The following is a 72,089-nucleotide window of genomic DNA, read 5'->3' as shown; positions in this document are numbered from 1 at the left end:
ATAAGGTGGTGGTATGCACATTAAATGAAACAGAACAAGTAAGGTTGGTCTAAGTTAACGTTCTACCGCATGTGCAGTTGTTTCACTTTTTCATCTACTGTGCTTACAACCATAAGCCAAATTAAGGTTTTCTCTCATTAATGTTTTCTACACCTAATAATATCATGCAATAAAATGCCAGTCTAATTAAACTTAGTCTCACTGTATATCGTTACACTCCACTACTGCATCTAACAAAACCTAGTAGAAGGTCACGTCAGGTAACCTGAGCGACAAATGACCATCACGTTTGCGGTTACATAGATTTAACCAACCAGACAATGGCTACTATTTAGGGACCGGAGTTGGGGGGGGGAACATTTAAATATTCAGGTCACTGACACAGATCTCTCCACAAACAAAAATCTGCATATAACACAGTTATTTGACCTGCAATATATACGCTTTGGGGTTTCTGTTTGCATGGTTACCATTAGCTAATATTTCCTCAAAATAACATCCTTGAATATTGCCAAAAACACTATTTTCAGTTTATTCACTGTTTTCATGGTTGTATGTAGGCCGTGTGCATCACCCGGAAGCGAGCGTATGCTAAATAGCATTCAGAATCGTTCGGGTACAAACCTTTTCGAGAGAAAAAGTTCAACAGGTATGTGCGAATGTGCACTTTTGCAATTTGGTAAGCTGTGTTCTGATTGGTCAATCTCAAAGGTTATCTGACGTGACCTCCCATAAGGTTTTGTGAAGACGCAGTAGTGGAGTGTAACTGAGTAATGAGGATAAGTTTACTTAGACTGAATAAAATGCATGCTTGCCTGAATAAATATTTATCAGTTTATCTCATTAAATTTCACAATACACACAAAACATATTCATGGACAGACATATTAGAGTAATATTTATCATAGTGATGAATACGAAACTGAATACAATACACATAGGTTTATGTCTTAGAGCATGTTTGTTTGCGATTATTCATCAAATTCAATGGCTTGTTTACTTTATTCATGTATGTTATACGAACACAAAAAATCCCCCAAATACTGAATTTCTGGATAGCATTACGGTTTACTGAACCAAAGGCCAAATACCACGGATCTACTGATACCATGGTCAACAGTTATACCCTAAATACGATATAACCAAAATTATTGACAAACTATAACTTGACTTTGGGTTCCTGAAAGACGTATTCGAACCAAGATGTTTAAACTCAAGAACTTGAAAAGTGCAATTCAAAACGATTTAACAATATGACACTGCAGAAAGAGTTCCGCCCGTACCTCAATCTTTTTACACAGTGAAAGGGAGTCCTTCCCTGTAGTAATATTCCAACATTGAAATAAGTTCACTGTCTGATTTTTGTACATGTTCTAGTTTAATGAATTTATATTTGGAGTGAAGAGAGCTTGTTAGTTTTAGACAGGGTAGGTGGGTACGGGCGGCACCCTTACTGACAGTACAACACTATTTCGTTTCACTTCTTCAGAACGCAATAAACACTCAAATTGTCTTAAATTGTCAAGAATATTCTGGTTGATTGAAATATGTGTACAACAGTGGAACATGTATTGATGTAACAAGCTAAACACTGCATAACATTCACACAATTTATCTGCATCTTGTAACTTAAAAAGGTGCATTTAATAAATGAAATCAAGGCATTGTTTATACCCTGTGCACGAAGAATGGCCGACTTTCCTCTTCCTGCGCCGCCACCCTTGCCTTGGACTCTCTTAAACATCGGTGCATTTTTTAACATGTCCGGAAGTATGAGGAATCGAATCTTGCTTCCACGGATGTACACATTTTCCAGCTGTGCAACTCGGCCATCTCTGTAAGTAACAGTAATATTAGCCATTTGGCAATTCATATTGTCCTCGGCTTCAACAAGCTTCCCTCTGTATACTTCACCCATGGTTGTTTCGCAGGTCACAATGTGGCCTTCTGCCTCATGCAGAACTTTAATAGGAACACCAATAGACATGGTGATATTCCGTCTGTACCCTCGTTGTGTTTTAGGCCTCTATCTCCCTTCCAAATGTCCAGATGTGATGGATTGTAAACAATGACTCCGTACTGCTCACGCTTTTGAAAATGGCGGAGCGCGTACCGGCAACGTTTGAGGAGCGTAGTTAAGAGTTACTCCCCTTTGACTGTCATTGCGTTTTGGTGACTATACATCTTTGGTATAGTTTATATGATTTAATCAGCATGTATTGCCCGTCAACTGTTGCTCAGATTAACTGTAGACAAGCCATTGAAAAAAAATATCAAAAGTTTCACATTCAGTAGCATCATCACAACAATATTTACGGTGTGAAAACACGAGAGACAGCTTCATAGATAAGGTGTATTTATCTTTTCTTTGAAAGTCGACTTTGTATTTGAATATCACCAAATCTTTTGAAAAATAACTGTGATAAATTAAAAACAACCGATGATTGTTACACGTTATTGTCCAAAAATATCTAATATTGGTGAATCTGGAAATGTTTTGTTTCTAAACACTGATTACTCCCCGGGATTAACTTCCACTTCCGGTATGAGGGTTTTTCAGAAGTATGAACTCGTCAACTATGGCTTTGACATTACACACTGTAGAACTATGCGTGGTCATAGAAATTAAGTGCATTTGACAGAGATAAGCCTGTCACATAAATCAGAGGTGTGTTTGGTGCCATGGCAGTAATAGTTTAATTTGTGGCACGGGTCATGAAAAAATAACGGGACCATGGAATAATTTGATTCTGATTGTCATATCATGATTTGTCAGTGGTTTGTCTGTTAAGAGAAATTGCCTAAATGCTGTACGTATCATACGGGCACAGATTTGATTATTCTTATTAACTGTTTCTGCAGCCAGAATACGTTTATTATCACAAACACATCTTTGCTTGTTACATTTTACGTTAAGTGGAAATATTTTGCACATTGGATTGTTTACAATTTGAGCTCGAAGTTAAAACTTTCAATGCCAGTTTGACCAGTCAATGCTTTACCACATGACTGCTGGTTCAGCCACAAAACTCATTACTCAATTACGTGGTAAACAGTAGTTAATTGTATGCCTTTTGACTTGTGATCTTATAAGTTTTTCTAACTTACATTGTATTAATTTGTTAAAATGAGGTTAGCTAGCTAACAGACACCAGAACTGGCAACTGTGTACCCCTGGTTTCCCAACATTTCATAAAACAACAGGAAGATTAGTTGGAGCATTCTAATTTTAGGAATATCAGGCATGCATGCAAGTCGGACCCTGAGATGAAGACATCCCGAGAGGCAGCTGCGAAACAGCAATCCTGTTTGCTAATGATGTATCTCGTTCATTGTAAAACTCTAAATGAATGATGCTTGGTTCATCATATGATGTTAATCATAATATGAAAATATAAATTCAGCAATGAATGAATAATGTATGAGAAAGTATGTTACCAAAGTGATTACTTTGTTCTGTGTGTGCATTTCTTATATGTTATGAAAAAAAAATATGAAAAACAATCAACTCTAGTTCAATCTGTATTGGTTTGTGTGTTGGTGATAAACCATGGTAAAGCTGTGCCATACAGTTGACCAAGTCCCCCAACACCGGGAAAACAGCCACCCCTTTTGCAATAATAGAACCACCCACCGCTTAGTGCCTGTATTGTTTTACTATCCAATATGTTGCGGGATCTAGAATCAACTAATGTTTATGATCTGAAGTGATACTTGTGACTGAGGATGTTGATCCTAATGATGTCTTGCCCTACTGATCAAACAGTGCTTGAGTAATGGCCCAGTTTCTATAATATATAGGTCAGTACTTGGGGCATTGGGGAGATAGGGAGAGCTTGTGGGAATATGGGGTCAGGTGGGTGCGTGCATGCCTGTGTGCATGTTTGGGGTGAAGAGGGTGAGGTGGTCATTCACATTGTACACGCTTCTTCATGAAAATCATGATCACACACCCACATCCAGCCATACATTATGAACGGTTCCTTGGCCAGAAAATTGCTGACTTCTCCTTTTAACAACAAACATTACACTCAGTGAAATGGTGGATGCAATAACTTAACTGAGAAATAATAATCTGAATCCTATTTGAATTACTTTATCAATGAGGTGAAGAGCTTGAGAGTATGTGTACTTCTGTATACATGTACATTAGTATTTCCCTTGGGAATGTATGTAAGAAGTTTTTTCAGACTTGCTGATCAAAGTCTAAGGTCCATTGAGAAGCTGCTGTCTTTGAGGGTGATTGCAAACTTACAGAACTGAAGCAACTTAAGCTGAGATACAGTTTTTGAAGTGCAGAGACAGCGCTTCCCTGCTGTAAACCAGATAGGGCTGTGTTTATATGCAATGAATATGGGTGTTCTCTATTGAGACCAGACAGTCATAAGGAAATTCAGTTAAAGCTGAGGTACTGAGGCAGACCACCGATTTTTTTGCTTGTAACACTTACTCACTGGCTCAGGGAACCATGACAAATGTACAACATATACTGGCATTTCCTATTCTCGCGATACTTAATGATATCAGCTGAAAAAAATAATACAAACAGTTGTTTTCGTATGTATGCTTATTGTTTCTAAATGAGGAGATGCCACCTCTAACATCTGCATCTATCAACTACTTGATCCATCAGGTGTATTATTACTCTTGAGCTTGATGAAAAACATGATTGTCTGCCGCTGACTTTTCGACTCGTCTAGCATTCTCGCGGTATAACTAGGAAGTATGAAGTGTAATGAAAATGAATCCTGTCGGAAAGGCGGTTAAAACTCACAAATATTCGTTACATTGCAAAATTTTGAATATTCAAAGAATTGGGCCACTTCTTAGTAACCGGTCAATGATGTAAACAACCACTAAATATCACGTATTGGCAATCTTGGGAGAAAATGTGTTTACCGCAAGAATAGGAAACCCGCGAGAATAGGAGACAGCCCTTTGAGTAACATTCAGAATATGCAGTGCCATTTCAAGAATGGCAAAATGTAACATGTTCTATTATACCTGCTCAGTAAAGTACATATTGTATTTTCTTCAGTGCATCAGAGTTTGGTCATTCCTTCCTCAAAGCAAAACATGAAATGTTTTTTAAGTTGTGAAATCGGAAAAAGAGAGACCATGAATAGTTTGGGATATATTTTGCATGAAATTGTGGGTTCAGTTTATTTTTCACTAGAATATCACTAAAGATATTCATGTTACTTGTATAGCTGCTACAGTGAACTAGTGATGAGTTATGTCCCTTTAACTGTGACAGTATCCACTGGGTTTCAAGAACTTGTCTGCATCATTCAGTATTTGCTCACATGCCATGAAAAAACCTGATGTTAAAGTGATGTTACATCGAAATCCAGCATTTTTACTGGCTTTTTTTACAGCTGGATAGTGTAACCCATTGGCATTTCAAATACTGGTCATCACAACCAGTCATTTTGCTATTTTTAGCCTGGGTTTTTCCAAAACTGCCATTTTTTTTTTTACTTGACAGCACTTCAGTGTCATTGTGAAAACATAGTCTCTTTCGAGGAGAAATACTATTGACAGAGGTTAAGAGAAAACTGTTTTTAAAATTTTGCCGGACATGATTTCTGACAATTAGGATTAGGTGCGGGTTCGAATCCCACATGGGACTCAACCCAAAAAAGTACTAGAATTTGTACTTTACTGAGAAAGTGAAATCCCAAATGTGAAATATGTTGCGTTTTGACCTTTGTACCGGTCAAAGTTGGGTATTTATCGGATACTGGGAACACTGCAAGAAACTTCAGAAACGTTTACTAAATAAACATTGAAGACAGGATTACATGAGCTTTTTCATTGTGTCGGAGGCACAATGTGTGGAGCCCATTTATGGTGTCCCCTCGTTGCGACATTTCTGGAATATTGGAAAAACTTGAGTTAAAGCTTCGTAAAACCATACTCACTCACTCGTCATGTCAGAATAGATACATTCATAGGTACTGTATATGAGTGTAGATTAGCCAATTTTGAGGGCCAATATTCAGTAGGAGAGGGTTGACTTATCTTCAGCTTAAACTGTTGTCAAACCCTTTTTCTGGTGGCAAGAAAACTCCATTGTATTGTTTCATGTGAATGAACAAGAGAAAATGACTCTTGGTAAACATGATTAGACAAGGTTATTTACCTTTTCATTTTTAGATTGATTTTGCCACACATTGTAGTATATGCATGGATTTAGATTACTGTGTGTACTTGTCTTGTACATGGTCAGAAATAGCAATCAGCTATGCACATGTTTCCCTGCGATCTACCAACAATTTAGTTAAAACATACCCAATAATATAACAAGATAAATTTTGATGCAGTGTTTGGATAAATGTAATATCTGAAACTGTTATTTTACCAAGAGATATACATTCTGGCATTGTGGCAGTTTCATTTCCCTTGATAATGTAAAGTATCTGTTCTTCAAATTGTCCACCCTGTCTCTTTTATTATTACTTGGAAATTATCCTTAAAAATTCTTTATTTACTATTTAACTGCAGGTAATGGACCAGTGGACTGGTTACCAAGGCAACCCAGCCTCATTTGGAACCTGGAATGGGATGGACATGACTTTGACCCCTCCGTTCCAGTCTGTGGGACAACCACGGTACGGATCTCTCAATCCCATTTACACCAACCACCTACCTCCAACTCATCAAAGATTTGAATCACCAGTTCGACCTTTTCTACCAAATCAGTTTTCTTCAAATCCCACAGACTTACCAATTCATCATTTTGATAGCTTTTCAGACAATGTATCCTCACACCACATGACAGAGTTCAGCAATCATACAGGTCGAGGAGTTTCCAGTGCAAGCAATTCCAAACCTTTCATTATGTTTGCTATCAACTTTGACAATATTTCTGTGCGCAATTTATGTCAAGAGGAAGATAACTTGATATATCTCATCGCTTATAACCATGAAATTGATTTGCTGTCCGCAATGGCTGTTGAAGATTTGCTGAAGCTGAATGATGTCGAAATTATGAATCCTGAAGAAGGGGTTCGTGTTTTGACAACAGTTCAGAACATGAAATTGACAGTGAGTGAGAATCCCTCGAACAAGGTGTACAATGTGGAGAAGAAGGAGGAAGAGGTTGCTAAAAGTGCTGAAAATGATAAAGATGACGTTGAGAAAAATGGAGAAGAAGAGACAACGGAGGATTGTGAGAAGGATGAAATTGATGACAAGGAGGACAAAGAATCAAAGGAGAACATATCCGAGGATGACACTGTTGACATTATGAAGGATGGTCAAGCAGAGACCGACTCTGATCATTACAGTTCTGAATCATTCACAGAACAGAAATCGCTCCGTTCAAGAAGGGATAGAAATTCAACATCAGACTCTGGTCTGAAACGGTTAAAGACTGAAAATAAATCCATTCAAAATGTTCTGAAGAAATTGAAAAATCTTAAAAGGCCATTAGAAGATGATGGAAGGAAAATCAAAATGGCCTCTCAATGTGCAATGTGCCGGTTGAACCATACAAAAGGATTGTGCATTATAGAAAATCCCAAGTCTTTCATACCGGATAATTTATCTTCCAGCAACAGTCACATCTTATCTTATGCTTCCCTTCCTTCCCAGTTCTACCTGGGTATCAGTGAGACCATAAAAGGGTATACAATATATGCAGCAGAGAAGATTCTTGCTGGGACTGCATTTGGTCCAGTAATAGGACAAGAGATTGACTATGAGAGTATTCAGTGTTTGACAGATCTAAAGTATATATGGTTCATTCAACCCCGACTGAGCCATCCAGTCAGAGCAGATGAAGAAGGTGATGAGGATGGTGAGGAGGAGGTTCAGACATTCTTGACGACAGAGGATGAAATGAATAGCAATTGGTGCCGGTTTCTCTCACCGACTTTACGCTTTGTGGACAGCAATCTGTATTATGTCCAAACGGACAAAGAGATCTACTTTATCACCCGTCGGAATGTTAAAAAGGGGGAAGAGATACAGTTTTACGCTGCATATATGGATGATCAGCAACATCTGGTATTATCCAACGATGAGTTGAAGTGTCATCGGTGTAATCTAGACTTCGACAGCAATGTGAACTACATCAAGCATGTGAGGATAGTGCATCCAAGAGGAATAACTCGGAAGAAAGAGAAGTGTAAAATCTGTCACAAAGTGTTTCATAAATATGCCCACCTTGCCAACCATGCTCAGAATGAACATGGGGGTATGGGGGCATACAAATGCGAACAGTGTGGACGTGATTATCTGTATGCCAGACAACTCAACCGACACATACAGACTGTCCACAAACAGGACAACATAGAAGCCAGCACTTGTTCTGTATGTGGCTCGACATTTAAAAATTCATGGAGACTGAAACACCATATAAGACGGAACCATTCAGCAGAGCGGTTCTCGTGTGAGAAGTGCAACAAAGTCTTCAACAGTAAGATGGGACTCGAACGTCATCTCAAAACCCACACTCAAGAATTCGCAATTTTCTGTGATCGGTGTGGGAAGGGTTTCCGGGATGGTAGCAACCTGAAGGTGCATCTGTTGACTCATTCTGGGATCAAACCCTTCTCCTGCCAGCATGATGGCTGTGGCACTGCCTACACCACCAAGCAGTGTCTCCAGATCCATTATAGGAAGGCCCATGGCTACAGTGATGACAGCATGCCGGAAATCATACGGACAGTGCCATTCACAGTAGAGGCTCATTCTGTGGAGAACAGTATATAGATGTTGTAATTAATACGTCTCAGTGTAATGCAAGGAACAATCTTTTGTTGTCTGGATGTTTCTCATGACTTCAAACTGCCCATAGAACAGATTTGGGGGAAACTTTAGACAATGTTTTCTTAAATTCACATGCGTTTTGACATTTCAGTGTCAAACTAAGCATTCATGCAGAATATTAGAAATGGCCTAGTTTGGGCCATTTAGTAATACTGAACTTATATTATGCATGCAGTGTTAAAATACCTCTGAATTTCAGAATATTGAAATTCCAATTTTGATGAAATATAGCTATTTTCCAAAGATGCCACAGCATTTATGTTTGAAATTAATGGTTAAGTTCACAGATGAATCTCTGTGTATTAAGTATGAGCATGTTTTGTGAAATGTTTTACTCAGACTTCCATATGATATGACAGTCACAGTATATGTTATAATACTGAAGTTACGATCACCAACATGCTTCCTTGTTTTGTGGTTAGATGCCCAGGCAATGTATGCAAACATTCTCCAGCTGTTGTTAGTTTGAATGACTCAAGTGTTCCGAATGTGACTGATAGCGTAGTTCTCGGGTCAGATCCACAAAGTGTTCATAACACTATGTCATGGTATGGAAATCAATTGGAAATCCACGCTTTGTGGGTCGGGCCCAGTTTCTTGTTATGACACGACTCTGAAGCTGATAATGCATGCAATACATGTGGTAAAACTGTCAATGATTCAGCAATGTTCCTAGCATATTTACCTCCCTTCGTCACACCAGAATCCTACAATTATGGTTCAGATCCACTCTTCAGATTGTGTTATGACCCTGTGTTTGTCAACACCTTATCCATAGTCAAGGGTTCACTGGAGAGTTAGACGCCACATGTCCTTGATCACTTAACATATGTTGACTACGGGAGACAATATGTGTCTATTGGAGGTAAACGTCTGATTGTATGTGTTTACATTGTCTGTTGTAGTTTTCAAGATACAAATTTTCGGTGCAATATTTTCTTAGTGCTACCAGAGTTGTTTTCAAAATTGTATATATATTTACCCATGCTTTGAAGTGCTTGAAGAATAAATATGTATTATTGTTTAAAATAACATGGAGGAATAGTTTCTATTGATCAGCAGAATTTCACAGTTTAGAAAACCAGCGTTGGTATTCAAATACAATGTTGAACTTATTTTTACTTTTATCATCCTTACATGGATATTTTGGGTGTCAAAAGCTTGTACAGGATCTGTTTAGGGCATGGGTTCCTCTGTTGTCGCAATTCACGATCCAGAGTTGCTTCCCTTTGAATGCAAGACACCTGTTGTTGTTGGTTTGAATCCTGATTTGCCTGATTAAATTTCTAGGTTTGTCAGCACCATGTCTGATCCCATGCTGGTCGTAAGAGCCTACTAACGAGAACAGGTGGTCAGGTTTGCTGACTTGCTTGATACACGTCATCGTATCCCAGTTGCGTAGATCGATACTCATGCTGTTGATCACTGTATTGTCCAGTGAAGATTTGATTATTTACAGACCGCCAACATTTAGCTAGTAGCTAGAATATTGCTGAGTAGGGATGAAGCGGTACACTCTTACCATGGTTTGGTACATATTGCTAAACAAGGCATTCATTTCAGTTTCGGGTTCAGTATATGAGATATGATCATAATATAGAATATGGACATCAAGAACCAAATTTTACATTGTTTGATAACATCAGAAGCAATAACCATAATCTTTACTACTTTGAATTAACAAAACTGTTATTTTTTACTTGATAGAAATGATGGTGCGTAAACCGAAAATACTGAATTTTTTTGAAGTGACGTTAAACCAAACTTCTCTTTTCTTGAAACAATTGATTGTATTCTTTCTTAAAAACTGTGAGTGATTTTTAAACAGTTTCTAACTATGAGCATGATATTGCCTTTTATGTTTTGTGGTCAGAGACCCATGAAGATCTGGGTTAGAATTGGTCTTCAGCAACCCACACTTGTAAGAGGCGACAAAGGGGATGGGATTGTTAGGTACGCTGACTTGGTTGACATGTCATCATGTCATCATGTAGGTTGATGCTCATGCTGTTGATCACTTAATTTTCTGGTCCAGAGTAGATTATTTAGCCGGGATATTGCTGAATGTGGTTTTACACTACTCTTTCACGTGTCACCCACAGGTGTGTGAAGAAAGTATTCTAATAATGATGTAACATCATACTCATTCCTTGTTTCATTTGATGCGTAAATTAATGCCAGATCTGACTACACTTGTAGGCTAAAGTGTAGGTACTTCATGTTGTTTTCACAGCTCCCTACAATAATTTTTGAGGTTTTTCAGTGCCACACCCGTACCCATGTGTTTTTCAAATGTGTAAATGAGACTTGCATTACTTAGGATCTTCCTCCCACATCAAACAGGCATGTGAATAATGTTTATATCAGCTTTACAAATAACTTGTAGTTTTGCGTGATAAATCTTTAAATGGAAGCTACAAAACTCTATTGTATTTTCAAGTTAGGCCAGACCAATTTTATTTCTTGTTTTACAGATCTGCCAGTCATATTTTTTCAAGAATAAGAAACAAAATAAAAGTTAATTTGCCCCTCTCAGAAAATATAATCCTGAATAAAACTCTTGAGATCAGTGTGGAACCTAAACTCGCCTGACTTATTTTTTGTTTATATAAAGAAACCAAAAGACTTAACATGGAAACTACTCGCAGTAATGTCGGTCTTTGGTTTGACTGGTGATTGTTTGTTTTCTTTTTTCCCCACTTGCCTCCAGGTTTTCTGAGGACAAAAATGCACAAATCAATGGATCTGGCCTAAGGAGCACTTTGAAGTGATATGCATCATTGAAAGTAGTTTCTGTTTGTCACCCAGGGTGAAATCGTCATATTGATGATGTGCTAGATGCGTTTTGTTTGATATAAGTATTACTTTTTGGTTTCCTTTTTCTGAATTTAATCTTGCCATGTTTCACTTGTGACCTTTTTCAAAGCAGCAAATGTCATTTTTTATGATTTGTTTGCTTGGTAAGCAATTGCGTAATAGTTTGTATGTTGGTATACTTATCTTTTGCTTGTTGAAAGTTAATCTTGATTAAATCATGTTAAACCAATGGCTTTGTGTCATTATTCAATAAACATATTTATTCATGTTTAATCCGGTACTCAAGGGCAGCTTGTGAATGAGTTGAATGGGTGAGGGTTTATGCTGCTTTTATCAATATCACGGCTGAGGTCACCAGAAATAGGCTTCACACATTGTACCCATGATAGGAATTCACCCCAGGCCTTTCAAGTGACAAGCAGAGCCGTTCACCACTACTATAACGTCCCTGCCACAATTTTTATGTCCATGTGTATTTAACATAGCACTCAACCTTTGGTTGTGGGTTTATTCCCAGTTCATGTTGATAACGTTTCATGGTTTGATACCTGTGCTTATTAGTGGGTTCTGGTCTTGCGGTTAAAGCGTTCACTCTTCACATCAAAAACCCTGGTTCAATTCCTCATGAGTACTATGTCTGAAGCCCATTTCTGGTGTGTTCCAACATGATATTGCTGGAATATTGTTAAAAGCATGAAACCTCACTCGCTGTAAGTTTCAATGCTGTATTGTTTAACACCTGCTTCACATTGGACCCTCCTCCAACTGTACACTGACATTCTGTGAAAAAGTATGAGAAATAGCCACTGGTCCTCTAGCCCGTGGCTACAGAAAATCCATCTGGGCAATGATGTCTCCACAATCACTGACCTGACTGGCTAGTGGTTTTTCATGGGGGCAATATGTAAATATATCACCGTCTCCGACTTGTAATGTAGCTTTCAGGCATAGCCACCCAGAATGGCTAGTAAAATCTGGAAATGAAATTTGTACACTGGATACAACTGGCCCCACTTTTACAAAGCTGTCATAGACAGCTCCATACTTTAAAGACATTCGTAGCACTAACATTGCTTTGTGAAATGGTCCTGGGCCCCGTTTCACAAAGTTCTCATAGCGCCATGACTATCGTAAGTCAATGTTACAGCATAGGAGGTAGGAATGCTACGAGGAAAGGTAAGAGATCTTAGACATCTGAGAGCGGTGTAAATCTACACTCACCTATTCATATTTGTTCAGATGTGGACACGAGTCTTCTGACATGTGAGATAACAAACTGCTGGAGGTAATATATGGCCACAGATGTGCTTGTTATTGAAATGCATCAACCTGTTTGTAATCAAATCAGAAAATCCAGAGTGTCATAGAATGAGCATGTTTTTTTCAGAGGATACAGACAAAATGATAACTTCGAGAGAAATCAATCAACTGAAGAGATGCTTGCTTGAGCCTAGTTGGGACGTAATTAATGTAGTCAAAGTCTTGTTTTCATGTTATGAACATATCTCCAACATTATTTGTCTGTAGTAAAGTCGGTTCCTTCCAGAATCCGGTAGACGTCTGCTGTGACTTTGCACAGATCATTTCGAAACCTAGGTCTTGAAAACCCCATATCAGGTTAAATGTCAACCCTTTCAAAACCTAGGTTTCAGAATGGTCGATATTTAACCTGATATAGGTTTTGAAATGACCATTGTTTATGATTTATACAACTTTGTCTTGCTGTCACTGATTGTAAAATATCACCCTATGGAAAATTTCAGTATATTGTGGCAATAACCTGATTGGAAGTGCAACCCTACACTCTGAGGATAGTTTTATCCACTAGGCAATGAAGGATCACTGTAAAGAATGAGATTGTTTGTCATTATGAACCATATGTTCCTCACAAGATAGGTACTGCAGGAAGAATGCATACATTCTGGACACGGGTAGCACATGCATCACACATTCAAGGAAAAGTGTTGGCTGAAAGTCTCATCCCAGATGACACCTGCTGTTCCATCATTTGTGGGCTGTTCCATCAATGTTGTTCTGCTCAGTACATGTACGCAAAACATTTGCACAAATTGAAAATAATGCATATTTGTGTTTCACATTCATCACGTTTCTCAAGTCGGATAAAATACTTCTTGTTTTGTGCAGCAGATGTAAAACCTTTGAGTCAGGTTTTTCCCTCCTCTGCAGGTTTACATTTGCTTCCAAAAACGTTGTTTTATCTTTAACACAGCTGCATATGCCACCTGTTTCTCAATATCTCAGGCTTTTCAGTGTCATGATGTCCAGCTCTCAGTTAAAACTTGGCCAAGCTAGTCATCCACAGTTATGTTCCTGTTGGGATCCAGTGATTGAGTTTGAATCCAGCATCTGTTAGGATGAATATGATGGTGATGATGATGGTGATGGTGATGATGATGGTGATGGTGATGATGATGATGATGATGATGATGATGATCCTTGGTTTCAGTGACAAACGTCAAGGACTCTACCACCCCATCTAATATCAGTCTTATCACTGAAATACTGGCATCAAACTCACTCACTCACTCACTTACTTCCATTTCAGCTCTATCAAACAATAACAAACCACAATGCAAATTATAAGATTATATATTTTATTGCCATAGTTAATATGCTGAACTGATACCAACATGACAATGTGACTTCCAGTTATCTGCTGGACACCACACAATGTATGTATCACAATGTCCCACAATCCTAACCCATGTAAAACTATACATAGCAATAAACAGTGGTAAGAAATTCACAGTTTGACATCCTTCTGAAATAAATACTGTTCTTGAGTGATCTTAAAGACTGGCCAAATAATTTTAATCCTGTTATTACGTAAAAGGCAGTTAGCATGGATAAAGTTACATGCACTAAAGTAAGCTCGCACAGTGAAAAGATAATGTGTAATCCTTGGTAACATTTTAAAGCACCAAAACACTAAGTAGATATTTGTCATCACAAAAAGATCACCCACAATTATCTACTGTAACATTTGACATCTTGATGGAAAAATTCTAATGAGAACATAATCAGTTGTTTTCAAATATATAGTATTCGTCTTTCAATGCTTCATCATAAAAAAAGTAAAAATAAAAACCGTTAAAACATACAAAAAATGTGTCTCCTCTTTCCTTTCACACAAGTTGTTAAATTTTCAACATACCAATCAATGGATAGGATGTAAAAATCATTTATGGCAATAAAACAAGACTATATCTATCTTTCGTTGAATTAAAAGTATATTGGACAAAAATAGTTAGGGATGTATGTAAATTTTGAAATTATGGATAATGATGTATTTATTTACTGACATACTGATAAAATAATCAGTCATAAAAATACCAACATCCCTAACTTATATTGTCCATTATATAATAACAACATTGTAAAAACATAATCAATCACATATTGGCAATGATATTGTAAAAAAGAATTCTGACTTCGTGATTTGATTTCAAAATATGTGCTGACTAGACACTTATTATGAGACCGGGGTCGAGTTCCTTTACTTGCTGAATAAATAGTCTCAGGTCTACATCTACCAAACTTGAAAAACGAACTAATTCTGCAGTAGGCTATACTGAATTACTGCAAAGAGTGTATAAAACCAAACAAGATAATATTCAGTGACACCCTCAAGAGGCATATGCAATACTTTAGTGTTCCCCATAGAGTTCAGAAAGGGCAGGGTAAATTTATAGAAAAGGGCACTTCATAAAATCTAAAAGGGCATTTATTGAAGAAATACCAAAAAGTAAATGAAATGAAACAATCTTATGATTTCAATTCAGAAGTTCATTTTATACTCTTCGTTTTGTATTCTAAGATTATGATTAATCCTTTATCACATTTGTCTACAATTTCACAAAAAACCTGAACAACAATTTACAGTTTTCTTTTCTTCTTTGCCAAGTATCTTTTCACAACTTTCTTCAAGGAAATAACTGACTGGGATTGAGGCCAAAATGGGAGGGTGAAAAACAAAAAGGGCAGGGCGCAAAAATCAAAAGGTAGGGCACAGCACCCTCCTAAATGTGCCTAGGTGGAACACTATACTTGTAAGTTGTCAGATGTTTTTTGGCAATATTCTGAAACATCATTTCATATAAATTGTTACGTCCTGCCTGCTGGTAAATGCTGAATCACAAGCACACATCCCTTCTTTAAAACAGCAATAATCATGGCAAAGTCAGATAACAGCCATTGGTTTAACAGATAGCAAGCATTATCCAATCAGATAACATTCATTATCTAATTTTGTAACACATATTATCCTGTCAGATAACAACCATTATCTAATTATTTAAACATTATCCATGTAGCTAATAAACATTATCCAATTAGGTAACAAAAATTATCCATTCAGGTAACAAATATTATCCAATTAGATATCAAACATTATCTTATCAGATAACAAACTTTCCAGTTGAGTAACACATGTTATCCCATCAAAGAACAATCCATATTCTCTTTTGTTGATGAGATCTTGGACAGCTTTAAGCTCATCTCAGAGAAAAAATGATTTAGTATAAGGATAATCATTAATTACCTTCGAAGAAATAAATCTACATGCTGTGTCTTGAGTCGTGCATGCTAACGCCAAAGTCATTCAAATATTTTGGAATAGTGTAGATTGCCATTAAGCTAACTTCAAACATATTTCAAATTCAAACATGTTTGCTTCTGACAACAAAAAATAGAAACGTTGTTAGGTTTTTACCATTCCTTGAAATAATAAACTTCTGCAGAGGTATGGTTTTCGTGATTCACCATGACCAACACATCTCCAAATGTTTAGTCAATCAGCAGGACTCTGATCAATGGAAGGAAGCAACAGGTCAATGATGTAAGTTGACGATAATGTCTTCAAGGTGTTGCTAGTCCTTCTGGTATTTTCGTGTGCAGGTCACTCCCTTTGCTGTGAGTGTCTGTAACAGACAGATGAGGATTAAGCATGCATGAAAAACACAAATGAATGAGTAAATTATTAACAAAAAAATGTTTGTATGAATGAAGGAAGAAATGGATGATGAATGAATGAGCTTGAATGAATAATGAAAGACTGAATGAAAGAGTGAGTAAGGATTTACGTCACTTTTGGCAGCATTCCATCAATATCATGGCAAGGGACACCAGAAATAGCCTCTACACATTGTACCCACGCAAGGACTCGAACCTGGGTCTTCAGCATGACCGGCGGACTCTTTAAACACTAGGCTACCCCACGTCGAATGAATGAGTGAATGAATGAAAAAGCTGAATGAATGAAGAATGGAAGAATGAGCTTGACTAAACACAGGAAGATGGGAAAGAATCTGAAAGAATCAATCAGTCAACCAATGAATGAGTTTGATCAACACCCAATAACATAATCCAAAGTCCCATTCCACAAAATGACCTCTGTACTGCTACCATCACAAGCCTATATCAAGTAAGGGCAAATGACCTCCTCACTGCTACCATCACAAGCCTATATCAAGCAAGGGCCAATGACCTCCGCACTGCTACCATCACAAGCCTATATCAAGTAAGGGCAAATGACCTCCACATCAAGTAAGGGCAAATGACCTCCACACTGCTACCATCACAAGCCTATATCAAGTAAGGGCAAATGACCTCCACACTGCCACCATCACAAGCCTATATCAAGTAAGGGCAAGTGACCTCCACACTGCTACCATCACAAGCCTATATCAAGTAAGGGCAAGTGACCTCCACACTGCTACCATCACAAGCTTATATCAAGTAAGGGCAAATGACCTCCACACTGCTACCATCACAAGCCTATATCAAGTAAGGGCAAATGACCTCCACACTGTTACCATCACAAGCTTATATCAAATGACCTCCGCACTGCTACCATCACAAGCCTATATCAAGTAAGGGCAAATGACCTCCACACTGCTACCATCACAAGCCTATATCAAGTAAGGGCAAATGACCTCCACACTGTCACCATCACAAGCTTATATCAAATGACCTCCACACTGCTACCATCACAAGCCTATATCAAGTAAGGGCAAGTGACCTCCACACTGCTACCATCACAAGCTTATATCAAGTAAGGGCAAATGACCTCCACACTGCTACCATCACAAGCCTATATCAAGTAAGGGCAAATGACCTCCACACTGTTACCATCACAAGCTTATATCAAATGACCTCCGCACTGCTACCATCACAAGCCTATATCAAGTAAGGGCAAATGACCTCCACACTGCTACCATCACAAGCCTATATCAAGTAAGGGCAAATGACCTCCACACTGCTACCATCACAAGCCTATATCAAGTAAGGGCAAATGACCTCCACACTGCTACCATCACAAGCCTATATCAAGTATGGGCATTATGGACACCTTAGCACTAAGATGTCTTTGTAGAATCTGCCCAAGCTATGAAACAATAAATTACAAAGGCTCAAGGGAGTGATGTTATGAGCATCAATCCACACTGGCAGGGTACAATGATAAAGCAAGTCACTGAACCGACAATAAGTCTCTTCTCATGACCAGCCTAAAGTCAAGGATGCAGTGAGTGAGTGAGTGAGGTTAGTTTTACACCACACTCAGCAATATTCCGCCTATATGGCGGCAGTCTGTAAATAATCGAGTCTGGACCAGACAATTCAGTGATCAATAGCATGATCAGAGATCTGCACAATTGGGAACAGATGACATGTGCAAACCAAGTCAGCCAGCCTGACCACTCGATCCTGTTTGTCGCCTCTTACGACAAGCATAGTCGCCTTTTATGGTAAGCATGGCAAGGATGCAGCCCTAACCAGGAATCACCACTGAAGACCTGAATACGTTAATTAATGCCACAAGCTCAAGAGAACTTACTAACTCAAAGTTTTGTTTTCATCTGTATGTACACAGAAACATATGCTACCAGCGCAGAAATATTCTCGCAAAGATTTTCAGAGTTACTGTGACCAGGTTTGGGTGTAAACTTAGGCAAGTTGGTTGGTTAGTTTTACAGTTTTAGAGTGACATTGGCCATAAAGAGGCCTATTTGCGCCCCACACATTGACTTGATTTAAAAGCAAATCATACGTGATTTCATTACAATTTCAAAAGAGAATCATTTAGTTAAGATAAAAGATACGATAACACTATTAACATCAACTTGGATAGACAAGTTAGTTATCCATTTCATAGTTACATGGACGTGACAGGATCTGATAATTGGGTTTAAATGCATTAATGTCATAAGTCTCATGATGCAAATAAGGAATTCCAAAGATGATAGCTGGTATCCAGTTAATGCCATGAGATTTAAAATGGTGATCAGCTGGATGGCTGCTTAGAACAACAAGAGATTACTATGTACAAGTGTCCATCAGATTCGCTTTACCTTACAATTACTTGTTTCCGTCCTGTAGAATTTGAAACAAGTTGTAAGGTAAATGGTATATGACTGGCATGAGTGCAGAAATCAGATTTCTATGTTCATATTGCATCATGGAAATGATACAGATTTTGTAAAAATAACAGTAAGAAGGGACATCACTAAGCAAGAACATCTAGCTTACAACTTTCTACCCATGCATATTGTAATCCTTTATGAAAATATTTCCTCCATATCTGTGAATTATCAATACTTGTAAACCAAAAGTTACTGTGTTGTGTAATCTGATTGAAAAACATGATTAAATGGTATTAGATTCCCGGAAACTGAAAGACTATTCACCGCGTATTGACACGTAAACAATTGTTTTGTTGTGTCATCAATAGTGGTGACGTCATTCAAATCATATTGTGACGTAAAGTTAGAATGACGTCACAAATGAGCAACTCCAGATACTACCATGAGAACCAGCTGAAACGGCCAGCTGATGACACTTCACTGCTGTGTCCGTATCCGATGTAAACCAGTGCAGACAGTAAAACCCCTTTGGTTTACTTTTGTGTTTACAATGTCGATAAACATCATGTGTTGGCCAATTTCCGGGTGTTATTGAGTATTTGAAGCACGGGAATATTTCATTTGAAACATATTACATACAAAATGTAATTTTACAGTTCTTCAAGTTACAAAATACCTGACAAAGTCTGAATACATTCTTTTGCCCCTGAGTCAACACTACCTAAGACAACTGATGAAAGCCCCCATATAATCTCTTCCTGATGACATACCTTGAAAGAATATGTCTGTGAAAAGACTCTCAAATTTATCAAAGGTTCCTACAGTTTTAAATTTCAGTCACAAACTCTCTACTTTACATTGTCCCACAGTTTAAATAAACTATCTTAACAACGGATGAAAGCCCTTGTGTGTTATCTTTCTGACATGGTTGAAATCCGTAAGGCCTCCCTGTTATCGCTGATAATACAGCATCCAGGATTCCACTTCAATCTTAATCTAATAAGCATCTCATACAACAATGTCTCCATTGGAGGATGCATCAGCCAATCAGCTCTGAAATTTCTAAATCCTTGGCACTTGCGATGTAAGCATTCAGACTTGACACCTGCACCTTGAAGAGGAATATAACGACAAACTGAGATTGTGAAAATAGTAAAGGAGCATTGCTACATCGTCATGGATACATACCGGTACATGTGATACATCCTGGACTTAACAGATTGTCACTAATACAACATTGATATAACAGGGCATATAACTGATACAGATCTAGTCTGTCTCACAGTCTCTGAAGCACATCATTTTCCCTACTGCCTAGCCCTACAAGCAATGTTGTATCGTTAAATGAAGCAAGATTTCCAAATGTTCAGGAATCTCCCACCTCACCAGGCTCCTGATCAATTTGAATGGGATTATTTCTTACTTTCCAAATCATCCAAAACTGTGTACCACAGTAGATATCGCTTGTGTGAGATCATATGGCATCTCCTAGTACATATTGTGTACACAGCAGATTTTGAACAATGCCTTGACAAAGCTATGATGTCATGAACTTGATGATATCACAATGCTATGACATCGCTGCACTGCAAGTCTTATGGTAGTACAGTGAGATGTGCTTTTTTCCTTGAAAACAAATGAAGAATGATTTTTGATGATAAGTAGAATCTCACACTCGTGTCTACTAATATCAGTTAGATCAACATTAGTTGATAAAGCTACAAATATCTGAGGCTTGCCAACACTTGGGGAGATTCTCTCTTGTTGTGTATTTTCAGAGACTTAGCATTTGTCTAACAGAGATCTGGTGTGGCTAGTGACATGCTTCAAATATACTTGTTCTAGTAAGTAATGTTTTATTGAATAATACATTGTAAAATATTCTTCTGAAAATTAAATTTTTAAATATTCCATTGAATACATGTATATCATGTGAGTATTCTATAACATGCTGTAAAGTATGTAACTGAATAGCACATTGTCAAACATTCTGCATTGCACTGTCCAGTGTTCTGCTTAATAACATTATGTAACTGTCAAGTGTTCTGTATTGCACTGTCCAGTGTTCTCTTGAATAACACATTGTCAAATTCGCTAAACTGCACTGTCGGGTATTGAGTAACAGTGATGAACTGTTGAATAACTAAGACAGTCTGTTGAATAACAAGTACAGCTTCTTGATGAACAAACATGCAGTGAAGAGACTGGTGGAGCCATCTGTGACGTGGTCAAGACAATGGTCATTGTAGTAAGATTATCTATGGGAGAAGGGACAGGACAGGTTCTTGTGTTTGCTGGACAAACTTAGGACAGTGAACAAACATAACTGCACATGATGGCTGACAAGAGACGATGAAGTCATCATTGCTGTGGGGTGGAATTTATCAGAACACTAAGAATTCCAAATAAACGGTTCAAACAACATTGGTTTCAAAGAGTGATGTCTACACACACTTCCTTCAGCCATTAAACCCATTTACATCAGTCACACATCCTATTACATAAGCCACATTCTCTGCATGTACAACTACTTTTAACTTCTTCTATCAATGAAATTCAGTCAAGAAAGACAAGTATTTTTAAAAAATTATCCCCACAAAATGTAAATGTAAATAACATGGAAAATGAATTATTTAAAAAAATATTTTTCATGATGATAAACTTCAGCATAACAACTCACCACTACTAAGTTTGCAACTTCCACACCAACGTTTATTACACAACTGCATACAATAGATACACTTCAACATGTGCAGCAAATCTAAAACTGTTATCACTGTGTACTGGAGCTGCCATCCGTATTGATCAACGATTGATAATTATTAACTAAATATTTATCAGTTATTAAAAAATATCCGAGAAGTAACTTCTGGCAAAAGTGCGCAGAAGGTCTGAAAGAATACAAAATATTTCACATCACTGGCAAGTGGTGACCATTAATAATTCTTCATAAATAAATTTCCAAATATAAATATTTTAGCCAGACCTACATTTTACGCAATTAAGTTAATTAAGAAAATATTAAATTGTCATCTGACACAAAATCGGTCAGAAAAAAAGAAGCAAATGACACCTCAGCTCAAGTACATATCTCCAGACAAGAGGCAGGAAGCTGTGATGAAAGACTCAAATTGTCCACTGTTGGCTGACCTCGCATGACACTTACACCACAAGGAGTGGTGATGTAATTACATCTCCCTCATTGACATTATCCAAACTTGAATCAATTTCCTGTTGATTACTTTAATAAGCTGTGTAGGAGGCAGTGTCCGAGTTGTGTAACTGGGATGTGCCTGAAACCTGGGTTACAGTGAGTGAGTTTAGTTTTACGCCGCACTCAGCAATATTCCAGGTATATGGTGGTGGTCTGTAAATAATCGAGTCTGGACCAAACAATTCAGTAACCAACAACATGAGCATCGATCTGCGCAATTGGGAACCGATGACATGTGTAAATCAAGTCAGTGAGCCTGACCACCCAATCCCATTAGTCGCCTCTTACGACAGGCATAGTTGCCTTTTATGGCAAGCATGGGTTGCTGAAGACCTATTCTACCCCGGGACCTTCATGGGCCTGGGATACAGTGATTCTGATTTATTCCAATGTGGACAAACTGTGAAGATTGGGGTTAGAATTGGTATTAAGCACCCCATGATTATACTAAGTGAAAACTAAAGATCATGAGACTTGGTTGTAGACTAATGATAAGTCTCTGAATATATATATAATTTTGATAGTAATAAACAAACCCATATAAATTGAAAATGAGCGCCAGGCAGACCAGAGGAAATCTAGACATGCTTTATTTGGGCCTTAGCACTGCAGAGAGGGCTTGGCAGTAGGGAAAATAATATGGTTCAGGCTAGCTTTTCTCGAAACGTTCATAGCCCTATGAACTTAAGCCCATTCTTAACACATTAGCTACAATCAAAGTTAAGAATTCTTAGGGCAATGAACGTTTCGAGAATAAGGGCCCATGGGCCTGAGACACAGACTAACTTTGTTGCTGCATGTCAGCAATTTGCAGTAGATCGATGCTCATGACATCAATCACTGGGTGTCAGGTACATACTCAGTTATTTACATACCAACACCATACAGCGGGACAATATTGCTGAGAGCTGCATAAACAACAACCACACAGCACCAAAGATGCTTCTGAACTGCATCTCCTAGAATCTAGCTCACGCATCACACAGACATGCTGGGGTGGAACTGGGATACTCTTTACTAGGGTTGGGTAGTGCCAAAATGTTCACATTGTGAAATTGTCACAAATAGTTTAACGTAATTATTGCTTCCATCACACTGTCAGAACTCTGATGTGAAAATGTTTCTAAATCAGTGATTGTGCTCTGAAGCTTGGAACTCAAGAAAAAGCATCTTCTTTTACTCATATATATATGGTTTAAATTTCATGCAAATGCAATCATATTGCCAATAAATATCCTAAAAAATTGTAATGTATACTCATATAAAAGAAGTACAAATGTTATAAGTATTTTTGAACACATCATGCAGATTACCGATCAATAGTCATGGAAATTACCAATCATACTGGGTAACCGGTTAGCAAAAAGTGTACTGCAATACACTGTATTGAGAAGTTTATAATGTATGATATAATATATGGGTTAATCGGTGTTATAGCCCACCTCCACTATTTACGCCGGGCACTTAACCCAACTCACATCCTTGGAGGAAACTGAAATGATGCACTGATACACTGATACTCTCAGATGATACAAAATGTTCCCTAATTGTTTTTAAATCAAAAAGCAAATAGATTTAGTTATTTTGGATGTGAAATATGTTCTAAGTATCAACTGTTAATATTTTTTATGGTAAATAATTAATAAAATTCTAAAACTAGTATGAGTTCTTGTTAAAGTTGTAATGATTTATGATAATATTTTCAAATACTTTTACAAATCATTTTTGCAGTTTATCATTTTTGCTGCATCATATAACTCACATTTAAATACAATAATCAACTCTCAGTGAAATATCATTCTGAACTCCCTGAGAGACCTGAACCCATCCCAACACAATGTCCTTCAAAATATAAATCTTAAAAAGCAATTTATTGAAATGAAATGACTGATGAAAACATCAGCAGCAAAAATCTCTTTTATTCTTTCGAACACCACATGGATGAAGAAACTCAATAAATAAGGATCAATAATATAAACATATGTTTATTTTACATTAAAGGTCAGGATGACCTAATGAATATGTTTAGCAGAGCATATTAACATATATGTAGTAAGACCATATAATGCGAGTCATGCTTTGCTGGCCTAAAATCATCCTACAAAAATAGCCATCAACCCACTCATTGTGACATTGCATCATCGTGTTTATCTCTCTCTCACACAGAAACCATTAAGATTTCTTTTTAACTTTATCTCTTTAGCCAGCCCTGTTTGAGCAGGTTGAGTACACACTGAAGGGTGACGTGACACAGACTGGAATGGCGGAATTGGAAGTAAAGAACACTTAAAAATAATTTTAAAATTGGGTGAACACGCTTAAGTGCCTGCAATTAATGATACGTACAAGTGGTTTTATTTATAACCACTTGAAATAATTAAAGTGCATATCACAATAAATGATTTTGACAAATTGCTTTTCATGTAGAGTGTGAGATTAGCAACACCGCTGTCTTTAGAGAGATTAATGATACGGCTGTAAATTTATTCATCCATGGCATTGATTTTATCAGACTGTGAGCATAGTCAAACAAAACTGTCGAAGGCAGCCAAACACATATGGATTCTATCCACTCATCTCTTCAAGAAATATGCAGGTGTCCACACAAAATTTAATTCACAGCATTTTATATTGTAAAAATACTGACTCTATGGTAGATTTAATTGTCTGTCAGGTCACAAACATTCATCATGATATGAAAACCAAGGACAGTGTAGGGGCTGAAGCATCAAATTTGCACTATTAAGGAAACTATTTTTGGTGACCCTTGTCATGGTTTTGAGGGAATACTGCTAAAACCAGCATACATCTAACTTACATTCTTTCAAAATGCAGTCTCACTTAATCAAAGATATTCGGTATGTTTATCTTTCATTCCAAAGACCACTTTGTCAGTCATCTTCTTCCACTCACTTACTTATTAATAGCTGTAATATTCTTAAAGGGATATTTCCAAAAGAACAGAAAAAATACTTCAGTGGCATGAATTCCCAGACATCAGCCCCAACACCAACATGCCACACCACCCCACCCCACGCCATGCCTCACCTTTCCACACATCCATTACTGATTCCTCCAGATCTACATCGACCACTTCTACTTACCTGCTTCTTACATTTACGTGTAAGGATGTTGGTCTCATTTATTGGTTAGCTGATTAACAACCCGAATGACTCACGGTCTGAAGTTGATCTTTCATTACAAGACTGTTCATGCAGGACATTTCAATGGCAAGATAAGCATCTCTGTGTACCCATGCTGGCCACATGAACTCAGTGTGTTTATCTAGTACAGCTGTGAGTCATTGAACTTATGTAAGACTCAGCCGTCTGGTGTTTGTAATCTCTCACTTCAGGCATGGTAGTGAGTGTAAATTAAACCTAAGAAAATATAGCTGTGGATAGTGTGGTTGTTTTATGAGTATATAAAACACTTACTGGTATCCATGAACAGTTTGAAGTGTTGATACAACTTAATATATATCTTGTAACAAATGGCTAGCCATTTTGTCTTGACCTGAACTTGGAAGTCTCCCACTGTTTCACTCTGTCTGTCTGTCTGTCTGTGTGTGTGTGTGTGTGTGTGTGTGTGTGTGTGTGTGTGTGTGTGTGTTTGTCTGTCTTTCTATGTCTACCCTCAATATGTCTCTGTCAGTGTGTATATCTCTCTGTGCATGTACATGTGTCTCTACGACTCAACGTATCTGATACTTGCACAAACGCTATAACTGAATTGTATATTTCTTTCACATTGCGAAAAAGGAGATTTCTGTGCTCTCAAAGGATTTTGCTGTTTCTAATCTGTAAGGAAACACTGACTACATTTTCTGAAAATGGATAAAGGACTTTTTTCTGAATTTACATTTTTACCCTGTCAATATGATGAAAGCATTTTTCACTAAATATTTGTTTCTGCCTCCCAAAATACAAACAAGTCAAATTTTTGTGTCATAGCTAAAATGGTTTTATCTTATAATGGACAAGAAAACTGATAGAAATCTGATTATCATTCTTATATTTTCACCTATGAGCAAGTCTTTTACAGTAAAAATATTTAAGAGAGTAAAGTAGGTCTAGGTCTAATACTTGTGAATATGCAGAGTCAGCAAGTATCCATATGTATGAAAACATACATGTACTTGACTGGCTCCAGCTTATCTACTTTCAGTGAATACATTTTCAAAACTGTCAATAAATCAATACCTTGAAATCTCTAAGACTTCACTTCTATGTACAGTATATTAATCTTACTCATTTTGTAGTCAAGTAGAAACAAACAAAAAGCACAGTGCAATACTGTCTTTAATCCATAGTAACCATGCAAACATCTGCTAACAACTGGGGCAGTGCGGTAGATTCGTTCTTAAGACGTTTGCTTGTCATGCGGAAGAATGAGCATTCATTTGGAATATTACTTTGATTGGTGATTTTATTTTTAATTTTCCCACTCCTGCCTTTGAGTTTTCTCAAGACAAACATCTGTAAAACAAGAAATAAAACTGGTCTGGCCTTATATTTAAAAAAATCATATATTCATGGTAAAATTTAATGAAATCAAAACATATCCACGCTTTCCGTTGACAAGATAATGATCTCCATGTTATTCATAACTATCCATTCAAAGGATGTACAATGATCTTCACTGTGACATTTATTCATGACAACATTCATGGGTTGTGACATTCCTCCCAGTGACTTACACTACCTGTGAAGATCCGGATTAGAACTGGTCTTCAGCAACCCATGCTTGTCAATGTTCATAGTGCATGTATTTCATGCTTGCAAGAATAGCTATCTCAAGAATCTTAATTTATTCTGTATGAAAAAGGAAAGGTTAGGGAATGTTTCATTGTAATTCTCATCAGCTACCCTGCAATACATATACATACTACAGTCATATTATACAAACCTGTTAGCAAAGAAGTGTATCTGAGTTTTACTGGTTCAAAAATATTTTTTCAATTTATGGATAAAAGGCTCATTGAAGAGAACGTTGTTGTATCTCTGTTGTGTACTTTATCAGCCAATCAAGAATTCTACTTCAAAAAAATTTATACAATTTGTGGATAAACGAGTCCATGAAGGAGAAGGTAGTACTCTGTCTGTGCTAGAGTGTACTTTTATTAGCCGTTCATTACTATATTATTTAAATTATTTCTACAATCTACACCTAAAACGATCATGAGAAATGTCATATTTTCTCAAGGTTGGTGTATAACTTAAGGTCCATTCAAGAATTTAAAAAAAAATTTTTTTTGATTATTTATGGTTAGAATATTCAAAGAGAACATAATATTTTCTCAACATTGGAGTACATGTCCCAGCCAATCAATAAAAGCTGTGGGCATTTAAAAACTAAACTAATTAAATAACAACTGGTATGAATCCATATTTCTATCCCTATCGTTGAAGCAGCAAACATCAACGATCTACATCAACTGTTGTCAGTTTGCTCAAGCCTTCACCATGGCAGTCCTGTCTACTATGGCAATGACAGATTTACAAGTAATTGTTGAACAAGTGGACACTGACAGATATATAAGTATTTGTGTTGATATAGTCAGCTGTTTGGGAGAGGACGGTGGGTTTGAGATCAAAGGTTTACATATATGTTCTGAACAAACAGAAATCTTTGTGGGAATCTTGTTATTTGTCATGGAAATCCACCATTAAATGACTGTTTCAGAGTTGTTTCACTGGTCATGTATGAAACTTATCAAGATATGTAGAACCATACCCTTCTCCACACTTTTCTATTCTCCTCTGCTCCCCCTGTTGGGGTTTCCCCTTGCCCTTCTGTTGGGTTTCCCATCACTACCCCCTGCTAAAGTTCCCATCTCCCTCTGATGGGGTCACCATCTCTCTCTGTTGGGTTCATTCCTGTATGACTTGTGGCCCTCCCCAACCTCCCCTCCCCAACCTCTACTGGATTCCTGTACAAGGTATGACAGGTGCACATAACAGCATGTCAATCACTGTCAGCATGACTGACATCATTCTGAACTGAACCTGATTAATCAACAGATGATATACTACACTCACCAGCTCAAAAATGTCACCTTTCCCACAACTAAATACATTTAGAAATATTAAACATTTGCTGTCATCTATTCAGACTAAATGATAATGATAAAGGATTAAGAATTCAGAGTAGGATTTTATTTTTGATTATAGGTGAGTTGATATAACCTGAAGGCCACTAATGAAACGTAAACCTCCAAACCAATGTCATTACGGTAATGTTCAAAATATGTTGGATTACTAATCTTATTCGCTGATACAATATCACAGCTCCCTGGAGAAACTACTTTCATTTCGGAATCCATGAAGATAAAGGTAAATGAGCCATCAACTATACTTTTTTTCGTTTTGGACCTCTATAACTTCCTAGGATGCTAATTACACTGAGATACATAATGTTTTAACGCTTGCAGACCCCTCAGGATATCTAGCCTGGTTAAACTCGTTGGAGGGGGGGAGGAGGAGGAGGAGGGAAGAGTTAACCCTTTCTATAGAACTTAGAAGCACAATAAAGTTAATTCATTTAGAATGTTAATACACTCTGAATATCAATACATTTGAAATATCAAAACTTTCAGGATATAAACACATTTGGAACATAAATACATTTAGAATATTATTAGTTTTGGTTGGTGAGATGAGTTTTACCCTACATCCACACTATTCCAGGTATATAGTGACGAGTCCTAGATTGTGTTCATAACCATTTCAAGTACAAAGTCAAAGGTTTTTGAAAACAGGTGTATTCATTACATTACCATTTACAAACAAAATATGTCCTGGAAGCAGTTTGTTATTACATTGTTACAGTTTATGAATACTGTTCAATTTCCTTTAAGTAGTTCAAAATGAGATGCTGCTGACACAGGACAACAGATGTTTCAGATTCTGTGCTTCATAATGTGAGTCCCTCGCAGTTGTTGAAAAGTTCACATACTCAAGCAGAAATTGTTTGATAATGGACACTTCCTCACAAGGAACAACATCCATGAAGGTCCCGGGGTAGTATAGGCCTTCAGCAACCCATGCTTGCCATAAAAGGTGACTATGCTTTTCGTAAGAGGCGACTAATGGGATCGGGTGGTCGACAAATGTCATCGGTTCCTAATTATGCAGATCGATGCTCATGCTGTTGATCACTGGATTGTCTGGTCTGGACTCGATTATTTACAGACCGCCAGATATAGCTGGAATATTGCTGAGTGTGGTGTAAAACTAAACTCACTCACTCACTCACTCACAAGGGACAGTTAGACTAACAACTACATGAACTAGTCTCTGAAATGAACATATTTTACTGAAAAAAGCTAATACTGAAGAAATAACAATATAATGAAATGGAGCCCTGTGACTCTCTTCATTTTCTGAAAGTGAGGAAATCTAGACTTGCCACATTTCCTAGACTTGCATGGGCTTTCTTGGATATATTTGCTTCAGGGTCTGTACGACAGACTAATGCACAGGAGGTCCATCTCCATCAGTTTGTAGCAGATAGTCATGGGTAGACAGATGGTTGTCAATACAACATTGTTGTAAAATTACCTCATCATATATAATATTAACACATATCAGATATCAACACACTTGGAATACTAACAATGCAAATATAAATACATTTTGAATATTAACTAATTGGAATTTTTCACATTAGATTTTTAACCCATTTCAGATATCAACACACTTGTAATATTAACAATGTGAATTTTAATACATTTTGGATAATAACTAATTGGAATTTTATACATTAGATTGTTAACACATTTCAGATATGAACACATATGGAATATTGATACACTACACTTGAAATGTTAACCAAATGGAATATTAATACACTTGGAATGCTAATAAATTGGAATATTAATGCATTTGGAATGCCAAAACATTTCAGATATAAACACATTTGGAAAATTAATACACTTTGGAAATCAATGACATGGAATATTCACATATTTTGGACACTGACAAATAGGAATATTGATATGTTTTGGTTATTCCTGTATTTATTGTAGCATAAATGCCCAGATTACAACATTTAACTTTTCACAACAAAACATGCACAAACAAACTTTGGTGTAAAGATTATTTGCATTATCTAACACTAGCACCTGTTAACTCGTGTGCTCCCACACTTTCCTCAATTGCTGTATCAACACTTAAAGCTGATCATATCCGTGACTTGTTGAGTACTAGATTTAATAGTAAACGTATGACTCATATTTCATTATACACATACATCATGCCTTGCCCGTTACTGATGCTGACAGTCTAGAAAACCCACTTATGAATCATGCATAAAATTTCAAAATGGCTTGTCATGTTTCATAACAGTTAGCTTTTTCTGACATTAAAGCTTTGGTATAAGTTACCAAATTATAAATTTAGACCAGCCCATTCCCTGTGTGATATCACATCTTGCAGCTTGTCATTGAGGTCTCTCGTTAAAACATAAATTGGGGTTAAAGAAATTAACAACTCCTTGCCTGAACTTAATGAAATGTTATGCATATCAATATAAAATCAACACTATTCGGTGGAGAGAAATTGATCACTGTCGCTAACAGAATTGATGTATAACATAAACTCCGCCATGACAATGCACTGTGTCAACAGCATCACGGCTGTCTGGGAGGAACTCCAGCCATGAGTTTTGTTATGATGTATTTGCTAAATGTGTAGTTTGCTGAGTAAATAATGGGACAAACTTAGGCAGTGTATATGTATTAGCTTCAACAGCAGCTATTTAAAGCTGATAAATATGTACTGGGTGACCCAGACAGGCTATGTCACATAGGAAAACACATGATGAAAAGATCTGTCTCATGTCTGAACTTTGAATGTGTGTCAGTTCATATTTTTCAATTTTATCATGGTCATGATCATATTCCTCTTTGTTTATTGTTTGTTTGTTTATCATATTCCTATTTGTTTATTAATTTTAGCAGTAAATGTCTACTGCTGATAAACTATTGAAGATTGTGGAGCTACAGTTAAGAACCTACTACTCAAGGGGTACTACTGAAGAACAACTATTAAGGTGCTACTATTGAAGAACTATATACTACTAATACTAAAGGTACTACTATCTGGCTACTATTGAAGAACTACATACTACTAATACTAAAGGTACTACTATTTGGCTACTATTGAAGAACTATATACTACTAATACTAAAGGTACTACTATTTGGCTACTATTGAAGAACTATATACTACTAATAGTAAAGGTACTACTATTTGGCTACTATTGAAGAACTATATTACTAATACTAAAGGTACTACTATTTGGCTACTATTGAAGAACTATATACTACTAATACTAAAGGTACTACTATCTGGCTACTATTGAAGAACTATATACTACTAATACTAAAGGTACTACTATTTGGCTACTATTGAAGTGAGTGAGTGAGAATGGATTTACACCACTTTTAGCACAGGAATATCATAACAAGGGACTCTGGAAATGGGGTGATTGAGTGAGTTAAGTTTTATGCCGGCAATATTCCCCCTATATGGTGGCGATTTGTAAATAATCGAGTCTGGACCAGACAGTCCAGTGATCAAGAACATGAGCATCAATCTGCGCAAATGGGAACCAATGACATGTCAACCAAGTCAGCAAGTCTGACCACCCGATCCCGTTAGCAGCCTCTTACGACAAGAATAGTCGCCTTTTATGGAATGGGTTCCTGTTCTACCCTGGGACCTTCATGGGTCCTCTAGAAATGTGTTTCACACATTGTATCCATGTGGGGAAATCAAACCCAGATCTTCAGCATCATGAGTGAACACCTTAACCATAAGGCTACCTCACTGCTCCGGCTACTGTTAAAGAGCTACTGCTGAAGAACTGGAATTTAATGGATTATTATCAGTGAGTGAGTGAGTTTAGTTTTACGCCGCACTCAGCAATATTCCAGCTATATGGCGATCTGTTAATTATCCTGTCTGGAACAGACAATCCAGTGATCAGGATTATTATCAGACTGAGGAAGTACAATGATTGTACTACTACTAAAGGACTTCCTGGAAGAGGCACTATTAACAAACTGCGACGGGGTCACTAGTCATCTAATACTGAAGTGCCACTAATGAAGAACTACAGTTATGGAATACTACGGTAGAACGGCTATGGAAAACATTAAACACATCTTTAGACCGTTATATTGTCATCACATATATAAGAAGTGACTAGTTTGCTACGTTTTGGCTATTTTTATAACATTTGTGCATTTGCATTCTATACTGAAAATGACAACTTACTGGGACAATAATGTCCGAACATTCAGCAAAACATTTTCCCCAACTTCATGTTCTTTTATAACAATTTTCAAATGCTGTAGACCATATTTGGCAAGTAAAACTGCAGTAATGAATCTAGATCTAGCTAATCTGTGTCAGTTTCTGTACAGAAGATGATTTTATGGATTACAAGCTTATGAGCAAGAAAATGTCTGTACTTGTCAATGATAATGAAGGTAGAGGGTACTATCTTCAGTGACTCATGCTTCTCGTAAGAGACGACTTATGGGTTCAGGTGGTCTGACTTGTCTAATGCCTGTCATTTACAAATCGTGTAGTTGATGCTCATGATGTCAATCACTGGATTGTCTTTTACAGACTAGATTATGCACAAGCTGGCATACTACGGCTAGAATTTTGCCGTGTGTTGTTTAAACAAAGAAAATAAACAGACAAATAGGTGTATATGTAACCTCAATCAACTTCTCACAATATTGCATTGGTCTGCTACGTATGGAGCAGAATATATGATGACAATAAATATGAAAACAAATTATAAAAAATTCTTACCATAACCATTTCGTTGCCATTGTAGTCTCTTACTATCGTTGAGTCGACATCACCCTTTTGTTCCAATATTAGTTTTTGACCCTCCAGAGTGGCTGTCGTCTGCAAACAAGAACAGAAGTTGTTACAGTACTGGAGTTTGTGAAAAAAAAATGTATGTCATTTTTACAGTTTTTTAAAAAAAATAACTGGTATGTTTGGGGAATATTTACCTCTGGCAAATGAAGAAGTGTGCAAGTTTAGTTTTACGTCACTTTTAGAAATGTTCCATCAACATCTCAGAGGGTGAACCAGAAAGAGGCTTTGTACCATGAGAGAAATTGAGCCTATGTCTTCAGAATGAACACTGATCCCATTAAGCACTTGGTTACCCCACTGACCTGTAAGTTACTGTGTAATGTAAGCATCTGATATTGTCTCTCATGAATGAATTCTCTGCTGGGCAAAGGAAACATTCACCTGAGTTTGATAGTGGCTTATGGCTCAGCATGAATCAAACAAGGTATGGTTATCACAGAGTAAGTTTTTGGCAGAGTTTTACGATGGACTTAAGACCTTCAGACATGCAGTGTTTAGGTTTCCAGCCTAAAACATTTTCACAACATTTCATTCCTATCCAATTTTCAAGTGTATACTTTCTTTTATTGGGGAGTATATATCAAACTTTCAAGTCTGTTTGTGTACATACGACACAGATGTTATCGTGTTAAATATCCAACACAATCCGCATACATCTTCGGAACTCATTCGACATATCTTAATCACCAGTATTTTGGTAAACCTCCACACAGTTATTATGATTTCAGATTACCCAAGAAAAGTCTGATTTATGAATGTCAACTTCTTTATTGTGGATAACAAGATGTTTCAGAGCGTATGCTTGCTCCTTTATCAGGTGCATAGTAGGCACACCAAAGAGGTACACACACAGCAACTGGCCCCAAATGGTAATGTGAACTACTTCTGCCACCAGATCGTCAACATTATCAAGAAAGCGCCAATAAATATGGCCTTTTTTATGCTTTCCACTTCTAAATTCCCTTCAAGGATTTAATTCAGATAACCTGCTCTTGATTTCTATTTGTCATACTGATTGGCTATCTTACACTGTCTAATGCAGAGATGCCAACCCTAAAGTGCTGTAAGTAGTAATTTCAAGGATCAAAATTAGTAGTTTGACCATAAAATTAGTAGTCAACTAAATACTTAAAATCAGGATGGATTCTGAGAAAGATAATATGACATTAATCAAGAGTGAAGATTTAACTTCGCATACCTCCAACAGCAGATTTCCAAATTATCAAAATTATATTTCTTCCGGTCGTCTCTTTTGTAAAGATGTATTTGATTGATGAAAATATATGTTTTTGTCTATATATCTGAATTTTAATTAAATTTCTTCAAATTTCATAGAATTTCTAGTGCAGTCGTATTGATGACTAAAATTTGTAGTGACTACGATAAAATCGTAGTGGTTGGTATATCTGCTAATGTCCCTATATGCGAGTTACAAACAAGTTGATAATATCAGCAACACATGTATCACATTTATAACCAAGGATCATGATCTCAAGCTGACTAGCCTGGAAACATAATTGTGAGAAAAAGGACTCAGTCCCACATTCAAAGATTTCAGGCATGCCTAAGGAATCTAATGAACATGCTGCATACAATGAAACTGAAACTGCAACTTTGATAAAACGTGACCATATACAAAACACGACGAAAACTGCGCATTTGACAAAACAAAACATAAGCCAAATTTTACTTCACAAAACACAACCACTAAAAGGAAGTTTGACCGAACAAGACCAAAATTGCAACTTTGACAAAATACATCTCTGACAAAACACGGCCAAAATTGTAAATTTGAAAAAAAACATGAGTAACTCTGCCTTTACTGAATGTCCTACCTTGCATTTTCTGCCGTCTGGTGTACATTCGTCAAATGTAGTCCCAACTGTGAATTTCAGCTCGGAGGTTTTGAAAGTGGAGACAGTCCTAATCTCCCAATTATCACCATCGACCTTGACCTCCTGGGTTGGCTTCAGAGCTCCAGCCACCTTTCTAGTGACCAGCCCAACACCTGTATGGACAAGAAGATGGAAGTTAATGGAGGTTGGGTCAATAGTTTTTCAATATCTCCTGAAGCATCATTAGTGAGTTGAATATCAGCATATATACTCGTAGAGAATACAAAATGAGGTCTCATTGCATACAAGTTATAGGAAACTAGAGTCCTTCCTATGTTATCTGACACCATAGGAAGGTCACAAATTTCGTATAATTCGCATGTAATGAGTGTGGTATTTCATTTATTGTCCATGTTTTACATGCATTAAACTGACAAAAATAGCATACTTTTGTTATTTTTATGGTGTAAAACCAAAACAGATTTCAGAAAAATGTTACGGAAGAATGTTGTACTGTTGTACACATTTTGCATGACGTCAAACTCTAATGACATCACTATGTCTGCCCCCCTTGGTAACTGACGTCACAATGCATGTCAGAACAACTTTCTACAGTAAACTACTCTGTAACACCCTGTCACTGGTGGAAACATTGCTTTTATGTTTTTCGATGGATAAAATGTCTCAGTTCGACTCACAGTTAAACAGTGACAAGGCAACATTTGGAATGTTTACTTTCCCACAATGCATATAAGTTGTAGAATGAATGAATTCATGTGTTTCTTATGAATAGAAAAGTAGTTCTGTCAAACATGACGTCAATGAGAGATCATCAGTTATCCAAACAAATCGTAAGAATCTCGGATAAAGTTGTTACAACACAGGTGAATGTGATACAACACTTGTACATCGGGGTAATAAACCATGGTATGGATACTTTACGCTTAACTCAGGGATGGATCTCCATGTTGATCATAAGACGTGATCACATGTATTTGTGATCAGACCAATCTTAGTCAATCATTTTATTCCCAAATAACCATGACTGGTGGTAAAAGAGCAAATACAATTAGTTCATATACAAAACAAATGAAACAGATACATAATAGTAAATAAAATACAAAAATAGAAAATACAACACAAGATGGCTGTAACTGTGTCCATTTAGTTTTCTTATAATGGATCATACTTTTGATACAAATTTGGATAAATTGATAATTCCTTTAGCATTGTTAGTTTAAAATAATTTGACAAAGTTTGGATATTTTGGATATTTCGTTCTCACTGAGAATTTTTTCAATTAAAAAGAACTATTTGTTCCAATCAAAATCAAGCCTTAGTCTAGATCACCCCACTCACCATCCAATATTAAAAGCCCTCTTCATGGTTAAAACTATAAACAGTCTAAATTAATTGTAAATAGTCATGTTGAAAAAGTAATTTCGTCTGGGCCAGGCTGTAGTGCTAACAAATTTCAAATAGCCCATTAAACTCCATTATATTCACCATTACCAAGGTTACAAAAAATAAGTTTCAATCCCACAAAGAAATTTTGCATTTGAAAAGAAACTGAAGGAATGTCAACAACAAGTGACAGAGTATGTGCCCATGGTAGACATTTAAGCCGCTGTTTGCCTTTCAGTGTGCAAATTCCATTGAGATCTATTTGGATTTGGAGTTCATCTTCCAAAAGTGTCTCACTTGACTGTGGCCCAAGGTTCAAGACCACACTACATCCTGTTCACATTTAATGGCATTACGATAAGGACCTGTGAAACATTAACTGCAACAGGTATCTTCTTCATTGTGCTCCAGCACATTAGACTTCTGGAGTTCTCCTTCAAGAACGCTGTAACTGAAGCCATCTGGAGGCTTCTTCCGCCTCCCAGTGGGAGATTCACCTAAACACCCTCCCCTTGGCATCACCCTTTCTCATTACCCCTCAACATAGCCACATAACCTTGCTTGAAGGCTGTAATGAATAAATAAGTACCTAAAAGGGACCATTCATTATTTAGGCTGTCAAATGTTTCATTGAACACACACCCAGTCTGCCGAAAAGCAGTGAAGTGTGGCAATGCCCAACACTGCTGTAATAACACCCAGAGTGCCCACTGCCTTGCAGAACATGAACCTGTGAATTGCAGAAAGACTGTCACAATCCACTCTACTCTATTAATAAACGAGGAAACGACATGAGTGCTATTGTTCTTGAAATAAGAAAAGAGTTTCAGTTTGAGTAATGAAAGTGAAGATTGTAATCTTAGATGAAGTTAAATGTCAACAAAAACATGACCAGGCAACCTCTCTTGATATCTTGATCTGTAGTTATTCAAATGTACAAATATTTTCAAGTGAGTAAGTTTAGTTTTGAGCCACACTCAGCAATATTCAGGTTATATGGCAGCGGTCTGTAAATAATTGAGTATGGACCAGACAATCCACTGATCAACAACATGATCGCAACTGGAAACCGATGTGTCAACCAATTCAGCAAACCTGACCATCCGACCCCATTCCAATAATTGCCTCTTAAGACAAGCATATTTGCCTTTTTTATGGCAAGCATGGGTTGCTGAAGACCTATTCTATCCCAGATCTTCATGGGTTATGGCAAGCATGGGTTGCTGAAGACCTATTCTATCCTGGACCTTCACGGGTTATGGCCAGTATGGGTTGCTGAAGGTCTATTCTGTCCCAGACCTCCATGGGTTATGGCAAACATGGGTTGCTGAAGACCTATTCTATCCCTGACCTTCAGTGGTTATGGCAAGCATGGGTTGCTGAAGGTCTTTTCTATACAGGATCTTCATAGGTTTCAAGACTCACTTTGACCTTGACATGAATGTCATAGTGTATGAAATATGCAAAAATAGTAATAAAGAAATTGCTTTTTGAAAAATATTCAAGGGAAGTCTTGAAAGTTTTTTTATTTCAGAGACTAGTTGATAGTGTACTACTGTAAGGAGGTAGGGGATGAGGTATAGACAAGCATGTACAATATGAATGATCCCATAGCTTCCTTGTAAAATCTGGACGTAAAACTATGCATAAATTCACTGCAGCCTGTCATGATAACTGTGGGAGGACTTGAACTCTGTCCTGTACAAAGGATATCCCGTTCAATGTTGCAGTTCCTTGACAAGTCATGAATGTAGGTTGGCTCTGTACAGGAACGATGCAGGACAGGTGGAACTGAACCTACGTGAGGCATCAAGCACAACAGGATACCATACTCCAGAGTTGTAAACTCCCCAAAATTTCAGCCAGACAACTGGTCTGGTAACTCTCAAAAGTTACCAGACCGGCTGGAATGTTGCCAGTCCAAGATTTTCTGGATTAAGAAACAGAATAAGAAGGTAAATAAGAGGAGAAAATTAGTTAATGACTTCAAATCAAGGCTTTAGTCCTTATACTCATAGTCAGATTCATCCAAGACCACTTTTCAAAACTGCCCATCGTCCAAAACAGATCGTTCCGGGCGTTCGGGCAGGCAGGAGTTTGTAATGCTGTATACTCCCACATCCCCGTGTATATTGTAATCATCATGGATGATAAACAGCATTCCACATTCATTTCCACCTGCAGTACTAGTTCCTGAGTCACCCAGCCCAAATCTCATTACTTCAGCTTAATCATCAAATACACACTTATCTGCAGATCTAAATTCCTATTACTTGGATGTCAGAAAAGGGAGACAGTGTGAACTAGTTCATAGAAACTTTATTTTTATTTTTAAGGTTTAATGTAAGTGTGAATGTCAATATATTTAATGAAAGAGTCAAAACATGAAAATTCTGCTAAATTAAACATAAAAGAAATACAGATTTATCAAACCAAACAACCTCCCAAACAGAAAGCAAACTTTTTCCATTTGGAAATGATTTGTAATATGAAAACAAAACCAGCAAACTTTGTAACTTCTCCTTTAGAAGCTTTATCAATTTAGGCTGGAAAATTGACTATTGAACAATCCTGTTGTTACAAAGAAATAAGCCATTTGGCTTTGTGCTGTAGCCCTGTAGGAACTTAATTGATAGAGAGGTATGCCCAAGTCTGTACTCCATCACAGAGTTTGACACTGTGTATACTGTCACTGAATGAGCTATCACTGTGAGGAGCTGGCAGTTGAAGGAAACCCAGTTTGGTTGTTTGGTCTAATGGCAGAAACGTTCTAAATTAAATCAAGCCTTTCTTAGCTGGAACGGTTTCCTTATTTCCTTTGTCACATACAGGTAATCAGACTAATGCTTTGCCTCTGAATTTATATGATTTTGATAGTAACAAGCAAACCTATATATATTTAGGAGCCTCAGTGAGGCCTGAGATCTAAAGAAAGAAAGAAATCTAAACTTGCTTCATTTTGGGCTTCAGCATGGCAGAAAGAGCCAGACAGTTGGGGAAATGATGTGGTTCAGGGACTGTGAGACAGATTAACATGTCGTTGAAGTACCACAAGTGAGTCTGCTACACAAACCCTTATGCAAGCAACAAATATTTCGTAAGTTTACAATACCAGTAGTTTTAGAAGAAAGCCTCTGTCTCTGTGCAATAGACACTCTCAAGATAATTTCACAGTCTCCTTTCTATATGCACTAGCAATATAAAAGTGTTGCATTGCAGCAGACTGAAAAAACATAGTCTGGGCCAGAAAATCCACTGACATTATGAACAATGTTATAAAGGGTATAATGACAAGAGTGAGTGAGTGAGTGAGTGTGTGAGTGAGTGAAGACCAATTCTAACCAAGATCTTCACAGGTATAGTGCTGATGAATATTTATTGCACACATTACAATTGCTGCATGTCATATATAACAAATAGTTGAGAACATCATCAGGTCTATGTCATATCAACATACAGAGAGCAAAGTCCAAAATGCTCAGTCGAGATGTACACCATCAATTCAGACAACCCATAAACTTGACAATTTGTATACATGATACTCCAATTAAACCAATATATCAGACACGTTTTACCATTGTCATTTTCAAAGCCATGTATAACATGCATATCATGCCGTAACAAGGTATCAATTCCCAGTTTCCATTACAACAGAGACGGATGCAATCACTTTTATATACCCTTATCAACAGAAGTACTCTAAAGGACTGTCAATCAAACAGATAGCATCAGATGGGTAAAAAGATTGTGAAACATGGAAGTTATTGGTAATTTTCAAAAGCTTTTCCTTCATGACAAGACTGCCTCCAGCACACCTGTCCGAGTGAGTGAGTGAGTGAGTGAGTGAGTGAGTGAGTGAGTGAGTGAGTGAGTGAGTGAGTGAGAGTTAAAATTGAAAGTATTTTTTCAGTATCAGCATTATTTCACCCTACAGTGACAGGACCAAGTCTGCAGATACACAAGTCCATTTTAAGTACAAAATTTAGCTTTAGCATTGCAGGGAGTGCTAATCAATAGGGAAAATAATGTGGTTCAAGGACTGTGAGATAGACTAATTCTCGGGTAGATACAGTTTTTTGAGAAAGGGGACATGCACTTGCAGGAGATTAACATACAGTGTTGGAAAATCAGAGCTATATAATGAAATTTAGAGTTATTATCATTTTGATACTTACTTCTGATTTTCCAACACAGTATGTTTATCTCCATTCTACCATAACCACTTTATTAAAGTTTAAAAAAAGCATACTGTGTTGGAAAAGCCATGGCAGAATTCATTTTCACCTGTTTTTAATGCTCATTTAATAAACTTTCAGGACAAAAAGAGTGGTGCACATCCCTGCACCCCGCTTCTGGATCCACCTATGTAATCTGCACCCCGCTTCTGGATCCACCTATGTAATCTATCAGCTTCCTGTGGCCACTCATCTTCAGATGATATGTTTAAGAGTTTTCCGAGTGTTCAGTGTTTCATGTTTGATATGGTGAATTTAAAGGTTATCATTAAGTCAACAAAACTGAAGGATGGCAGGTCAAAACGTCTAGTAAAGATTTCTGCCAATAAATATTCACATTATATACGCTATTCCCTAAGTGACTGTGTGAGGGAGTGAGGGAGTGACATTTTTTTCAAAAGTGATGAGGACATTGGGGACTTTTTAAAAAATATTTTGATAGAAAAAAAAGTGATGAGGGAGGAACACATTTTTATTTTTTTCTTTCAGAAATACAGCTTGGGAAGTTTAGCCCGTGTTAATGAGTTGTAGATTCAGTCATACACATTCTTACAGACACTCATTCACTTAGTAGACAAATGGATGATTGGGACACGGCCAAGTAAAAATAATTTTTTTTAAATGGCAATGAAAAATTGTTATGCACACCATTGTGACTCACCAATGGCTGAGAAACACTTCACTTTTCTATTTAGCCTAACAGCCAGGGAATAGAAATGGGTGTCACACCTTGCCCTCATAATTGAACCCGGGTCTACCCCAATACCCCTATGATTCCATGAAGTGTTAATGGGTAAACACTGAAAGTCATATGACTCCACCTCATTTCTACTTTGCAAACTAGTCATGGTTGCGAGGTGCAATATATGTAACTCTGCCGTAATGTTCCAATACTGCCTCATAAAAAAAAAAACCAAATCCCAACATAATCAGATTTACAATAGTCTGAAGGTAAAATATTAATAAATATATTAAAATAAATACATAACAAATATGCCACATGTAAATATGATACAGCAAATTCATAATGTATTGATGTATCAATATTGTACAAGTATTTTGTCAGCTGGATTGTTGACAACAGTACATTTGTAATGCCCGTGATTAGAATTAATGAATGAGCTTAATAATGACATAACAGACACTAGGTCGACTCTTTACATATAATCTGCACTTGAAAATGAATACAGGTCACCGGTAAATCCTCGAACATGTTGAACAGCCATTAACGTATACTGGATTAGAAAAACAACTAACAAAACAGGTCAAACCATTTTGATATCCTAATATCTGCAAATACAACATCTTCTTGAAGATGTTATACATCACTTAAGGAAGGTCAAAAGTTCTAGTAAAGATTTCTGCCACAAAATATTACATATATTATTCCCTGAGTGAGTGAGTTCAACTTCAGTTGTATGTGCATCACTGAAGTGAAAGATAAGAAAACAGTGTGTTTTGTTGTGTTTTTCATACATGTCTGCTAAAAAAATAATGCCAGATTGTGTAAATCTCTTGATTCAGTTTATTGGATTGCAATCTCCCTCATAATTTGATACTAGGTTTGGGCTGCTGATTGTATCCCCATGAGTTTGTACAAAGAGTAGAACTGACATAGATGATTTCCATCCAAAGTCCTTTGGGATACAAATAAGTTTGACCTGTTGAATCACTGACATGGTGTTTGTCTGTTTAACTTTAACATGGTAATGACTGAGTCAATGAATAATCAAGTCTGGTCCAAACAATCTAGTGATTGATATCATGAGCATTGATCTATGCTCTTGGGATATAATGACATAATGACATGTCAGCAAACCTGACCACCCAATCCATGTTAGCTGTTTTGTACAACACACATGGGTTCCTGAATAATTAAACATACAACTTTATGGCAACCAATTTTTTGTTTAATGCACAGAATGACTTTTCGGTGATGATTCTTACACTGTTTCAAGCAGGAGACAAATTCTAACCCGGATCTTCACTTATCAAGATTGGAGACGGCATATTTCACATAACTGATATTCCTCGTCTGGTAATAAATTTACAAAGTACATCCTAGTTGACTTCGTGCAATCCAATTATGAAATCACCATCTGTAATATAATTCTATGATTTAAACTATGTTAACATTAAAATCACTCAATTAAATTTTGATTATTTAAAGTTGCAAGACACTGGTAACATTCTTTCAACCTGACACTCAAATCCTAATCTACGGACTGGTTTAAGTTGGTGTAGTTTAGCTTTATGCCGCAACTATTCAGGCTAAATGGCTGAATAATCAATTCTGGGCAGACAATCCAGTGATCAACAGCATGAGCATCAGTCAACAGAATTGGGATTCGATGACACATGTCAACCAAGTCAACGAGCCTGACCACACAATCCTGTTAATCTCCGCTTACGACAAACATGGGTTACTGAAAATCAATTCACACCTGGACCTCCACAGGGAATTCTGATTGGGAGCAATGATGTGACAGGAGAGACCATGTATGGAATATATGAATTGATATTGATCTTAGAACTAGTCTGTGGTGATGTCTCTTTTAAATCAAACGCTGTTTGATTGTGCTACAAGCCTCACCTGAAACCCATGCAAATCTGAGGTACGAACATACACAATTGTTTTCTGTTTGTGTTTTAATTCTATTTCTTTGTGAAGATCAGAAAAAGGCATTTTTCGTTTCACCCCGAAAAACATTTGGACTTTGTAACCAACAGACCTTGGTAAATCTTAGGTACGAACATAAACAACTGTTTTCTGTTTCTGTTGTAATTTTATTTCTTTGTGCACATCTGAAAAATATGTCTAATCATCACTATTTCCAACTTGCAGAATCTGCAACATTATATTGTTAATCTCCACTTCATGAATGTAAACAGCTGTTACCTTATCAAACCTGGTTCTATGCATTTGCAAACAGCTGGCGCCAGATCTCCAGCACAATCTTGATGATGCAACATGTCCCTGATCCCTCATATTAATCTGAACATCTGTTCCACTTGACAACAGCAGAGAGGCTTAAGGCTTTACTCCGCATCCTAGCTTGAAGTCGTCTAAAATTATGTGTACCTACAATGTGTTCAAAATATGGTACCCTTGAAGGTAAAGCGGGAAAAACTGTAATACTGAGATTTTTTCAAAAATGTTATTTTCATAATATCAGAGGTAATGTTAAAAAATTGTTAAAAAAAAATTCATTTATACAGTTAAACTATGAACTAATGTGTCTTCCTCTTTATTGGACCTGTTGCCAGTATGCTGCCAAATAACTCTGACATTGTATTCTGGAATTATTATAGTCCATCTGAACATGCTTGCTGATACTGACTGTAGACTGCAGTCTGTTTGGTATTTTGAAATTTAACATTTAAAAATTACGTATAGCCTTGAAATATTGATATAGAACATTATGGGTAGGTGTATAAGATCAAAGTGGATAACTACCTATATTTTGTTAGTTTATCACTTTCAGATATCAGAACGGAACACCAGTAATAGGCTTCACACATTGTAGTAGAGAATCGAACCCAGACCTCTGCCATTACAAGCAAACACTTCAACCACTAAGCTTCAGGAATATTGTGGGTTAGGGTGAGTGAGGATAGGTTTTAGGTGAGTAAGTGAGTGAGTTTGGTTTTACGCCGCTTTTAGCAATATTCCAGTGATATCACGGCAGGGGACACTAGAAAATGGGTCTCACACATTATACCCATGTGGGGAATCGAACCCGGGTCTTTGGTGTGACCAGCGAACGCTTTAACCACTAGGCTACCCCACCGCCCCTAGATTTTAAGTAACATCATGACTAAAACAAAGTCATTCATTCATAATACATAAACTTAAATTATGAAAAGGTATGTCAACAAAGGACAACAAAACCAACTATATCACAACAGATATACATGTAAAACTGGCATGTAAATCTAAAACATTTTAACTACTGAAGATCATACAATATAAAAATTAGACAGATCCTCAACAACTGAAGGAAGATCACCACAATACAGGAATATTGTAAAAGTACTTAAAAACTGTGTGACACCATATTCAGTTACCGAGACCTATCATATATACAGCCAACATGTTGGTTGTAGAAATTGTGTTACAGGATATACAGCCAGTCTGTGGGGGTGGGATAAACTTTCTGCAGTGCTGTACTAAATGCTAGGCTCATTGTATTGTACAATAATTCTATCCTTTGAAGAGGTCTAGATAAGTGGACAATCTGTATAATTAATGTTTTATAATTTTTAAAAAAAATCCATTTAAACTATTATTCATTAACAAAGAGACTTGTGCAAATCTATGGGTGGGACAGAACTGAGCTCCGTTCAATAAATATGCTCAACATGGTATTGACGTTCAAGAATTGACATGGACCAGGATGTAACATGCATGAATCACTGGTAAACAGATCCATTTTAATTGGCTTAATGCAAATCTGTTTTGTACAGATTGATGACATTTACTGTGCAATGTGTTTAGGTTTAATTGCCTCTTCAGTCGATAATGTATAACAGTGAACACATAATTGTGTGACCTGTCTTCCAGACTGTTCTTACTAGAAAATAAATTAAAGAAGAGCCCTACCAAAGTATAGATTTGGCAAGTCTAGATTGCCTCTTCTGCGGTCTGTCCCACAGTCCCTGAACTGCCAGGGGTAAAAAAATCCAATTGCCTGATGCCCCGGACAAGTCAGTTTTCATTTTGGACAATCAAATAATGGTATTATACTTGTCTGTGGGCAACTAGATAACTTCTTCTTATGGTATCAAAATGCAAATAAACTTGGATTTCATTTCATATCTGCTCAAAATGCAGTTATTAAATTTCAAGGTGATAATAAAGGAGAGTTATCCTTCTTTGCTATTTGACACCTCTCAGTAAACATCAAGTACCACGCTGACTTACTCTTTCAAAATTGCTTTATCATAATTTTGTCATAAAACTCAGGGCAAGTGGAAAATTAGTCAGGAAAAGATTGGGTTTTTTTTTCAATATTTTATTCATTTCAGTGAAGCAGTTATATAGTTACATCTTCAATTGTATGAGAATATGGATGTACGAGAGCTTGTAACAATAATATTATCGTGCATTACCATAAGCATACAAGCAGTATTCATTTCAGAGAGGCAGTTACGCATTTGTAATTACCGTTGTGTGAGAGTATGGGTGCTTTAATGGTACTAGCATAGTATACCTGTCTAAAGCATATAGACAGTATTCATATCAGCGAGGCAGTTACATTGTTACCTCAGTAATTGTATGGGAGTATGGATGATGTAGTGGTACTAGCATAGTATACCTGTCTAAAGCATATAGACAGTATTCATATCAGCAAGGCAGTTACATTGTTACCTCAGTAATTGTATGGGAGTATGGATGTACATGGATATTGTCACGATATTGGCATAGTATATTTCTATTTCATAAAGGCAGTATTCATGCATACATATTCAAATAAAGTACATTCGAAAACATGAAAAGTAGTTCTTAACACACCCAGAATGAAAAGGTACATTCAGGCTACATGACGTTTAGGTGGTAATGTCATGTAATATAGGCATAGCTAACATGACAGGTACAATGAGTAATAAGTTGTGTCAGATGATATCACCTCTTACGTGTCAATGATACATGCAGTGGGTAATATATACTGCACCTCTAAAAACAAATAACTAGGCTACCAATTGTAGTATTAGTTCCATGGGCCATTTTTGTTGGAAATTTGTCATGCTGTTATTTTTCCTGGCAATGTATCTTTCAATTGATAAAAGGTTTTTTAACTCACGTAAAAAGTTGACAAGAATAGGCTTTCTCTCATGTATACTGGCGATGAACATGAACTGTTTTCCAGCAAGTATGATATTATTAACAAAAGGGCACGTTGAGGGGGTTGCCTAGAGGCAGCTGCCATGTTATTGCTGGAATATTGATAAAAATGGTGTGAAACCAGTCTCACTCACTCACTCAGTCCATCTCACTGGGGCTCCTTTTCAATGTGAAGAAATATTTGTTTCTGTCTAAAATGAACTGTATTCAGAGATGAAGTCTTATTAGTGTATTTGGGGGAGCAGATTGGAGGGTTCTTGGCAAGGGGTAATGGAGAGCCTGGGTTTAGAGTGAAGGGTGAGAAGGGAGAGAGCTGGGTAGATATGAGGTCAGTTTTACACACAAAATGGTGGCAAATGGTCTTTCACAATCACAGTTTTTTTTCATTTTATCTTGACTTGCCAGAATCTTGTATACTTACTTGTAAAACTGCAGATATTTATGTTTTAGAGTATGAAAGATACAGCACACTCATGAGACATGTAACAGTGTGTACAGAGTATGTTTACAGGGGCAGTGGAGTAGCCTAGAGGTTAAAGCATTGTCTCATCATGCCGAAGACCTGAGGTCGAATCCCCACATGGGTACAATGTGTGAAACACATTTCTGGTGTCCTCCACTGACATGTTGCCGGAATAGTGCTAAAAGCATACTACCACACTCACTCACTCACTCACTCAAACAGATGGATTAAAACCACATGCATTGCTAAATATACATGTAGGACATTTCCAACTATACACAAAACCCTTGTCCAATGCTGCTGATGTACAAGGGCTCAGCATTTTACAATGTCCAGCTGGTGAACCTGACACTGGAGTGACCTGCTCACTACAAACCCTGACCATGCTAATTTCCCTGTCAATCAATACCAGCTGTACACTGCAGGACAGCAGCCATATGGACAGTGGCCTGCACTGGTGGTCAGACAAAGAAAGTAATGTAGCCTCAAAGTCCCTGAGCCACATTTTTTTCAATACTGCCTGGCTCTCCTGCAATGCTGAAGTCCAAAATGAAGGCAGTCTAGATTTCCTAAGGCTCTGAATCTCCCTGGGGCTCATTTTCAATGTAAATGGATTTGTTTGTTACTATCAAAATTATATATATTAAGAGACTAAGCATTAGTCTCAGACTCAGAGTAAGAGTCTGTATTGCCTAGTTTGGTTGAAAGGGTTATTGTTGTTTGCTGTGTATCACAGATATGTAACTTTAGCATGTTTCTGGATAAAAAGTGGCATTTTAGTCTAGATTCAAACTGTTTTAATCACTCTCAACTGTATTCGAACCTATGAAGATCTTGGTTAGAATTGATCTTCAGTAGCACAGGCTTGTCATAAGGGGTGACTAACGGGATTGAGTGGTCAGATTTGCTGACTTGGTTGATACATGTCATTGCATCCCAATTGATGTTCATGACAACAATCACTTGATTGTCTGGTTCAGACTATTTTTCACTGACAGCCACCATATAGCTGGGTTATTGCTTAGTGTGTTGCTGGTAAATAAACAAACTCAAGAGTCTTGGTTACCAGCAACAGACAGAAGCATGCCGATTTCAATTGTTGTTGACAATTGTGCCTTGTGTATGTTTAACCCAGATAGCAGTAGAAAATTTTATTCATGTCGATGTGTGTCGTCATTATGTCAGGCAATAGTACATGTCCAGTCCAAGCCAGTTATCAGTGAGAGATAAAGTTCATCTGTCGACCTTTAATTACAAAGGTATTAGTCACATATCTGGTTCAGTGTTCGATATGATGGTTGACATTGCTCATTGACAGAAAGAATGCACAACGAATTCCTGCAATCTTAACTCTCACTGTTATAAGTTACAGACTACATTTCTTGGCACTCTGGCAGATATTTATTTTTTTTAATGAAATGAAAAACAAAACTTTTTCAGGATTGCTGACAGTAACATGTTATGGCAGGTAATTAACATGTGTGATAAAGCATTAATTCTTTTTTTATTTGACTAATTTTCCTTACATAATACTGGGTTAAAAGAAGTAATGAAGTAACTCAACATTACATTATGCATGTGACTCTTTGAGTGATTCTCAAAGCTGATTGCAGATCCAGAGGCAGGGTTCAGAGGTGTTTGTTAAATGGTCATTGAAACTCTTGTGAAAATGAAGTTTACATCCCTCCTTTCTCAAGACAGTGCACCCCACAATTCTCAAAAAGCTGTATCCACTCCTGTACTGGGTGTTGAGATGTTTTATAAATATTTTATCTTTTACGAGTCTAACTTACAATTACTGAATTATCTTGAAGAAGAAGTGGATCACTGAGAATAACCACCAAATCAGACAGGTCTCTGAGAATAACCACCCAATCAAATGGGATCACTGAAAATAACCATCAAATCAAACAGGTCCCTATGAATAAACCACCAAATCAATTGGATTTCTGAGAATAAACCACCCAATCAAATGGGTCTCTGAGAATAAACCACCCAATCAAATGGGTTACTGAGAATAAACCACCTAATCAAATGGGTCACTAAGCCTGACTACCCAACCAAATAGGATCACAAAACTAGACCACTCAATCAAATGGGATAATTGTGACTAACCACTCAATGAAACAGGTCACTGAGACTGACCACCTCATCAAATGAAACACCCAGCCTTGTCAAATCACCTAATCTAAAATATTACATTTAATAAAATCAAATGCATGAACAAGATAAATGTTTGAAAGCTACAAAATGTATCCTTGGGTAGAAATCGGGAAAAACATAAAAGAAAGAAGCACCCCCACCCTCACTCACACCAAAATTATGCAGCCATGATCTTTGAATAAATATCTGCATTTCAAGCTCACTCAAGATACAATGACAAACATTTCATTAAATAAACTCCGGTTCTGCATACTTTCAACACTTTCTGGGTCAACTTTCTTCCTTTAACCCCTAAAGTCAGTGAGTCATGGGGTTGATATCAGCATTCATCATACACCTTCCCAGCATATCAGAAGGTTGTAGATAAAGCTGGCTACAGAGGGAACATCAATTTATTCAATTACTGACAGCTGTCCAGTAGCAGCTTATTTCACTCTCTTAAGTGTGGTGTGCATGTAGGAATCTGCATGAAAAAAAAATCCAACCTAAATCATGTGGCGCTTTGAAATAGCATAATTGCTTTTCAAAGTTAATGATTTCTCCATCAAAATGCAAATTTGCTTGTTGCATGCATGTTTTCATACTCTTTGATTTAGATTTTTTTTCAAATCAAACTTTTTTAAAGGCTATAATGTGAAAAATAGTTTAAATTTATTTTCATGCATTTCCACTGACTCTTGCAACCAGCTAAAACAACCTGTTTTCATAACCATTAATTTTCTTTTGAAATGTTTTTAAAGGTAATTTTATTTATTTATTTTCACTTAAAAGTTTTTGTATCAAAACCTAACTCTTTTGACAACATTTTTGCATCTGTTATCAGTAATGTAGTGTTTATACTTATCCCTCATCAACCATTTGTCCATATCATATATTAAGAATGTTGTATGTTATCATATTCGCTGTGTTATAACGACCTGGCTGTTAAAACGTTGCTATTATAAAAACAGCTTGAACTCATTCAGCTAACAACAACGGTTACGAAGGAATTGTAAAGAGCACCTCGTCAATTAACGCAATGTATTATGTAGTACTGTTATGACTTAAGAAATCGATTATAATGCCACGATCATACGATATGACACCTATTGGACAGCCGTGTTTTATACAAAGTCGTATCACAAAGAACTGGTGAGCGACACGCTTCTAAAATGGCAAGGAGGTTTTTTCTGTACTACTGAGAGCATAAATAGCTAAAATCGTTCACAAACAACGGAAATCGCATGATTCTCAGAACTCGAATCACTGGGCATCTCCAGAATAATAAATGAGACGAGTATGAACGCTTCCAGGAATGGTACCTACCCACTGCTGCCATGTAGGCGTCAAAATTGTCGGTCTCGACAAGGTTCCATGTTCCAGCAGCAAAAGCCATTTTTGAAAATTCTTCTCAAGGATAGAAACGGTACGATCGTTCGTATGTCCGCGCTGTCTGGCACACACTAGCTGAGTGAATGAGATCTCTAAAGACCGAACGATAAGGGACATGTGGCGTGGTGTGAACTCTGAACTTCGACCTTTGTAGTACGAGATCACGTGATCGTTCAAAATGGCGGCACGTTTGATTGATTGTAATGAAGAAAGAGATTGTGCTGGTATCTTGGACCGTGGTACGTTTGTTTAGCGGAGAGTTGCGTATGTGTGCGATCGTGGCCTTGATAACGTATGGCTGCCTAAGAATAGACTCAGTTTAATTTCATGAATGTTATCGTATGGGAACTCACAAAGACAAAGAAACTGTTAGACACGAATCTATTACAGGACGTTTATTTTTGAATTGGGCAGTCGGCAATATTCAGGCTACATTACGTCTGTAATTTATCGAATTTGGACCAGAGAATGCAGTGATTGACACTGATCCTCGCAATTAGAAACTTGAATCCGTAACGTGCTGCCAAACCAAGGTGACTAAAGGAGTATCTCTGCCGAAAACACCACCGAACGAATCAGATTAGTGAGATTACAGAAGTACGATCACTGGCTCACTAATATTATCCCCTAGAGTTATTAGGCCTACATACCAAACATGCACTGAATGTTTACTTTGAAATGTTTCTGATCAAAGGAAAGCGGTAAGACTTCTGATTGTTCAAGTCATTTACATTAATAAAAAGGTATGTTATTTGATTAATTAAGAACAATATCAAACTGAATTAGCTATGTAAGATAAGTCAAGGTACCTAGGGTTAGGTAACTCCGTCCGTAACCTTCGATTCAATCAAAACAGCAACAACAACCCTAACCCTGTCCACCTAAAAAGTTGGCACTAACAATGCTAGGAAACTGGCATATTTTTACCAAAGTCCCTTTCTTACATGTGCTTCAGTATCTGGTAGTGCTAAAGTCTGCATCTATAATTGTAAGAATGGATGCTGGAGTCAGAAAATAGAAAAAAGAATTCTGAATATTGGTGAAAATCACTGTTAAACATCGTCAAATTTAGCTCAGATTTTTCACATTTTTGTCCAAATGTGACTATTTTCTCTTAACGTATTCATGTCATTCAATAACTTGAACAACTATCAATAACTGTGTCATCAAATTTTGTTATATGATTTTCATAAATAACTCTTTTAGATTTGTTTTTGTGTGGCATGCAGAATTTCCATGTGTGTGGTAGTCCCTCTTAGACAGTCACTTGTACAAGTATCTGGGAATCATCTAACGGATAGGTTACACCCTCTTCTTACAGTGTAGGTTTGATATGCTTCATGAGGAGATACAGAACATAATGGAGATCAGTGAATATATGTCAAATCATATTTTAATAGCAACAATAATAGTGATAGTGGTTATATATAGTAACAGCTGATCTTATTTCTTTACATAGGTGTGCCAAGTTGTGTCCAAGGAATGTTGGAAAACAATGGTTAAGACTAACGCTTTGTCTCTGAACATGTATACTTTTGTTAGAAACAATGATTTGTATTATATTGAAAAAGAGCCCATGGGAGATCGGAGATTCCTAAACCTGAGGAAATGTAGACTTGCTTTATTTATGTTTACCATTGCAAAAAGGGCAAGGCAGAAGGGTGTTAATGTGGTTCAGGGACTGTGAAACAGACTACCAGTGGTTTTTGAATCCTGATTTGCTGTGATTATATTTGTCAGCATGGTACCTATACCTTGAGCATAACCCTGAATTGCAGAAAATTATGGCTTTTAAGAAAGTTGTACTTTTTCAGGTATGGTTTTGAAGAAGAGGACCAATTTTTGTATGGATAGACAACTTGTTTATTGGAATAGATGAAACTGTTAAGTACACCATTATCAAGGAAGTGATTGTGTTAGCATGTACAATAAACATGTTGTCTGTCCATGACAACTGTACTTTTTCATCATACCAGCTTCTAAATGACACTTGGGGCAGTAGGCTAATGGTTAAAGCATTTGCTTGTCACACCGAAGACCCGTGTTTGATTCCCCACATGGGTACAAGGATTTGTGAAGCTGATTTTCTGGTGTCCCCTGTCGTCATATTGCTTGAATATTGCTAAAAGTGGCATCAAACTAACCTCACTCATCACTTGGGGCTGTGGGATAGCCAAGTGTTTGCTCATCACGATGAAGACCCAGGTTCAATTCCCAACAAGGGTACAAAGTTGGAAGCCTAATTCTGGCATTCCCTACCATGTTATTGACAAAATATTGTTAATACAAGAGGTGTAAAATCCATCTCACTCACTCATTCAGTCTAAATGCCACTGAAGTTAGTTACATGTTTTCCCTGTTTTCTTTTCACTGATGTTAGTTTGGACTTCAAGGTAAATCTCTGCAGTCAACATATGAGATGCCAGCATGAACACCACCTGTGACTCCAGACTAACTAGCTGAGACACAAGCTACCACTAGAAGCATGGTTCATGAGATCGAGGACTTCTATGGTGTGTACCTCCTGTACAATCTGAACCCGCGGTACAAGGGGAGGACCTATATCGGCTACACTGTAGACCCCAACAGGAGGATCAAGCAGCACAACACAGGAGCACAGGCAGGAGGAGCGTGGCGTACAGATGGGAAAGGACCATGGTGGGTATATTTAAATAAATCAAGGGGTAGCTTTGTGGTTAGAGCATTTGCTTGACAGTATGACACCCTGAAGACCTGGGTTCAATTCCCCACATGGGTACAATGTGTCAAGCCCATTTCTTGAACTGATGGGCTATTGCTAGTACTAGTAGTGATGTAAATCTCAATGCACACATGCATAAACATCTGCATTCACTTGAAAAATTATGAATCTGGAAAAAGGGATGATTTTTGCTGATCTGCCATCGTGACCCACAGACAATAGGAGGTGCAGGCCGTGACAAAACTTTTCAGGCTATCATTTAAGGAACTCCAGTTTTTGTGACAAATATGTCAATACATACATTTTCAGCAGACCACAAAGGACTCATATAATTTTGAAAGTATGGATACAACTGGAAAATTAATTGCCACAGGAATGTATCCTGACACATATTTTAAACATGTGATATAGTTGTTGATACAGGACAAGGGTTTCACTTACATTTTCATGAGTTCTTGCTCATCATCTGTGGTCATGTGGATACTGGTCAAGACGAATGGAGAAACAAGAGACACAGATTACTTTTAATGCATTGTAGATACGCTCTCAGAATTTTGGTGCATTTCTCTAGACGCTGTTTTTGTCTTACTGCATCCATTATCTACATACATGGATCCATGTTTTTGTTCCGCTTGACCAACTATGAGATAGGTGTTGATATTCTGTTGTTGGTGATGTCCTTTTTGTAAGCACCACGACATCTACACATAAAACTATATACCAACAAAGATACATTTATATTTTGTTGGAGTTGCAAGTAAAATGATTGATTGGTCAGTATATATGTACAAGCAAGAATAGAAAATGTCCCCATTTACATACAAGTATGGAAAATATGTAAGTTGGGACATTCTTTAATTCTAACGTCGAAAGTGTCAGTTCAATTAAGCATTTTATTGTGAGTGAGTGAGTGAGTTTGGTTTTACGCTGCTTTTAGCAATATTCCAGAAACATCACAGCTGGAGACATCAGAAATGGGCTTCACACACTGTGTCCATGTGGGGAATCAAACCCCGGCCTTTGGTGTGAATTGTGATGAATGAATGTTTTTTTATTTCATTGTTAAAACGGTTATACAGGGAATGGTTGTGTTGTCCATTTTTGTTTGTCCACAATTAAAATACATTAATAAAACACCTGAAATTTTAGAAAAGAATTAAAATTATTTAGTCCCATCATTTTGCCTTCCAGGGACTCCTAGTTCAGAAACTGGGATAATGCACAGGTTGTCAACTAGAACTGAGGATTATACCATAAGGGGATCAACCGTAAACCATGTTGTTTTAAGCCAAAGAACCTTCACAGACTGGGTACTGTATTAAGTCCACATTTTGATGGTTATTGTCCTGAAAGCTCTTGAGTAACACATCAGTCACCTGTGTAATGGACGATCATTAAGTGGCTGTAACTGTGACAGCTGTTAGCTACTTCCAGTCTTGTAGGTGTACCTCTGTGTAATTAATGCCCCCCTGCCTATTCTCTGCTAGAAGTAAGCCCAGGGCTATTACCCCTTGTCTGAGGCGTGTGTTAATCTGACTTGTACATCTCTTCCTGCTACATATGATGGAGTTTGACCCCACTGGACCTTGTTGAAACTGTATATTTACTCTCAGACATCTGTCAGTGTGAAGGTAGAAGGGGGTTCAGAGGTTAAAGTTCATAGCTGATGCCGGAAGCGTCAGATTCTAGCTTAATGAACTATGGTCCAGTGTAAATCCAGAGTTTGAATTGTTTCCTTGATTAACATCTAGCACTTAGAAATGAACATATTTCAAAGAAAAAAATGGTTTCTAAATTTTAACAAAACAGAATAAACAGGATCCCAGAGACTTTATTTCTGGAATTATTGTAATCTATGAATTCATGACTCGTTTTTTAAATAACAACTTCTATTTATTCTTTATATGATGTTTCAGAGCTAATTGTTGTTTCCCCATCATTCACTTGAAAGTATCTGAAACACTGCATCAAAAATAAAAAGAACTTATCCATAAAATGTGTGATATATTGAACTTCGTCCCACCTCTTAAGAACTTCTTGCAGTACGTGTAATCTAGATTTGCAACACTTTCTAGACTTGCATGGGCTGTATTGGGTATATTTATTTTAGGTTCCTTAAACTATATAGATCAAATCAGTCCATAGCAACTGATGTTTAACCACTGAGTATTTACTATCCAATAATCATTCAGTATTTGGCATTCAATCATCATTTAGAATCCGCACATGAAATAAGACCTGTGTATTGTATGGATTAATTATTGGTTAATTTCATCACAATAGTTTGTGTACAATATATTGATGACACGATTTTCAAATCGATAACAGGGATAGGAATGCAGTGCATTCAAAGGTTATCATAGGACAAAGGTGATTTAAGTCATTCTGAAAATAAGTGTACCAATATATTTTCAAACTTAAAACATTACAGCTATTTTGTCTTGTTATATAATTTAAGTAAATCAGTAAACATTATGTGAATCTGTAAACTTGAGGACAAGGTTTCCTGAACCCCATCAAGACTGCAAGAATAGTTCACCTTCATTTGTCCCAGACCCATAGACTAACCAACAAACTATGTCATTATCCAAGATCCAGGATTTCCTGTCATGGACACTGGCATGAGACTGAGAGTACCACCAATAAGCTAAAATAGGTTTTCAGTCACTTGAATCAGCCTAATGTATTGCATTTTCAATGAAATGAATTATGGTATTATGAATTATGAACTATATGTGTCAGGCCACTGTACAAAGATTTCATCTGTGCTATTTCATTATTCACCATGCCATGGCTAAAATATCAGGCACTATTTCGACAAGAGGATAGTTATTAGTCAATCCTCCCCTTGACAATATTTCTCATTATCAGTCTTCTTAGCCTGCCTTATAACTGTTGTCACAACTCAACTCACAGTTTTGTTAAACTGTAACATTTATGTACGAGGACCTGAGGTTTTCTTCTGAGTTGGTTGGTTGACTGGATGGTTGTTTGGTTGGTCAGTTGATCAATTGATTGAGTAGTCAATTGATATGCTCAGTTTTTGCCTTATGAGAGAGTGAGTGAGTATGGTTTTCACCACGTTATCATCATTCCGGCGATATCATGGCAAGGGACACCAGAAAAGGGCTTCACACTTTACCCATGTGGGGAATCAAACCTGGGCCTACAGCTTGGCACAGGAACACTTTAACCACTAGGCTACCCCACCACCCGTGTCTTCACCTAAAGGCAGTTATGAAAAACATGATAATGCTGGTCGTTTGCTATGGGTTTCTGTGTCAGGATTATGATTAAAACAGACAGGAGACAGTAGATCCAAAGCTATTCTCATTCAAATGACAGGTTTTGCTTTGATACAATCCGTCTCCATGTGAAGATTTTGGGCCTCACAAATATTCTTCTGTGTACATAACGGCATGAATGGAAAGTGAAATCAGCCATTGCCACTGAACATCTTTCAGCAATGTAGATATGTATGCATTGTCTCGGAATTTTCTAGGTTTCGTTAGCAGTTATGTTTCTTTGGCTTCATCCTGATGTTTTCTGTTTTGGCTGCTCTGAGAGATCTGAACTCAAGGCCGTTGACCCCCTTTTGTTTTTTAGCTGAACATTAAAGTGAACTTATTTCATGAACATTCAACAGTGACTTTAGTTAATATATTAGTAAATATATGTAATAAGGCTTAATAAAAAAACTAATGAAACTTCAAAGGTGAGCCGCTTACTATGTTTTCTTTTTATCATGAAAACATCATGATTCCGTTTGATGCAACCCAACTGTTACTTGCAGTTTAGTTAGTAATAGTGCATTTGTATTGCACTTTCGCCATACTTGGATATTATGCTCAAAGCGCAGTTCCAGTTGTTTGAAAATTTAGAAGAACACCAGCTATTTTTACATTCAAAAGTATTTGAAAGAAATATTCGCTGTACTGTTTGCAGGTCAAGTTGATTGTGTGAATTCAGAGTATGTCTGTACACTAATCCACAGAGAATTATGAGTAATCAAGAAATATTGTGTTTTCTAAAACACATAGACATGTTATCTGTCATTTCCTGTATGCATGAATCAGTATACACATGCAAGCTCACAGAACATTCATTGCTTAGGAGGCTTCAGGAGTTACCTCCCTTTCCAAGAGGAACGAGGTTTTGAAGAATGTCAAATGACAGCTGGTTCTAGTCCATTAGTGGTGTTCTGATTAATTGAAATAATTGCAGTGACAATGTTTTTTACTGGAAAATTCATTTAATTTAACTGCTAGTAGCTAAAAGTATTTTCTCTTCATTAAAGGTACACTGTAACAATATACTATACAAAGGTATGCTTATCCTTAAGTTGTATTTTGTGTGAATATTTCTTTCTTTCTCTAAAGGGTTTTCCATTGGAGAATTTTTTGTTAAATTTTGATCCAAGCCATCATAAATTATACAGGTTATGACAATTACAGTGGAAGCTGTCCAAACCAGCATCTGTCCAAACCAGCAAGTTGTCAACACCAGCACAAAATCTCAGTCCCATCCAAGGCTTGTACATTCATCATCAGCTCTGCAATCCAGGACATTGTCTAAACCAGATTATTTCTTCAGTCCCAGTGAGGTCCAGTTTTGACAGTTTCCACTGTTGTGTGAATTAAAATAAGTATAAAATAATGTTTTTCTAATCTAAAAAAATGCATTTTTTTCTCTTTTTATTCAGGGAGATGATCCTGATTATTCATGGCTTCCCAAATGACATCTCCGCATTACGGGTAGGATGATGTGTGTCTCTTAATAAAGTTGTGTAGTGGCAAAACATGGTATGGCAATAGAATCTGTTGTCTTGTGTCAAATAGATGCTTGCATGGTTCCTGGTGGCTGGACAGAGTGATGGGGTTGACCAGTGGTTAAGGTGTTTCATTGTCAGACCTAGGACCCAAGTTGCCCATTTCTAGTGTCCCTCACTGTTGGAAATTAGTTTAAAGTACCTCACTCCTCACTCACTCACTCACTCACTCACTCACTCACCCACCCACCCACCCACCCACCCACTCACTCACTCACTCACTCACTCACTCACTCACCCACCCAATCAATCAATCAATCAATCATCCGCCCACCCATTCACTCACCCACCCACTTACCACTCTCACCCACTTATCCACTCACCTGCCCACAAACTTACCCACTCACCCACCCACTTACCCACTCACTCACCCATCCATTTACCCACTCACTCACCTACCCACTCACCTGTCCACCCACTTACCTACTCACCCACCTGCCCACTCACCCACCCACCTTCCCATCCACTTACCCACCCACTCACTCACCCACTCACTCACCTGCCCACCCGCTTACCCACCCACTTACCCACTCATCCACTTACCCACTCACTCACCCACCCACCCCTGTGGCTGGTAGAATTAAATCTGTCAAGGACATGTAAACCATTTACCTCAGATCAAGAGCTACCTTTGCGATGAATATGCAGTAAGTGATAGAGTAAAGACAGAGTAAAGTAAATCATGGGAAAATGATAATAAATATCTTAATTTAGAATGTATTTTCAAATATATGTTTGCATCTTTCTTGATTATGTTCTTGACACACCAGACAGTCTTTGTTGTTGACAGTACAATTTTTTTGTGTCATTTGTCTCATCCATTTTCTTAATCTGTTTATAACTGTGAAATATATGAATCTTATTGAAACATTTCTTGGGTTTCGATGCTGATCTTAACAACTTTCAAAAGTGTTCCCTCCATCAACCACTGGTTTGACTTCTTTTAAAATCACTCATATCCATTTCAGTTTGAGTGGGCATGGCAGCACCCAGACAAATCCAGGCGTCTCCGACACCTACCAAAGAAAACACGTAAAGAGACAGCACATCAGTTCCGATTCCGAATTGTTTCCGAAATGCTCCGAACAGGACCATGGAATCGACTCCCGCTTACAATCCGCTGGCTGAAGCAGGACTACTGTTTGGACTTTCCGCCCGCAACTGCCCCACCTCCACACATGCCGATCGTGTATGGGCCAGTGAAGAGGAAGAAGATCGGGAAGACAGGGAAGGTGAAGACCCAGAAGGAGAGCACAGAGGAAAAGGATAACGAGAGTGAGATCACAAGTCTCAGTGTGAGACACAGGGTCTGCCCAGTTTGTTACAAGAGACTGAAGGTAAGAAGAAAATGTCCTTGTTTATCTGATGCATGTCTGTATTTTGGCTTTCTGCTATGGATCTGTTTAATTGTTTGTTGTTTGATGCCACACTCGGCAATATTCCATTGAGTGCGTATGGTTTTATGCCACTTGTAGCAATATTCCAGCAATATCACTGCAGGCGACACCAGAAATGAGCTTCACACAAGCAATATTCCAGCAATATCACTGCAGGCGACACCAGAAATGAGCTTCACACAAGCAATATTCCAACTATATGGTGGCGGTCTGTAAATAACCAAGTCTGGATCAGACAATCGAGTGATCAACAGCTTGTGTACCAGTCTACGCAGTTAGGATATGATAACATGCGTCAACCAAGTCAGTGAGTGTAACCACTTCTAACCTGCATCTTCACAGATGAACACAATAGCTAAGCAGGTTTAACTGCAGAATTTGCGGGGCACAGATTTCATCTTGAAATTATTTTATCATTTCTTTATCTCATGAGAGTAATTAGGTTGGATGTCTATGAAAAGCTTCATTCTGATTCAGCCTTAGGACAAAGTTCTGGTTGGAAGTAGTATTTATTTAAACTGTCAGGAAATATAACCTAGGCAGTTGAAGATTGAGGAAATGCAGCCTCGATATCTCCGGAGTATATGTTCCGATAAGTTGGATAAGCTTGGTTGTAACAGCGGCCTAACTTATTGGCTACTGTGAGAATGCAGAGCCAGCAAAGGGAGGTAATAAAATTATTGGGCCAACCCATATTGTGGAGACTTATTGGAATGTAAACCCTGGAGATACCAAGGATGGAGGAAATACAGCACCCATCAATATTCATGCCAAAGACTGCAGTCCGAATTAGGAGATAAACATTATGTGTAGGTCAATTTCCGGATGTTACTGAGTATTTGAAACGTGAGGATTCATCTTGAACTGACACCCTCAGCAACATTGTAAACACAAAAATAAACACAAAAGTAAACCAGTGTGCCACATGTGTTTTTCTGTCTGCACTCGTTTACACCAAGTATGGGTACAACAGTGAAGTGTCATCAGCTGACCATTTCAGCTGGTTCCTATGGTAGTATCTGATACTGCATTTTTGTGATGTCATTCTGACTTTACATCACAATTTGATTTGAGTGACATCACAGCTGAAGACCCAACAATGCTATAATATTGTGTGTGGTATGTCTACATATAAGTACACAGTAAATAGTCTTTTCAATCAATCAGACTACGGAACACTTTTGGTTTATAGTTGGTTTTCATCAACCAATGCATGTTGTAAGATATAACTGATGCTATAATGCTCACAGAGGTGGTTCATGCATGTTATAATTTCCCAGTTGTATGGATTGATGCTCGTGATGTCAATCACTGGATTGTCTGTTCTAAACTCAATTATTTACAACTGATGTATTGCTGAGTGAGGCACTAAACAAAGCTTTTCTCGGTGAGCTAACTCCTGATATTATCTTATTTCTTACAAAATGTGGGAAGAGGCAGTAAAATCTCTCAACCCATGTAGCTGTTTTGAGAACCTCTTTTATCAGAGGCGGTAATTAGACAATATTTGATAGCTGTGTGTCCTAACCACCGTCAGTTTTTAAGGCCATAGTGGCCAGACTTGGTCACATGACTGTTCACTGAATATTGCTGACTTCAGCATCAAACCCACCATGACAGAAATGCAAGTGCCTTTACGAGAATACACATGCTCATATGTTTTGATGAGCCAGTGAACTAAACTTAAAATGTTGCAATAATTATGTGCACCAAGAGCCATCAAACGTCCATCACTGTCCACCTGAGTTGACCTAGTAAAAAAGTGACCTGTTTTACCATCCCTGCCATCTGCACAGCCTAAGTTTCTACAAACTTTATGTAATATATAGTTTTCCATTGGTCACAAGGGTTACAGAGTTAGTGAGGAATACCATGTCTTTCAGTTTGGATTGTGAATGTCATTTTTCATTAAATTAATCATTGCAAGTATAATTTGTATCATTTTAGGAGTGCCATAAGGACACTTAAAAACATTTCATTCCTGCTATTTCAATATTGTAAACAAAAATTCAGCACTATTTTGGTCACTGCACAAAGACAGACGGACAGACAGACAGAAATGCACGTACTAACACACACACCTCAGTACACATGCACACATTGGCTAATAACATAGCTAGATCCCTCAACAAGCAATGATAAATTTTCTTTTCTTAATGAGAAAAATATTTTCCCATGGTTGTAGCCCAATGACACAACTGTATCCTGCTACCGTCCCCACTGCCAGATGGAGGCTCACATCCTGTGTCTGGCTCAACGCTTCCTGTATGACCCAGGTCACCTGATTCCGATTGAGGGTTTCTGTGTCAAGTGTAAACAGCCCCTCCTGTGGGGCGATCTCATCAGACACAAACGTGGCTGCTACCAGGATCTGGGTGAATCATCAACACAGGTGGGTTCTACTGCTGCCATGTCGACAAAGTCAGATCTTGCCCACCCATGATTCTTCTTCATCTGACAAACCCTCCCTGTAGTTTGTGTGTGAATCTGTGGTTGTCAGATTTGTCAGATTGCTGAGGTGTATTTTGTTTATCTGTTTTTATTATTATGTACAGAGATGAAAATGGGTATGAGTGAAAAAAAGGAGAAAATGGGCTGGACATCTTTAGGTTTGTGTAAACTGAAACAATATAAGATATATTATGAATGAGTTGGGTTTGATTCCCCTTATTGATACAGTGTGTGAAGCCAAATTTCTGATGTCCCCTACCATGATATTGCTGGAACATTGCTAAGAGCAGCCTAAAACCATACTCACTCTCTCAGTTTGCTTCAATAGTGTCTTCTTTTGTTATAATTATCCTAACAGTTGTCATCATCACCATATCCCAGCTGCTTGGATTGATGCTAAAGCTTTTGATCACTGGATTATCTGGTCCAGACCTGATTGTTTACAGAATGCTGCCATGTAGCTGGAATACTGATGAGTGCAGCATTAAGTTACAAACAAACGAATGTCATAATTCTGTTGAGAATATCATGTGTGAGAGGATGTCATGTTCATACAGTCATCACAGAAATGTGCCCGAATACTGTGTTACATATTCATCAAAGTCAGTATGAACTGCAGTATGTGCAGGGTTAATTGGCTCATTCAAGAACTGGATCCAGTCTCTCTTTGTGATACTGTTTTTAAATCACATGACCCAGCATGTTTCATTACATTCCAGTATAGTTTACAGATATTACTCTCTCTAGCAAAAGTCACGTTATCAGCAGGACTAATCCAAACAGCTTTTCTTTAACCTCACAACAAGTCAATCATGTCAATATTATTCTTCAAATTTACAACAAAACCAAATCAGCTGTATTGTTAGGCTTGGTGTTTTACTGATTTCAGCTGTGTGTGTTGATGATAAAACCATAGTGGTTGTTGAGGTCTCTGCCACTGGAGGACAGAGATCATGTTCAGAACTGGCACATGTTCAGATAATTTGGGAACTTTTTACCCTTGATATCCTGATGGAGTCATGTAGCAGTCTCATGGAGAGACTTTATTTTTGTCATTTGTGTGACTTTTGTTTTTTGTCATTTCAGGGAGAATCACAAGCTGACAGCGGGAGTGACACATGGTGACCATGTCAAGTTTTACTGACCTTGACAGTGTTCTACATAATGCAAAGGTCAAGTTACAACTGACCTTGACCCTGTTGTACATAGGGTGAGGATCAAGTTTAACTGACCTTGACCCTGTTGTACATGGGGCAAGGATCAAGTTTGACTGACCTTGACACCTTTACACGTAGGAAGATGGCGACTGAGTCACATCATTGTGAATCATGAAGAAGGTACAGAAAATCAGTATATGGTTGGTATGTATCTGCAACCTGTAACTGAAACCTGTATCTGTGCTTTAAGCTACTTTTTCTAGTTCTATAACAGATGGACAGTGGAAACTGATACATCTACTACGGCCCTTCATAACCCTACAATCCAAGCAAAGAAGGCACCATAAGATGAGGGTTAGAGTTACTTCCCTTAGATAAAGGGAAGTTAGTCCAGTGGGCAAACCAACTGATTTCTGTGGAAGGGAAGTAAACATGATGTGTGTAGGTAGTGTTATTTTGTCTTTCAGGTGGTAACCCTGTGCAAGAAACAAGTTTTAGTAGGAACGATATTGCCTGCAGTCACTGTGCGACTGGCACATCACTGACTACCTGATATGAAATATGTATCACAGTACAGAATCCAGGAATCCTCATAGTGTTCAGTGGGAGTTGAGAGCAGGTTATTCCTTGATGATATTATATGTTAAGGAGGATATTACACTGTATGTATCACAAATCCAAACTGTACATTTGCCCTCGTTTGTAGCTTGTGGTTCCCACACAGTGATTGAAATAATTTTCATACTCAATAGAATGTTGCCTGCCTGTCTGCATTCTTAACTGATAAATTGCATTTTTAACCAAGTATCATTAGAAACAAATCTTTATCTGTCACTTCAGACAGCTGTGAAAATTGTCATTGCAACGTTATGGTGATGTTATTGATGTTAAGAGCTTTCAAACAATACCCAACTCAAATGTATATATTCTTTCATGGTATTCATATGAAGCTTCCAAAAGGGAGATGGGAGGTCACGTCAGGTAACCTTTGAGATTGACCATTCAGAGCACAGCTTACTAAATCACAAAAGTGCACATTCACACATACCTTTTGAACTTTTTAGTTTGAAAAGGTTTGTACCTGAACGATTCCAAATGCTATTTAGCGTATGAACGTTTCCGGGTGATGCACATGGCCTACGTACAACGATGACAACGGTGAGTAAACAGTCGCTGAAAATAGTGTTTTTGGCACTATTCAAGGATGCTATCTTGCGAAAATATTAGCTAATGGTAACCATGCCAACAGAAACCCCAAAGCGTATATATTGCAGGTCAAATAACTGTGTTATATGCGGATTTCTTTTTGTGGAGAAATCTGTGTCAGTGACCTGAATATTTTGAAAGTCCCTTTGATCCTAAAATAGTAGCTGTTGTCTGGTTGGTTAAATCTATTTAACCGTCTCGCATTTGATTGGACGGTCATTGGTCGCTCAAAGGTTGACTTACACGACTGTCTACTAGGTTTTGTTAGACTCAGTGGTGGAGTGTAACGAAATAAACTGAGACTAAGTTTAATTAGACTGACAAACGGGCTGGTGAAGATTTTTTTCAGGGAGCCCTACCCGAAACTTGTCAGCCTCTGGCAAGTGGGCAGGTTGTTATTTTGATCACTTGATTCCCATCCTACTGAATTTTCAAAGTTTTTGTGACCCTCAGTCACATGGATGTACCAATGATGTGTTAGCTGGGAAAATATGGTTATTTTGGTCAAGGGCTATCCATTTCCAAACTGTCACTGCACTTAATTTGAATATTTGATTGTATGTATATACCTTCCTCATGCCAGCAATTGTATATAGTTTGCATATTTATGTGTTTTTCCACATATGACATATCATAAATTCCTGTGAAGATTCTGGTTAGAAGTTATCATCACAACAGGCAACTAACAGGATTGGGTGGTCAGACTGGTTGTTTGGGGGACACATGACATCATGTTTCATTTACACAGATCACTGGATCGTCAAGCTGAGACTTGATTATTTATAGGCTTGAGTATTGTTGAGTTGAGCATTAAAATACAAATAGATATAATATTTCAATGAATTTCAAACTATTGGATAAGAAGATAATTCTGTAAGTGTAGTCCATTGAATGACATTTGTGATTCTTGTCATGGGCAAGGACAAATTCTTATAGATTTATAGGCAGCTACATGTGTTGATGCACCTAAAAGAAGAATGAATCTCTCATCACCGTTGAGAATTGTAGAAAATCCAAGCAGGGGACTGCTAGAGAGTCTCTCCCCAGATAGGAAAATGTATCCGCTCAGCATATACAAATAAATATACATGAAATCTTCTTTTTGTTTTGTTTTCTTTTGTAGGGATATGTGATGATATGCCCAGGTGGGATGTCTCGAAGTTTGGATAACTTCTTGGTCCCATGAATATCAAGACAACAGTGATCGACTATATTTTTGTGGCAGATTCCATTCATCCATCACTTGTATAGTTAAGTGTTAAAATTTACTGCAAAATGTCACATCAGTTGTACAAGTCCACCCTTCTGAGCCCTGCTGAACACTGAAGTATAAATCAGACAATGGCATTAAGAAGTGATACGCATGAAAGGAGAATATTTTAAGGATGTCAACTGCTCTCCTAGCTTCACATGATGAAGGAGTTACAGTATACTCTGAAATGTAATATTCTTTGTAACACAATGTCCAATGTACAATAGGTTTTAAACAGCTCATGCTTGCCGTGAAAGGCGACAAAGCATGTCTTAAGAGACGACTTACAGGATCGGGTGGTCATGTTTGCTGACTTGGTTGACACATGTCATCGGTTCCCAATTGCGCAGGTCGATGCTCATGTTGTTGATCACTGGAATGTCTGGTCCAGACTCGATTATTTATGACAGCGGCGTAAAACTAAACTCACTCACTCACTCACCTGGGACCGTAAATCCCACCGGAATGTGTGTGGTAATTCTAGACCTAATTCATGCATGAAGATATCCCCAAACCCAAAGACACTGTTCAGGTCAGATTGAAAATAGGAAAGAATTGCTGCTGAACAGTACCAATGCGTCAAATACAGACACGCGATATTTTGTTGAATAAAATACTCACATTATAATGATGAACATGAAATAGATCGATCAGTGATTCCAGCTCTATAATGGTGAGACTGGCAAGCAGGTGTTAACAAGTCACGCCTGGAGATGCGTCTGGGGAGTGGATAGCAGTTAAGAGACACGCACACACTGAAAAAGAGAGAGAGAGCAAAAGGAACTTTTAAAACTATGCAGCAGTTATTGGTAAGAACAGTTGGAGATGACTCTCACGATTGATCACAGCTGTTCTGAAACTGTTGTCACACTGGTGGACAGTTGTCAAGAAGGGTTACATGATACCCTGGGCATAGTTTGTCTGTTATTTTCTTTGTTTAAACAACACACGGCAATATTGTAGCTGTAGTATGCCACCTTGTACATAATAACTGCTTTTATCATGGTATTTCCTCACTAAAATCTCCTCATCAGCAGCTTGATAATAACCCGTTAGATTCCAGACTTAAATGGACTGAGGGAGATATAAAAATGTATAAAAATGGACAGACAAAGAAACTGATGGCATTGCCTTGGTTTTATTAATGAGATGTCAGACAGAGGAATAAACAATTAAGGTTATAAATGTCATTATATCAATGTATGTTGCTGTATCAATACATATTGCTGTATCTCATTTGACAGGCTCCTTCTCATGGCTTACAGTGTGTGAAGTATTCCAAGTTACCCTAATGTCATGAAGGTCAACATGTATACATTAGCGAAGCAAACCAAAAGCTATAATTCAAGAGACGACAAATTGTCAAAATTGTGCTGTGAAGTCACCCCGTGACATGTCAAAACTTCTCTGAACTATGGCGTTAAATATTCAAGGTTAATGAAGACATCCACAGCATTGCTGTTCAAACGTGCACAGGACGCTTCCCAACAACATGGTTGACAGTTAAAACAGCGCCATCGCCGCAAAATTATCAGCAAAATTATCTATCGGGATAGACGCATGTCCGTAAAGGTCAAACACGTGTTTAATTACACAAGCACGATAATGGTTCACTTGCTAAATATTGTGTTCTCATTAAGTTCTAGTATTGCGTTTTATCATGTCGATCTTCAAAGCCACAGATTGCTTTCTAATTCTTGCCCTTGAAATAAATAGCAACGCTGTAGGTATGGCGTCACAACTTCTGATTCCGCTGGCATTTTGTCTCGCGTGGTGTAATTGTTTAATGATAACACGTATTTTTATGGGAGTGCTATATGCAGGATATTTTCCCACCAATCACTGCTTTAATTGTCTTGAATCGAACAGATTACAATGCACTGTTTAGATGGGGGCCACCTTAGGCCGAATTGTAATCCTATATCATCTTTGCTTCAAGTCATTCGAAACTTTAATCTTATAAATATTAATATTAATATTGCTATAGTAATATATTTTAATGGATATTTCACATAACACACATGGCAACGTTTTTACAGAAACTGCGTAAGGTATATATATTTTTGAAAAAAAAAAAGAAATTAAAAGTTGGTACCTGTTCTCACCCTTCCTGGATTCGAACCAGCTGTCCTTACTGGAACATAAAGGGCTTGACTACAGGAGAGTTTTTGTGATAGAGGTTTCTAAAAGCTCAATGTAGCTACGAAAGAGCGATCCGAAGTCGCTTTCATTCAGACTTGCTTTTTATCAAGCAAACCAATGCGTGTCGTTAGAGGACACCAACTCCAGCGGGTGGTCAGGCTCGCTAAAATTGGTTGACACATGTGGTCGTATCATGAAGATCAATGCTCATGCTGTTGATCACTGGACTGTCTGGTCCAGACTCGAATATTTACATGTCGCCGCCATATAACTGGAATATTGCTTAGGACGGCGTTAAACAACAAAAAAGACATGTCGGTTTGGGGCTGAAAACCATTTAAACCCATGCAGTTTCAACATAATTCTGGACTCGAATGCAGAGGAAAAGAACCTTGAAACGATTTAATAGCAAAAAACGCTTACAACATTCACTAGAACGCTTAACTTTATTTCAGTGAAAGCTACCCATTGCTGCTATCACTTATTTGACCATTGTACTGCCTCTCTGGAAACCTAAACCTGTATTTTTCAGCATAATTCATTGATTATTCTTGGATTCTGTCTTACAATTACTGATTTCACACTTTCATTCTATGAGTAAATGAGGGAGTGTAGTTTTACGCCGCTTTTAGCAACATTCCGGGAACAGGCCTCCAGAAATCTGCGTCATACATTGCACCCATATGAGGAATAGAACCTAGGTCTTCGGACTGACGAGCGATCGCTTTCACTACAAGCCTGCCTACCCCAACCCATCTTTCCATAACTGAAAAATGTTAAATACAGTTTTAAAGAAATGAGGGGCAATGGGGTAAGCAGGTGGTTAAAGCGTTCAGCAGGGTTCGATTCCCCACGTGTATACGATGTCTGAAGCCCATTTCTGGTGTCCCCCGCAGTGATATTGATGGAATATTGCTAAAATCGAGTAAAAGCGGCGTACAAACTCACTCACTATAACAGATTGGACAAATCACTTATTGCTATACCCACCGTTCGTTACAGCATTTCGACTCCCAGTCATCTCAGACACGTGACAAGTGACAAGTGACGAGAGTCAAGTTCACTCGGTGTTCCGACATATGTTTATCTGGACAGTTAGCACTCGACTTCACCAACCTTTGCTTGTCGTAAGAGCTGAATAAACGCATCAGAACGCAACGCTCGCTGATTTAATTGTTACTTGTCGTAAGAGCTGAATAAAGGCATCAGAACGCAGCGCTCGCTGATTTAATTGTTACTTGTCGTAAGGGGCGACTAACGGAATCAACAGGTTACACATGTGGACCTAATTAACGCACGACGTCGAATACAAAATGAATAGATCAATGTACATGGTGTTAATCACCGGATCGTCCTATCTAGACTCTACTATTTATATTCCAAAACGATATAACTGGAATATTCCGAAGTGCGGTATTGAACAAAAAACAAACAAACGTTATTGTATGCCCTTCTCATGAACGCCAATATGCAAATTAACAGTTTCCTGTCATTCTTCAGTCACTAAATGCGGTAATTACTAACAAATGCTTCATGGATAATTTCTTTCGAGCGAAGCGAGATTAAGTATATTATACGACACTTACACAAATGTCAGGATTTAGACCCCTATAAAAAGCCTTCACTCATCTTTTCCAGACCACGGACTAGTTTGCGGATCAAAACACCGGGAAAGAAAGATGGCTGCCAACTTCGTCTTCCTCATGGTTCTGCTGTCACACGTGCTCCTTGTATCGACGTCGGAACAATGTTTTCCTTCAATGCCACCATGCAATCTAATTTACCCGCAAGCAATTTTCCCGAACAATGTCAACCAGTCAAGCTTGGAAGAAGCCAGTGTTGGTTTTAGAACTGACATGAAGCTCATCAATCCAGAAGATAGCTGTGATGTTGGCGCATCCACCTTCTTCCTCTGCACCATGTATTTCCCAGTCTGCACCGTCCTAAACATGCCAATTCCCCCCTGTAAAAGCCTGTGCTTGAGAACCAAGTACAGCTGCCGAGCGAAGAAGTGGCCTGATCATCTGAATTGTGACAAATTTCCATCTGCCGGATTGTGTATGGGACGGTAGAATTCTTCGTCCAACATACCCTTGTTCGCTGGCTTCTTCCGACAGTACAGGAGTGGCCCTAATTACATGATGATACTGTTGACTCTTCGCTGTCCGATATCTACCCATTTATCTTGTATACGATCTCGTTCTTGATGACATTCCTGCATAGACTTTGATTACAAGATAAATCTTTGACGTTCTTCCACAAACATTGCAATCTAGGACATGCGATTGTCACACCTTGAAAAACAAGTTCCAATATGAATGCTTCTCTCTCTGGTCGTGAAAGCTACAAGAATTCACAGTTTTTCCGTAAAAGCGATGCAGACACAATCCCGGGCAAACTAGGAGACTGTTTGAGAGTGACGGTTGAACATTTAAGGACAGAGATGAGAGCCAGGTAAAAGGAAACAGGCACGGTCACGACGGATGTGTCCTACAGGTCATCAGGCAATCTCATTCAAGAGATAATGCAGAACTGTGAGTAATCGGCTTGGCAATATTGCATGTGTGATTGTTTCGCTTTAATGCCACTGTGAATGAATACTGCCTCATGCCACTGCACTATTCCAGCTACGACGCGAAAGGAATCGAACCTGGACCAGACAAACGACAGTAATGGTAATGGTAATTGAGTGAAAGTAATGGCCGCGATTACTTGCTTGACGATCATAGCACCACTGTCAGACTCTTTCCAATTGTGGAGCTTGTGGACAGCGTAGTCTGTGAGTATATATAATGTTGATGGCAAGAAACAAACCCGTAGAAATTGTAAAGGAGCCCCACTGAGATGGGCGAGTCAGAATCAGAGGAAACATAGACTTTCTTCCTTTAGAGCTTTGACATGCAGAGAGGACGCGGCCGCAGGGGCGCTATTGTGATGGCATGACTATGAAACAGACAACTTGTGGACGTGGGGACTTACATTTCACAAAATTCCCTCTTTCTTATTGGACCTGCTTTACCATTGATGTTTCTTCCCGAGTGGGAGAACGGCATGTGTTACCAAAGACAAACAGGGCTTACCTCCTCTAAGAGGTTTTAGAGTTTCACTTGACTCTGCTAAATATTTAAGCATTCACAAATCTATATTGATATATATGTATTTTTATATGTCTTTCTTTTGTATGTTATTGGTTATTTTAAATTCCTCGATGACGCCTTGATAACGCCATTCTGGGTAAAAACGAGAACTTGACGTCAGTCTTCACCTACGTTACGACAACACAAAGTACGGATATTATGTATTTTGAAATCTGTATGTGTAACTGAACCTATACAACCAAATGTGTATGTATTTGCAAATTTTTAAATACATTCGAAATACATTTAACCAGCCTTGTGTGGTGTTTGTGGCCCTTAGGTTTCAATGGAAGTATTTGTATGAGTGAGTGAGTGAGTGCGTGCGTGCGTGAGTGAGTGAGTGAGTGAGTGAGTGAGTGAGTGAGTGAGTGAGTGAGTGAGTGCGCGAGTGAGTGAGTGAGTGAGTGAGAGTGATTCCAGCAATATCACGGCGGGGGCACAGGAAATGGTCTCGATACATTGTACCCATGTGGAGAATCGAACCCGGTTCTTCGGTGTGACGAGCGATCGCTTTAACTACTAGTCCCCTGAAAGTATTGTGACGCTAAGGGGCAGTCTTTGCTTATAGTCTGATATATGCATCATAGTTTATCATTTGAATACCATCGTATACTCCAAGAAAAGAGAGGCGTGTTTTATATCACTGTGAATGGCAAAGTCAGTATTTAGCACTACTGTCGACTACTTCTGTTTCGAACTCAAAAGCTGATTTTCCTTCGATATAACCGTCGTTCGTTATATGCATTTCAACTAAAATACATGTATACGACTGTCCGGGACTCAACACAAACCCACAGTCCGTTATGTCTGTAAGTTCGTTATGAACGTGCTTGTTATAAACATTTGTTTACAGTACTTCATTTTATCATTGGATAATACCAAGTAACATCAACGTTAGATGAATGCGACATAATATTACCCCTGGATAAATACTCTCTGTTTGTTGTTTAACTCCTTATCTAACTAGTTTCGTGCTATATGACGGCGGTTTGTAAATATTCGATGCTGAAGTCAAGTGATCGACATCATGAGCGGCGATGTATGCAGTTGTGAGACGATGTACGTCAATTATCGTCCATTGACGACGGGCAATGGCTGCTATAGTTAACTTTAGATACGTCTCGGTCATTGACAGGTCATCAATGTATTGCCATTGTTGATTTTTACGATGTGTTTTTAGTCTAACGCCGCTTTCAGCAATGGTCAATCTGTATTGCGGCAGTCTGTGAATAATCGAGTCTGTACCAGACAATCCAGTGATCAACATCATGAGCATTGTTCTACGCAATTAGGATTAGGTGACAATTTACGACCCATCGAGGTCAGTGGCCGTTGTGTGTAAACGTTAGAGATGACGGTAGCGAATTTGTATTACATATGTGACTGAACTGTACCAACAACGCCA

At 37.8% G+C, this 72,089-nt stretch overlaps 4 protein-coding genes across 5 annotated transcripts in view; 2 read left to right on the top strand and 2 right to left on the bottom strand.

The window, feature by feature from the left end:
* LOC137283795 (small nuclear ribonucleoprotein Sm D3-like) overlaps positions 1-2,104 on the bottom strand; it is a 2,534-nt gene extending 430 nt beyond the window's left edge. The window contains exon 1 of the mRNA XM_067815483.1: positions 1,675-2,104. Coding sequence (XP_067671584.1) covers positions 1,675-1,987 — 313 coding nt within the window. The 5' untranslated portion in view covers positions 1,988-2,104. The remainder of the gene's footprint in view (positions 1-1,674) is intronic.
* Positions 2,105-2,531: 427 nt separating this feature from the next.
* LOC137283780 (PR domain zinc finger protein 4-like) lies at positions 2,532-11,323 on the top strand. Of its 2 annotated transcripts, none has more exons than XM_067815465.1 (2): positions 2,532-2,562; positions 6,508-11,323. In XM_067815465.1, exon 2 carries the CDS (start codon positions 6,511-6,513, stop codon positions 8,719-8,721), a length of 2,211 nt encoding a protein of 736 aa, XP_067671566.1. In that variant the 5' UTR covers positions 2,532-2,562; positions 6,508-6,510; the 3' UTR covers positions 8,722-11,323. The 2 variants fall into 2 exon arrangements, with proteins under 2 accessions (XP_067671566.1, XP_067671574.1); XM_067815473.1 differs by having other exon boundaries at positions 2,537-2,668.
* A 2,873-nt stretch (positions 11,324-14,196) lies between these two features.
* LOC137298995 (sodium/calcium exchanger regulatory protein 1-like) lies at positions 14,197-50,563 on the bottom strand. Its single transcript, XM_067831459.1, has 4 exons — positions 50,348-50,563; positions 34,933-35,105; positions 33,023-33,121; positions 14,197-16,535 (listed from the first exon to the last, which is right to left on the bottom strand). Exons 1-4 carry the CDS (start codon positions 50,415-50,417, stop codon positions 16,485-16,487), a joined length of 393 nt encoding a protein of 130 aa, XP_067687560.1. The 5' UTR covers positions 50,418-50,563; the 3' UTR covers positions 14,197-16,484.
* Positions 50,564-50,565: 2 nt separating this feature from the next.
* Positions 50,566-65,251, top strand: LOC137298972 (structure-specific endonuclease subunit slx1-like). The gene is made up of 6 exons (XM_067831405.1): positions 50,566-50,652; positions 52,794-53,071; positions 57,817-57,868; positions 58,911-59,279; positions 61,525-61,731; positions 62,877-65,251. The coding sequence occupies exons 2-6, from the start codon at positions 52,899-52,901 to the stop codon at positions 62,913-62,915; spliced, it is 840 nt and encodes a 279-aa protein (XP_067687506.1). The 5' UTR covers positions 50,566-50,652; positions 52,794-52,898; the 3' UTR covers positions 62,916-65,251.
* Positions 65,252-72,089: the final 6,838 nt, after the last annotated feature.

Source organism: Haliotis asinina, chromosome 1 (assembly GCF_037392515.1).
Source record: "Haliotis asinina isolate JCU_RB_2024 chromosome 1, JCU_Hal_asi_v2, whole genome shotgun sequence".
NCBI classification, from domain to species: Eukaryota; Metazoa; Mollusca; class Gastropoda; order Lepetellida; family Haliotidae; genus Haliotis; species Haliotis asinina.
This window is presented reverse-complemented; position numbering and strand designations above follow the sequence as displayed.

Coding starts and splice junctions, on each gene's coding strand:
- LOC137298972 (XM_067831405.1), top strand. CDS start 52,899: ATGGTTCATGAGATCGAGGACTTCTATGGTGTGTACCTCCTGTACAAT. Junction 53,072..57,816: donor ACAGATGGGAAAGGACCATG/GTGGGTATATTT, acceptor CTTTTTATTCAG/GGAGATGATCCTGATTATTC. Junction 61,732..62,876: donor TGGGTGAATCATCAACACAG/GTGGGTTCTACT, acceptor TTGTCATTTCAG/GGAGAATCACAAGCTGACAG.
- LOC137298995 (XM_067831459.1), bottom strand. CDS start 50,417: ATGGCTTTTGCTGCTGGAACATGGAACCTTGTCGAGACCGACAATTTT. Junction 35,106..50,347: donor CGCCTACATGGCAGCAGTGG/GTAGGTACCATT, acceptor TTGTCCATACAG/GTGTTGGGCTGGTCACTAGA. Junction 33,122..34,932: donor CAGACGGCAGAAAATGCAAG/GTAGGACATTCA, acceptor TCTTGTTTGCAG/ACGACAGCCACTCTGGAGGG.
- LOC137283780 (XM_067815465.1), top strand. CDS start 6,511: ATGGACCAGTGGACTGGTTACCAAGGCAACCCAGCCTCATTTGGAACC.